General features: G+C 42.9%; 1 protein-coding gene across 1 annotated transcript; it reads right to left on the bottom strand.

Annotated features, from left to right (window-relative positions):
- Positions 1-26,538: 26,538 nt before the first annotated feature.
- Positions 26,539-56,611, bottom strand: LOC126298082 (WAS/WASL-interacting protein family member 3-like). Its single transcript, XM_049989399.1, has 2 exons — positions 56,454-56,611; positions 26,539-26,923 (listed from the first exon to the last, which is right to left on the bottom strand). Exons 1-2 carry the CDS (start codon positions 56,609-56,611, stop codon positions 26,539-26,541), a joined length of 543 nt encoding a protein of 180 aa, XP_049845356.1.
- Between the last annotated feature and the right edge of the window lie 15,478 nt (positions 56,612-72,089).

Consider the following 72,089-nt stretch of genomic DNA (forward strand, 5'->3'; position numbering starts at 1 on the left):
TATTTTGTGATCAACACACACCTTGGATTGTTGAAGTTTCGCCGCCTTCCGTTCGGTTGTGCTTCGGTTCCTGCTGTTTCTCAGTCTTATTCGCAGCAGTTGTGTGCCAATGTCCCTGGTTGCTCAAATTATCTGGACGATATAGTGGTATAAGGTCGCACCTCTGACGAACATTTCCAGAATTTGCATGCCTTATTTATTGTACTTCAGCAGGCAGGACTAAAGTGTAACAGGGGCAAGTGCAATTATTTTCAAACTGAGATTTCAGTATTTAGGACATATGATTAACGAACAGGGTATCCACCCCTCGCCCTCACATCTCAATGCAATTAGAGACTTGCCAGTACACAGTAACTTGAAAGAACTACAGTCTGTGTTGGGCAAAATTTCCGATTATATTCTGTATATACCAAATGCAGCGGAGATTGCAGCGCCTTTGCATCGCCTTCGGCGTAGGACCGTTCCTTTTGTTTGTTCTTCGGAATGTGACGCTGCTTTCCACAACCTCTAATCTGCTTTGAGTGATCACTGTTTGATTCCCTTCGATCCCTCCAAACCAGATGTTTTGGCTGTCGATGCATCTTCTCACGGCATCGGAGCGGTTCTCTCTCTCCGCATTTAGTCTGTCGATTGCCCGATAGCTTTTGCCTCTAAGTTTTCAATTCTGCCCAGCAAAACTATTCTCAAATCGAGAAAGAAGGTTTAGCTATCGTCTATGGTGTGAGAAAGTTTCATGATTTTTTGTACGGTCGCAAGTTCTATTTGGTCACCGACCATAAGCCTTTGACGTCGTTGATCCACTCATCAAAGCCAGTTCCGGACCATACTGCACAAAAGTTGCAACGTTTGTCTATGTTTTTCTCTAACTGCACTTACGAAATATTGTTTCGGTCCACATCGTAGCATGGCAATGCTGATGCTTTGTCTCGTCTGCCTATCGGTCCTGACGAAGTGTTTGATTCTTCCGAATTATCATGCATGTTTATTGATTCACAAGATAGGGAATAAGCTGATGGTCTTCCAGTGGATTTTCGTCGCATTGGTTCCGCGACAGCCGCCGATGCTTCTTTGCAGATTCTTTTGAAGTATATTCGTACTCAATGGCCTCCATATGCTACGCAGATTCGTGATCCACGTGTTCGACATTACTTTGCGCAACGTCACAAGTTGTCTGTAAACCACGGTGTTATCTTGTTAGGAACTGACAATAATCAGGCTTGTGTGGCTTTACCTCGTTTGTTGCAGTCGGAAATTCTCCGCTTGCTACACGCTGGTCATTGGTTTACAGTGCGGATGAAGCAATTAGCGCGTCGTCAGTGCACTTGGGTCGGTATTGATAAACGTATTGAGAATTTGCTTGCTCACTGTCGCTCTTTCGTTGAGCACCAATCTGCTCGCCGGCAGCGCTTCTTTGCGTGTCCGATTCATACTGCGCCTTGGCAGTGCGTTCATATTGATTTTGCGGTTCGTTTCTGCGACAGCCGCTTGATAGATATTGGGGCGTACAGCAACTTTCCGTTTGTCCTACCTATGTCTTCTACTACATCTGCCAGTACTATTCGGGGTTTGACGACTATTTTCTGCATTGTCTCCGACAATGGCCCCCAATTCGTGTCCTCAGAGTTTGAGGCGTTCTGTGCTGCTAATGGCATTCGCCATCTGACCTCAGCCCCGTTTCACCGCCAGTCAAATGGCAAGGCTGATCGCTTAGTGCGTATATTTAAGTCGCAGATAAGCAAGTTGCGCGCCACACACTTACAAACACCCGCCCTGGACTTTAGTTGCTTCATATTGTTCGCAGCCACTCGACATCCAATCCCCAGTGGAACTGCTACATGGCGGCACCAATCTGTCGCTCCTGCAGCTATTGCGCCCGCCGCCTTGCGCTTCCGCTGCTTCGCCTCGTTTTGGCTTCGCCCCACATGATTTAGTGTTATATCGCGTTTTCTCTGGCAGGCAGCGCTGGGAACAGGGACGCATTCTTCGCCTGCTTGGCAGCTCCTTATTTGTCGTTTCTGGTCCTTCCAGCACTGACAAGTGACACCGGTACCAGATCCGTTCGTGCCGTCCTCGGTTTTTTGCCGTTGGTTATTTTCCGGCAGAATTGGAGGCTTCACGGATTCCGCCGCCTCAGCCCACGTCTCCACTAACGGCGCCTCCGCTGGACGCGCCCCGCCGCTGTCGCGCCTACCGTCGTCGCCCATAGAGGTCGTTGCTCTGCCTCCACATCCGAGCATACCCTGTGTTGGTGCGCGGCCTGGGCTGGTTTCCCACGGGGCGTTTTCCTCGCCCCTTCGCGAACAATTCGGGGTCGCGGGTGGACAGCACGCCCCGGCAGTTCCGCCGTCCACTGCGTTCCCCTGGGTCCCTCAGAGTGTCGTCGGAAGCCCTACTCAGCGACGGTGTGTCGTTTCAGGTGGGAGGGATGTGGTATCGATAGCTACGATACCACGGAATAGGTAAAGGTTCTTAAGTTGGTACTACAACAGACAGCGATGACAGCGTCCTCTAGCTGGTGCTGTGGAGGTCTACGTTCTCCGTGACAGATTCTGCCCATTTGGATGAAGAGAAGACGGCAGGGAGACTTTGCTTCCTATTGAGACTATTTACTACCTACAATGAGTCTAAGGCTTCGCACCTCTGTGCAAAGTTATGTATTCAGTTAATATTGCGATATAGTAAAGCCATTTCTAAGAGCAGTACCGAGAGATTTCACCTTTCCCTGCTTCTACTCACGTCCTTCATTCGGCCAACCTTTCAGTTTTCAGGAGCAGACCCACTTGCTCTTTTCCAGGCGGGATAAAAAGTGATATTGCCATGGCTGTTTCAAAAGTCTTAGTTAGTGGGCCACCTCAGAGCCGACAAAGCACCGTGACGTCAGATGCACCAATGCCACTGGCAGAATCCCACATTGTATTCCAGGAAAGTCGCTGGCACTACCATTACGAAGACACAACAGAAAGGAGCTTGTAGGCCAGTTACCACACGTCCAGTCAACAGACTTCTTATGGTTTACATGGCTGCGAGCTGTGATTTGCTAAGCAAGAACGCTCTGCCCCAACATAAATTACAATTATTTTCACTCAAAGGTGTCTCAGTCTGGTAGCTACTATTTACGAGGAGAGGTGTATGCCGCTTCTCGAGGCGACATGATGCTCCAAGCAGCAACCATGAGATTTGGCTCCCATTAAGTGTGGGCCCCTGCTTCTGGTTTTAAGATCAGTGCTGTGGCTTAGCGTCTTCCAGCCAGTGGGCCACATTCGGGCCAACTAACAGGTGCAAACAGCCTTCCGCTATTGAAGGCAGTCGCCTGAGACCATGGACACTTGTTGCATCAGTTCCTTAACACTCGCTGTCTTCAGCACACGTTATGGACGACGTTGCAACACAGAATGTTCTCGTTTGCTTTTCAGTAAAATGTATGACTAATAGTGACATTTTTATGAGAAGCCACCTATCATTATTCCGACAACAGTCCACCACCTCAAATTAGACATCCACATCTACAACTACAACTTCATGGATACTCTGCAAATCACATGTAAGTGCCTGGCAGAGGCTGCATCGAACCATCTTCACAATTATAAATTATTCCAATATCGCATAGTGCGCGGAAAGAATCAACACCCACATCTTTCCGTACGAGCTCTGATTCCCCTTATTTGATCGTGGTGATAATTCCTCCCTATGTAGGTCGGTGTCAACAAAATATTTTCGCATTCAGAGGAGACAGTTGGTGATTGGAATTTCGTGAGAAGATTCCATCGCAACGAAAAACGCCTTTCTTTTAATGATTTCCAGCCCAAATCCTGTATCATTTCTGTGACATTCTCTCCCATATTTCGTATAATACAAAACGTGCTGCCTTTATTTGAACTTTTTCTATGTACTCTCTCAGTCCTATCTGGTAAGGATCCCCACTATGCAGCAGTATTCTGAAAAAGGACAGACAAGCGTAGTATCCTCTTGTAGCGTAGTGTCCAGCTTAGTAGGTTTGTTACATTTGCTATGTGTCCTGCCAATAAAACGCAGCCTTTCTTTAGCCTTCCCCACAACATTTTCTATGTGCTCTTTTGATTTTAAGTTGTTCGTAATTGTAATACCTAGGTATTTATTTCAATATACTGCTTTTAGATTAGACTGATTTATCGTGTAACCGAACTTTGAAGAGTTCCTTTTATCACTCATGGGGATGACCTCACATTTTTCGTTATTTATGGTCAACTGCCACTTTTCGCACCATTCAGATATTTTTTTCTAAATCGTTTTGCAGTTTGTTTTTATCTTCTGATGACTTTCTTAGTCGATAAACGACTGCGTCATCTGCAAACAACGGCTCACAAATCGTTTATATCGATAAGGAACAGCAAAGGGCCTATAACACTACCTTGAGGAACGCCTGAAATCATTTTTGTATTACTTGATAACTTTACTTTAATTATCACGAATTGTGACCTCTCTGACAGGAAATAGCAAATCCAGTCACGTAACTGAGACAACGTTCCATAAGCATGCAATTTCACTACAAGCAGCTTGTGTGGTACAGTGTCAAAAGCCTTCCAGAAATCCAGGAAAACGGAATCGATCTGAAATCCCTTGTCTATAGCACTAAGCACTTCGTGTGAATAAAGAGCTAGTTGTGTTTCACGAGAACGATGTTTTCTAAATCCATGTTGACTGTGTGTTAATAGACGGTTTCCTTCGAGGTAATTCATAACGGTAGTGGTGGTTAGTGTTTAACGTCCCGTCGACAACAAGGCCATTAGAGACGGAGCTCAAGCTCGGGTTAGGGAAGGATTGGGAAGGAAATCGGCCGTGCCCTTTCAAAGGAACCATCCCGGCATTTGCCTGAAACGATTTAGGGAAATCACGGAAAACCTAAATCAGGATGGCAGGAGACGAGATTGAACCGTCGTCCTCCCGAATGCAAGTCCAGTGTGCTAACCACTGCGCCACCTCGCTCGGTCGTAATTCATAACGTTCGAACACAATATACGTTCTTAAATCCTGCTGCATATTGACGTTAGCGATATGGGCCTGTAATTTGGTGGAATACTCCTTCTGCCTTTCCTGAACATTGGTGTGACCTGAGCAACTTTCCAGTCTTTGCTTACGGATCTTTCGTCGAGCCAACGGCTGTATGTGATTAAGCATGGAGCTAATGCATCAGCATACTCGGAAACGAACCTAAATGGTATACAGTCTGGACCAGTAGATTTGCTTTTATTAAGTGATTTGAGTTGCTTCACTACTTCCAGTATATTTACTTCTATGTTACTCATGTTGGCAGCTGTTCTCGATTCGAATTTTGGGATATTTACTTAGTCTTTCCTTGTGAAGGCATTTCAGAAAGCTGTGTTTAGTAACTCTGCTTTGGCAGCACTGTCTTCGATACTATCTCTATTGTTATCGCGGAGAGAAAGCGTTCATCGTTTCTTGTCGCTAACGTACTTCGCATTCGACCAGAATCTTTTTGGATTTTCTGCCAGGTTTCGAGACAAAGTTTCGTTGTGGAAACTGTTATAGGTTTCTCGCATTGAACTTCGTGCTAAATTTCAAGCTCGTGTTAAGGATCGCCAATCTTGGGGATTTTGCGTCTGTTTCAATTTGATATGTTTGTTTCTTTGTTCCTGCAACAGTGTTCTAACCCGTTTTGTGTACCAAGGAGGATCAGCTCCATCGTTTATTTGGTATACATCTCTAAAATGCTGCCGATACTATTTCTTTGAATTTAAGCCACATCTGCTGTACACTGACATTATTAATTTTGAATGAGTGGAGATTGTCTCAGGAAAGCGTGAAGTGAATTTTTTCTGCTTTTTTGAATAGGTATATTTTTCGAGGATTAGGGGATTACAATATTCAATCTCGCTACGACAACCCTGTGTTCACTAATCAATATATCGGTTTTGATGCTCATTATTAACTCAGGATTATTTGTTGCTAAGAGGTCAAGTGTGTTTTCACAACCATTTACTATTCGTGTGGGTCCTTGAACTAACTGCTCGAAATAATTCTCAGAGAATGCGTTTAGCGAAATTTCGGATGATATTTTATGTTGAAAGGACTCTATTGGATTCCTTTCATGTTAATTTCTTATATTTGTTGTCATTTACAGCAAACATTCCACTTCTAAATTTAGTGTGGTGTTTCTGACGCCATCTGGGAGGAAACTGAGCAGTGGAACATGTTACTTTTACACATAATCAAGAACAATGTGTCACACTATTACATTTTAAAACACAGTTTATATGTTATTCATGTCACACAGTCTCATACGGAACCTACATCCACTTTCTTTTATATATTGTATATGATAAGATAATGTCATCCCCCTTCTCTTCTATGTGAAAGTATGAATAAGCAAATTTATTTCTAGTTGCATGCTTGATGGTAGCAGACAAGCCTGTGTGCTAGACAACAGTAGGACTAACGTCGGAACTGGTAGCTACGCTTTCTAAAAGCAAAGAGGTTTCTATTCTTAGTATGGTCCTGTCCGTCCCTTGTCATGTTGGTATAGGAAGCTGCCTCTCTGGTCACTTCCGTTTGTATCTGTGAAGCACCCTCGGTAGGGGCCCACGGCATTCTGTCTGCGGCGAGCGTCTGAAGCGATAAGATCTCCTGCTAAGTGCGTCTCTGCTCAAGTCCGTAGGACAATGGATTTCTTAAGTTCAGCCTAACTGAAAATTTAATCACATTTATTTCAGGTTTAAATCTAAAATATCTTATGTTATTTTAAATTGCAACACAGTGTAATACGAGTGTGAAGTTCAGAATATCTTCCAGTAGTTGCTTTGTCACTACATTGTGAGTAAAGTGGAACCAAATGTTGATGAGCCATAACTCTAACTAAGATCATCAATCTTAAAAGCGAATGTGAATGAGATTATAACGTCTCGTCTTGACAATATTTTTCAATGTAGCGACGTTTCTTTATGTTCAACCTACGCGGGGTGTACTTTGTGAGACCTGTACCACGTGCTTATACAATTGCTTGACCCATCAGGTTAACAGTAAGACGATAGTAACAAGTTTGAAGTTATTGTTTTGTAAACTGCGTTTCGATATAATTTATTTTAATTATCAAAATTATTATGGAGTTAACACTCTTTGTGTAAACAAAGTTTACCACGTGAAGCATTTGGTGTAATCATCAAAGTAGCCCTCAGCTATTCTTTTTGGGAAGAATTCACAGAGAGTTAGTATGAATTTGGTATACCAGTGTATGGATTGCGCTACGAACCTAACTTCTTTGGGTGAAAATTGAATAGGTTGGTTGTGGTAAATTTCCTCTTGCATATGTTTCAACATTCTTCACGTGGTATTTTATGAATGCAGTGTTGTATGCAGTCTCCAGATCTTGGCTCCTTATTTAATGTGTTCCATAAGATTACAAACCCACATTTTCACAATCCTAAATATGGCACCAGTTAAGTTATGAATCAAGTTTAATATGCTGAAATTTTAACTGAACAATGATTAATGTTAAAATAAATGTCCAAATATAAACTTATTTGTTTCACCGGTTGTCGTAAGATGACTATTAAAAGATTACAATTTATGTTGGTCTGCTTGGGAATTAGGTAAGCTAGACTGGATACCTGGTGGAACACTTGCTCAGTAATGCAAGGTTAACTTCGCCAGATAGCTCACAGCTTTTAACCGGATTTTATTGTCTTGAATATCAGCACCGCTTTCAGAAGAACTTATTGCATCAACATTACAATGTGTACTTCCTGAACGAAACATGTATTTTCGCCAACATATCGAGGGTAAATTAGTCACCACCACCTGTTACCGTATGAGTTTGGTACATGTTTGAAATCAAACTCAAGTTTTCTTTGAACCTTTCAGCAACTGTATCATCTGAACTGGAAGGTCAGTAAAAGGATACAATTATTATTTTATACCGGTTACCAACAATGACCTCTGCCCATACTAACTTACAGGAAGTATCTACTTCAATTTCCCGGCAAGTTAAACTAATTTTGAGAGCAACAAACACGCCACAGCCAACCGTGTTTATCCTATCTTTTCGGAACACCGTTAGGTTCAAAAATGGCTCTGAGCACTAGGGGGCTTTAAATCAGAGGTTATCAGTCCCCTATAACTTAGAACAACTTAAACCTAACTAATCTAAGGACATCATACAAAACCATGCTCGAGGCAGGATTCGAACCTATGAGCGTAGCAGTCTCCCTGTTCCAGACTGCATTACATGGAAACGCTCGGCCACCGCGGCCGTCACACCGTTAGGTTCTTCACAAATATTTCGACTGAGCTTATATCCAACTTCAGCCAGGTTTCAGTGTCTATAACGATCTGAGCATCAGTGCTTTGTATTAGCGCTTGAAGCTCTGGTACTTTCCGAACACGACTACGACAGTTCACAATTGTTATACCACTGGTTCCTGTATGTACGTTCTTCCTGCATTCAGCTTGCACGCTTTGTGACTGAAGACCACATTGTGTTTTCCCGAGGCCCTCTAACCTAAAACACCGCCCAATCCACGTCACACAGCCCCTGCTAGCCGTGTAGCCACCTCCTGCGTCTAGTGGACACCTGACCTATTCAGCGGAACCCGAAACCCAACCAAACGTTGGCGCAAGTCTAGGAATCAGCAGCCTACACGTCACAGAACCGTCTCAGCCTCTTATTCAGACCCACCACTCGGCTCTGTACCATAGGTCCGCAATCGGTCCTGTCGACTATGCTGCAAATGGCCAGCTCTGCTTTCATCTTGGCAGCTTTTACCACTTCTGTTAACCGCTAGTAACCAGAGAGTATCCCTTCTGATCGAAAGTGGCACACATCATTGGTACCGACGTGAGCATCCACCTGCAGTTGGCTGCATCCCGTGCTCTTCGTGGCATCTATGACTCCACCAGGTATGTACACGGCATGCACATTGAATTTCTTACCCTCCTTGTTAGCAATGCCCTAAGGGACCCCATAACGCGCCTAAAGTTCGAGCTGCCAACTGCCAATAATACCACCCACTGCGATTGCGCGGATCTTGCAGTCAGAGTGGTTTCCTCTGAAACAGGACAGGCGATAGCATCCGCCTCAGCGACAGTGTCAGCCACAGACAGCACCTGGAACCTGTTTGTCAGACAAACCGGGAAACCGGGGAGGGCAAATGTGCGCCCGCTTGGGAAGTCTTAAGCTGCCTGCTTCACCATGGGGTGACCTGTGCATTTTGATGTCAGAAGTGTGTGTCACCACGAAATTTCAGTGAAAGGAGGAACCTTACCAGCCACCCTCCCTGGAGACGATGACTCTCGACTACCTCAGGGCTGCAGTTTTCTCGACAGACAGCATCACTATGGAGTGGGTGATTACATTGACTGTTCTTTTTTCCCCCTGCGAGTACCACGTAGTCAGTCCACCTATTACCAACTTTTCTGTTTTGTTTTCATGTGTGACATGTGTCAAGTAAACTCAGACTGTGTTCTGAGGATGTGTAAATATGAACGTTGTTTTTCTCTATCATCATTGTCTGGAATGATATAAGGTGTTAACCATGTGTAGCTTCTTAGGAGGGGAAGATAAGATTTGTTTAGAAGTCGGAGTTTTGTGGTACTTAACGCAGTTTTGAATGGTGGATGTAATTCATTTCGAGTAATAAATGTGGCTCACTACGTTTGAGCACGTAAAGTGGTAGTCATGAGTAGATGCTCAAGCGGAAAAGTTAAGTTACAGTAAGTGTTACAATGGAATTAGATTAAGTGTCCTTGTTGTTGTACTGTTTTGTTCTCCTCGTTTGTTGTTTGCATAATTAGTAGGGATACCCTAGCGCAGAGTTTGAGAATTTCAGCAGACTGGCCTAGATGTGCAGGAAGCGCATGTGCCGATGATTTTTGTGTCTTGCAGAGTGCAACTGGCGACAGTAATTTTGTTGTAGATACTTTGGAGGTTGCACAGAAAGTTATGAATAAGGCCGATTGTATTGCAGATGTTGCGGGTACTGAAATGGTAAAGACGAATTTAGTATTTCCGAAGGACGCAGATTATGCACCATCTGTGACGGCACTGCCTCCACTGAACGTGGGAGGAGAAGAAAGAGCAAATGTGTTTGCAAGGTTAATGATATGGCCGGCAAGGCTTACTCCAGTGGATATGGAGATCGTCAAAAGCGACATCACTTGCAGTGTAATACGTTATGCAGGTGAATGCTGCTGTGCAGTCCTAGGGCTAAACTTCCTCATCAATCGTCATGCCGAAACTGACTTTCGATGACGGGCGGTGGAACTCAGGGGGATAATGTCAAAGCTGGGGGAGCTGTCACCAGTGAATTACTGTCGCAAGGTTCATCATGATAAGGCTTAATTTGCATGATATAGTGCCACGAGGCACTGGGAAGTTGCTTTAGGTGACCGAAGGTGTTGCTAGCGTATACGATTCTAAACTTCGCCTTCGGGTAGGGAATCGTCGTTAAGTACGCAGCGTTCAGTGATTGAGAGCATTTCTCCTGTCTATACTCACGTTCAGACGTTTAGTGAATTCCGTCCTTGTGGCTGGAAGTTCGCGTTTCTTGTCTGTAGAATACAGAGAGGAGAGGATAGTAATAGATAATACTAGTCTGAGGACTACGTTCTGCCATCCTGGTGGTTAATGTGTATTTTATTTTGTGGCTAGAGTTCTTCCATCGTCGCAGCCGTGTACGAGAACCATCACTCCGACGCACGGGGCGCAGTACATTTGGTGATATTGATAGCTTCGGGTTATTAGGGCTATAGAGCTGAACGGCTGAGACCACGTAAGTTTCATTTCCGCCGATGATGTACACTACTGTAGATCATCTTTTAAAGTTGTATATTCTAGTGTTTGGGACGTAGATGATATCACTCACCTCGCGTTATTTATATTAGATCGCGTAGCCATAAAAAGGGGCAGATTTGGGAAGCTGATCAATAACATTAGTCAGGAAATTCATTTGCATCTCTTTATGGCCATTGCACATCGACATATAAACATTTGTAATAAGTAAAGGGGTTTAAATCAACAATAAATGTATAAACAGATACATTAACATTTAGTAGTTACTAGTTCCCTTAATCATTCATTTATTTTTATGTTGTGATTTATATGTTAAAGAGGAGTATGTTAAAGAGCAATAATATCACCGTTAAGAGATTCTAAGATCTGCTTCAGGGGGTAGTCAGATAGGGCAAAATGTTTGCTTTCTCGTTCAGTATTTTCCATTGCGCACATTAATTTTTACACCCGCCTGGAGTAGTATATAGGAAACCACACAAATACCTCCAGGAGATACTTCCTAACACTTAGTTTTTTGGTATAGGCAATCCTCATTTTATATCCTCTCTATTTCGTCCATCAGTTATTTTCTTGCCCAATATTCCTTTTACTGTCTCATTTCGTAATCATATTCCCTTAACACATTACCAAGGGGAGGGGTACTTTATGCCTACGTTTCCAGAACATTGTAATGTAGTCATGTGCATTATATTTTGAAATTTTGAAAAAATATAAATTTCTGATTTTTAATGATTTCTTCTGAAAGATTCCGTAATAGTCAGTGGATTTAAAATTTCAGAACATGTTTCATATTTATATTTTCAAGTTTAGGACCCATATTACACATAAATATAACTTCAAAAAGTATGTTTTGATTAAATGACAATGAAAATTAACGAAACCCGTATATCTTTGTGTTGGTCATATGATACGACCCCCTTTTGTTCTGCACGTTATGGATAATCCGTTGGTACCGCTAGGATTAATTCGAATACGTTCCATTACCTTTCATTTAGTTCCATTGAGGGTTAACTTATCATCCCTTTCAAGGCCACTATCTATTCCACTCAGTTGTTATTCCAAGTTCTTTGCTGTGTCTGACAGAATTGAAATGTCACTGGTAAACTTCAAAATGTTTATTTCTTCTCCCTGATATTTCATTATGTTTACAAATTTATCCTTGTATGCATTACAGCTTTTTCGGTCTAGCTGCTACCCGAATGTCTTACTCTCATCTTCAAACTGCACAACTAGAAATCCAGCGGTTGGAGTAGCAGAATTTATGTGGTTCAACAAGATTTGTTTTTTGATTGGGTGGGGCTCTGAAATACATGTCCAGCCTCATTATACCTCTTTCCTTTTTACCTGAGCACAGCAAAATTCCTATTTCAAACATTCATTTAGGACATCATGGATTCCCAAGGATTCTTGTGTTACCAGTTGTGGAGCAACATGTAGGAATCTTCGTCTTTCGTGTTTCAGAACATTAAATGTTATTTTTGTAATTTCCAGAAGAGCAGAGTACATTGAGATAAGTATTTCTAGATCGAATGGTAAGCCAGTTCCCTTCGAACCCACTAGCGAGAACAAAGAGAAAAGACGGTTGTAACTGCAGTAAAGGGAGATGTCGTTAGTGTATTGTGGGATTGGAGAAGTATGAGGAAGGAAAACTATTGTTTCCTTATCTTCAGATATCATTTTTAAATGACGAATGGTGGCAGAGGACAGTTTCTGCCTCACAGTATATCTGGACTAATAGCTTTTCATCTAAATATCTTCAGATATCATTTTTAAATGACGAATGGCGGCAGAGGACAGTTGCTGCCTCACAGTATATCTGGACTAATAGCTTTTCATCTAAATATAATTTGAGGCGTTTATGCAAAAGTCCGATTTCAGAAGCTTCTCTGCCCTGGGGCCCCTCCCTCAAATACTTTTAAATTGTCATTTTCCATGCCAACAGAAGGAGCAGTGTAGGTGATTCTGCAGTTCTAATTCCTTGGACGCCGTTTTGAAGAGCTACTAAGCTATAAATTAAACTATTATTATTATTATTGTTTTACCCTTAAAGAGTGCATTGGGACTAAACTACATGGCCAGTTCCTTTTGCTGCCTTCCTTGCTGCGCAAACTTCCCTCATCCGCTCGCTATGTTTCTATTTCCTGTCCTCTGTCCATGCTTCTTGTCGGCTTTGTGTCTTCGGCTTCATCTTGATTGCCTTTTTGGTTTCCCATATTTCTTTCATCTTCTGGCTGTGATCTTGCTTGCGTTCTTCAGTCCATTTTATGCTTGTTTGTTTGTCACATTGTATCTCTTGTAGTTTACTTTTCTTAATGTTTCTCAATTTTATTCTGTCGTTTGTGTCTGCTGTTATGTTGAGTTGGTTCAGGTCGTTTTCTACGTCTGCCACCCATTTGTTGTTTCTAGTGGTTACCCTGTCAGAGATCTGTTTGGTCAGCCTGTGTGATGGCATTCTGTATAGGTGTCCATAGAATTGTAGTCTGCGTTTTCTAATCTTTTCTGTGATTGTCTCCGTATGTTTGTACAGTTCCTCTGTAGGTTTCTTGATCCATATTCCATTGTTGTTAGTTGCGCCAAATATTTTACCAAGTATTTTCCGTTCTACTTTTTCTAATTGTCTGATACGTATATGCCCTAGGATTAGTGTGGTCTCTGCTGTATATAGTGGCTCGGGGAGCACCACCGTATCGTAATGGCGTAATTTGGCTTTTTGTGAGATAGACTTCTTGTTGTAATGATTCCACACTACTTTGTATGCCTTGTCCAGTTGAGTATTTCTTTCTTCGTTTGAGTCTCTGTTATGCCCACTCATTTGTAGTGTTTCACCGAGGTATTTGAAGTTTGCAGTTTTGTAAATCGTGCCATACTTTGTGTTCAGAGATGAGAGTTTCTGTGTGCTCATAAACTGGGTCTTTTCGTAAGAGATCTGTAGTCCAGTTTTGGAAGCGATTTCGTGCAGTTTTTCAATAGCGTCTTCTGTTTCTTTTATACCTTTCGTTACGATCGCCAAGTCGTCTGCAAAAGCCAGGCACTTAATCTGTAGGTTTCTTAAGGTTATCCCCTGTTGTGATGTTTCCCATTCATTTATGACCTTATCTAACACCAGACTGAAAAGGAGAGGTGAGAGGCCATCGCCTTGTCGGACACCTGTGCGAATTTCAAAGGGCTCTGATAGTTCCCCAGAGAACTTTACATTGGAGGTCGTGTTGGTTAAAGTTTGTTCTATGATAGCCCGTGTTTTGTTGTCTACTTTGTATTCTGCTAGAATTTTGAAGAGAGTTTTCCGGTCGATAGAGTCGTACGCCTTTTTTAAGTCGACAAAGGTAATGATCAGGTTCTGTTTGTGTTCTAAAATCATTTTCAGGATCCAAATTTGTTCCGTACAAGACCGCCCTTTACGGAAGCCTGCTTGGTATTCCCCAATCAAGTGGTCGGTCTGGCATTCTAGTCTGTTCCGTAAAGCTTTAGAGATGATCTTGTATGTGACCGGTAGTAGGGATATTCCTCTGTAGTTGTTCGGGTCAGTCTAGTCAACTTTTTGTGTAGTGGGTGTATCAGGGCAGTTTTACAGTCGTCAGGAATTTTCATGGTCTTCCAGATGTCTTCCAAGATCCTGTGAATGTCTTCCAAGATCCTGTGAATGTCTTTGGTGAGTTCTGGGTCTTGTAACTTCCAGATTTTCGCGATGATGCCATCTTCTCAAGGTGCTCTACGATTCTTGAGTGACTTGATGATTTATTTAACTTCTTCTAGAGTTGGAGGTTCACTATCTATATTGTACGAGCTCGTTTCTGTCATCATTTCTTCCATAGGGGGGTCAGTGTTGAGCAGTTTTTCAAAGTACTTTGCCAGAATGTCACAATTGTTTTTGGTATTGGTTTTTAGGGTTCCATCCGGTCTTCTGAAGCACAAGTTGGGTGGCTGATATAGAGTCATATTTTCTCTGAACGTTCTGTAGAAGTTTCTTGTATTGCTCTTCATGAAGTCCGATTCGATCTCCGTCAGTCGCCGTTTATCATAGTGTCGTTTTTCACTGCGAATGATTTTGCTGGATTGCTTCTGCGTTTTCAAGAAGTTCATCCTAGTCTCTTGGGATTGATGGCTACTAAATTTTTTCCATGCACTGATTCATTGGTCAGTAGCTTGGTCACATGAGTGGTTTCACCAACGGTGTTTCCGTGTGCGTTGTGCTTGTGCTAGTTTCATGGCCTCTCGGATTCTTCGTGAAAGTTGTGTCCAGTCTGTCGTTTTCTCCCTTTTAATTTTGTGTAATATTTGTGTCTGGTTTAAAGTAACGTATTCTGGATCTGGTCTAACAATTTTGTTCTTCTGGAGCTTTTTCTTGGGCAAAATACGAATCATGATCTGCAGTAGGTGATGGTCTGAGTCTAAGTACCCTTTACGGGTGTCTATGTTCAAAATTTCTTATTGTGAGTCTTTCTGGACTATTACGTGGTCGATTTGTAGCTCTTGCTTTCCGCTGGGGAATTTCCATGTGGTAAGTTTCCGTGTTGGTTTCTTGAATTTTGTTGACATAATGAGGAGGTCGTGGCTTTTTTAAAAGTCTATCAGATGTTTTCCGTTTTTGTTGGTGTTCTTGTGTGGAGTATGTTTTCCTGTGATATGTCTGTACATCTTTTCTTTTCCGAGTTTAGCGTTGAAGTCTCCCATTATTATTTTGACTATATGTGCAGGAATTTTTCTGATACTTTCTTCCATTGTCGTCCAGAAGTCATCAATTTCGTCCGGGTTTTTCCTGTTGTAGTCATTAGTCGGTGCATGTGCGTTGATTATTGTGTAGGATTTATTGGCTGATTTCACTGTGATGGTGCTGATTCTTTCGTTTGGTGACGAAAAGTCGATTATGCTGTCCGTGATGGACCTGTGTACTGCAAATCCTGTACCAAAAAGCCTTAGGTTTTTCAGTTGTCTCGATGGTTTTCCTTTGTATGTTCTGAAATTCTCCGTGTTGAAATGGTCTTCGTCTGTGAATCGTGTTTCTTGCAGTGCACATATTTGGATTTGATATTTTTCGAGAGTGTCTGTCACTTGTTTCATCTTTCCTGTCTTCATCAGTGTGTTCACGTTCAGTGTGCCGATGTAGTGTTTGCGTTTGGTCTTGATGGAGTTTGAGCAGCTTCGATACTTCTCATGATGTCCGTTAGCCCCCGGAATCCGATGCTCACGACGATCTCAGTCTATTGACTGGGACCCGGGGGTAATGAGACTTTCTCGTTGTACCAACATGATGTTTAGTAGTTGGATGTATGGCATGCTGCCGACTACAACCTGACTTTCCAGATCAGGAGGTTGGTTGAGGCCGCCACTGACATGTGGAGCAGACGCCTTTTGTAGCCGCCCACTGTGGGAACAGACGCTACTAGTAGATTTGGTCCGCCCCGAGTATTTCATTTCCTCGGTACCTAGTAGGCATTCCCCTATCCGCCACCTGGGGAGGCGCTCGGTTGCGGGTCTACTAACCGCCCCGAGTAAATAAACTATTACATATAAGGATTTCAGTAATTGTATAGTATGCATACTGTAAAAATTTCTTTCATCAGCGTGATATCAGTTCCTTCAATTTGTGCTATTTCTCCATTCTCAGAGAGCTTTTCGCACAAAGACATTCTAACATTGTCAGCTGCTTATTCCAGCGAGTATCGTTAGACTGGCTCAGTGATCTATCAAGAGCATTAAGAAGACCATTTCTCTTTACATAAGTGACGCGTTCTTTCGCAACAGACAAAAGACCATGAAGTTATGGACAATTGACGCATATATACTTAGCATTAAAATTTTTTCGTTGCCCTGTATTTAGCATTTGGCAGGAACAATTCAATCATGAATAATTGCGCAGTGCAATGACAATGTGGGTATCTTGATCAATTGTGTGCTGCTTGTTTTTCAAAGTAAAGTCGTTTATACCAACAGACATGAATCGTCTAAACAATTCTCTTAAAACGTTACCGCCAGTTTTTGATTCATCTTGAAACTGAGTTGTAAATGAGAGATCTGAGAGTCCAGTGAATGAAACAGGAGACAGTACATGTTAGATAATTGTTTCTTCTCACACTGGATGTCCACATGTCTGTTGCTGTTGTGTATCACCTTTTATTATATGAGCAATTACTTCAATCATAATTATATGCCGTAGGCTCTTAGCACTTTCTGCTATGTACCGCGACACAGTTGTGGGTTAAGACATAATGGCCTTTGCTGTGTCAACTATCGTCTGAATAAAATCCATAAGACCTTCACCTCTTATAGTTCCGAACGGCCTTACGTCTCGTGCACACATAGCCACGCATTTATCGACAGTTACCTCCAGAGCAGGTTTAAGAAGTCGTTCCTCGTCTATATAAGATCCCTTGTTTATTAGACGCGCATGGATGGCGAGAAATGTGCGACGGGCATTTGACTCTTCAGTATGGGAGTAAATTTCACCGCACAGTGAACAGCAAACAAAATGAAACCTTTTCCTAACGCCATCCACAATAGGCTTTCACACGGTCCAAATGAAATTCTAAGATTCACTTCAAGCTGCGTGGTTCTCTACTCCTCACTGATTAGTTTTTCTTGTACTACCATTTTCCTTGACATGCGCTCCTTCCTCTGCAGACCACGTTTAGTTTCCGTGCTCATTTTGCGCGTTGCAACAAAAATGAAGAAATCCCACCAGCACACTAAACACTGCTCTACTCAACGCTCGTAGACCGTAGCTCTCAACTGCAGTCAGTGCTGCCAACAGTTCGTAGTTGCAGCACACCAATGCTTGCTCAAGGCACTGGTACAGTGACGTCACGGGCTGGATCAGTGTAGAGTAGAGGCCGCGGCCCGTGGGCTGCGTCTCTATGCGCAGCTCTCCTGAGAACGTGGGATACAGGTGCTTTCGCAACAGAACTGGTTGGCCCATGGGGTGACGACAGGGACTGGCTCGGTCCGCGACTGCTCTAGTCCAGTGCGGCCGCAGCTCACGGGCCGAGCCTCTAAGACTCTGCACCGTGCGGCCCATCGGACCTCGATGTGGCTGTCGCTGCTGAACTGGCAGCGCGAGGAAAGGCTTACGCGGCTGTCATGGCCACGGTCCTGGATGCTGCGAAGTGCACAACCAGACCTCGCACTCAGCCGGTCGTCACCGACCGATTGACATCATACTAGCCAACTGCGACATTACTCCAGCAATGGCTGCAGCAATTCCCATGGGCAGACACAGCACTTTTAAGTTAGTGTATCTTGTACAAATATCGTCTGTGCCAATTAAAATGATTTGTCAATGTGTTTAATTAAACATGTCAAATTATGTATTGTTTTTTCTTGTATACACCAATCTTGTAACAGCCAGTATCGTATTCACTGAAGGGGGAAAATGTAAGACACCAAGAAAATTTTTCTTATTTTGTGATTATGAAACGTGTGTACCAGACAGTCCACAGATTTTAATACGTACGTGTTAATATTTTCTATGATGATAAAGAACGGAGAAGCCTTCTGCTCTTTTTTGCTATCAGCCAGGAGATGGCTTTCTGTTTCATTTCGTCCTTTGTTCTTTAGGTTTCGCTGTGTAAGCATCTATCTTGTTAGCTCTAAAGTACCATGAATATATTTAAGTATATTTAAATTACTACCTTTCAGATGTACTAATTTAACAAACCAAACATATCGCTCTGTATTAATGTCCGCCTCCGCAGCGTAGCGGTAGCGTTACCGACTACCAGGGAGCCCAGGCTCAGTTCCGGCCTGGGGAGTGGGTGTTGTGTGTCCTTCATCATCATTTTCATTATGATTGACTCGCCAGTCGCCGATGTAGCGTCATCTAGAAAGGACTTGCAATACGGCGGCAATACTCCCCCGCATGTGGCCCCCCCGGCCTCAATAACATATAATAATATTTTTTTTTACTTTTATGTGTTAATGTCTTTATCAGCTTTGTATACATCTCTTCGTGAAAGAAATGAAAAACTGCTGACAAGGAGCCCGTCCACCATTGGTGTGATCCAAATACTGATTAGCTATTTATCAGATCATTTATGGTGCACCAACTTAGCTGCAGTCTTTCAGAAACGAAGTCCGATATTCAAATAACTACACAGCATCATGCGACTGACCGATCGCGTTATGCACTTGCCTTATAAAAATTAAATTGGAGCCACATCTGTAAGTTTGCGTTTCTCTCGAACATCATAACAACAGGAATCAACAAGAACTGCTCGGTTCATATCAAGTGACATTAGTGAGCTAACTACCTGCTGGTAAGTGGTAGGCTATCACGACTAGTTTCTTCACATTCTCTATCTTTCTTCCACCTTCCGAAGTAAGAGTGATTGCAGGTGTGCCGCAGGGCAGTGTCATAGGATCTTTGCTATTCACAATATACATAAATGACCTTGAAGATGACATCGGAAGTTCACTGAGGCTTTTTGAAGATGATGCTGTGGTGTATCGAGAGGTTGTAACAATGGAAAATTGTACTGAAATGCACGAGGATCTGCAGCGAATTGATGAATGGTGCGGGGAATGGGAACTGAATCTCAATCTAGACAAGTGTTATGCGCTGCGAATACATAGAAAGATAGATCCCTTTTCATTTAGCTATAAAATAGGTCAGCAACTGGAAGCAGTTAATTCCATAAATTATTAGGGAGTAGGCATTAGGAGTGATTTAAAATGGAATGATCATATAAAGTTGATCGTCGGTAAAGCAGATTCCAGATTTAGATTCATTGGAAGAATCCTAAGGAAAATGCAAACCGAATACAAAGGAAGTCTGCTTGAATACTGCTCAGCAGTGTGGGACCCGTAACAGATAGGGTTGATAGAAGAGATAGAGAAGATCCAACGGAGAGCAGCGCGCTTCGTTACCGGATCATTTAGTAATCGCGAAAGCGTTACGGAGATGATAGATAAACTCCAGTGGAAGAATCTGCAGGAGAGACGCTCAGTAGCTCTGTACGGGCTTTTGCTAAAGTTTCGAGAACATACCTTCACCGAAGAGTCAAGCAGTATGTTGCTCCCTCCTACGTATATCTCGCGAAGAGACAATGAGGATAAAATCAGAGAGATTAAAGCCCACACAGAAGCATACCGACAATCCTTCTTTCCACGAACAATACGAGACTGGAATAGAATGGAGAACAGATAGAGGTACTCAAGGTACCCTCCGCCACTTACCGTCAAGTGGCTTGCGGAGTATGGATGTAGATGTAGACGATGATGCAAGGTAACAGTTAGAGCTCACGACTTCCACTCGCTCATCCACCTTACAGAGAGGTTTCTGCTATTGCTGGCTAGGGAGCAATTATAATGTGGTCACTCCATGTGTGGTTGCAGTTAAACCTCATACTAGAGACTTTTCTATTTACAACAACAAAATAATACAAGAACCGCTACTCCAATTCGATGCAATGATAAGCGCCGTTAATTTAGAGTAATATAGAAGCGTCCTTTGCCATGTCAACAGCCGAGGGTGCCGTATCACACGAGACCTACCTTACACAAGAGTGCTGCCAGTAAAGAACTTGCAAAACTGTGAACCTGAAGCCTACCTCTCCCTCCTGCACCTTTCCCCAATACTGTTGTTGTGGTATTCAGTCTGAAGAGTGGTTTGATGCAGCTCTCCATGCTACTCTATCTAGCTGGTCTAATCTGGTCTAATCTGTGCAAGCCTCTTCAGCGCTGCACAGCTAATGCAATGTACATCAGTTTGAACCTGCTAACTGTATTCAAGACTTTGTCTCCCTCTACAATTTTAATAAACTCTCCCCCTCCCCAACACCCACTTATACACACACTTCTCTCCATTACGAAACTGACAAGTCCTTGGTGCCTCAGGATATGCCCTATGTAAGGAAGTCGTGCCATAAGTTTCTTGTTTTCCCCAGTTGGACTCAGTATCTTCATATCATTATTCGATCTGCAGCGCTACCACTAATTTTCGGCACTACTGAGTAAAATGGTGATTGTGGTATCGATAGCTACGATGCCACGGTGTAGGTAAAAGTTCTTAAGTTGGCACTACGACAGACACCGACGACAGCGCCCTCTAGCCGGTGCTGTGGAGGACTACAAGCTCCACTACAGATTCTGCGCAGTTTGATTAAGAGCAGACGGCCAGGACACTTCGCTTGCTATTGAGATTATGTACTACTTAAGACGGGTCTGAGGCTTCGTACCTCAGTGCAAAGTTATGTATTCAGTTAATATTGTGATATAGTAAAGCAATTTCTAAGAGCAGTACCGAGAGATTTTAACCTTTTCCTGCTCCTACTCACTTCCTTCAATTGGGCAACCTTCCAGTTTGCAGGAGCAGACCCACGCGCCGCCTTCCAGGCGGGATACAAAACTTGGTGACGAACAGGGATTAAATTTTTTTCCCTCTCTTCTCATTTCCTTTTTTGCTCGGTACTACTTTGACTTTTCTGTGATATGCCCGTGTGGCTCAGTGACTGTCGTTAACTGTTCCAACATTTCGCTATTAAGACTTTGGGTACTGCTCGAGCGTTTGGGATCCCTATCAGGTCGGATTGATTGGGGACATAGAAGCAATTGAGAGGCGCGCTGCTAGATTTGTTACTGGTAGGTTTGATCATCAGGCGAGTGTTATGGAAATGCCTCAGGAACTCGGGCGGGAGCCACTGGAGGAAATGAGGCCTTCTTTTCGTGAATCGCTACTGAGGAAATTTAGAGAACCAGCATTTGAGGCTGACTGCAGGACAATTTTACTTCCGCCAACATATGTTTTGAAAAAAAAACACAAAGATAAGATAAGATAAGAGAGATTAGGGCACATTTCTATCCACCCTAACCAAAAGATCATTTACGTGTATAGAAAATAACAGCGAACCTACCACACTTCCCTGGGGCACTCCAGATGATACCCTCACCTCCGTCTGGAACCGCGCGACCACTACGGTCGCAGGTTCGAATCCTGCCTGAGGCATGGATGTGTGTGATGTCCTTAGGTTAGTAAGGTTTACGTAGTTTTAAGTTCTAGGGGACTGATGATCTGAGATGTTAAGTCCCATAGTGCTCGGAGCCACTTGAACCAACCCTCACCTCCGATGAACATTCACCATTGAGGACAACGTACTGGGTTCTATTACGTAAGAAGTCTTCGAGCCACTCACATACTTGGGAACCATATGCTCTTAGTTAGGAGGCTGCAGTGGGGCACCGAGTCAAATGCTTTCCGGAAGTTAAGGAATATGGTATCCGTCTGATACCCTTCATCAATGGTTCACAAGATATCATGTGAAAAAAGGTAGAGTTACGTTTCGCAGGAGCGATGCTATCTAAAGCCGTGCTGATGCATGGACAGCAACTTCTCTGTCTCAAGAAAATTTATTATATTCGAACTGAGAATATGTTCGAGAATCCTGCAACAAACCGATGTTAAGGATATTGGTCTGTAATTTCGAGGATCCGTCCTTCCACCCTTCTCATATACAGGCGTAACCTGCGCTTTTTCCCAGTCGCTCGGGACTTTACGTTGGGCAAGAGATTCGCGATAAATGGAGCAAGCTAAGTAAAAAGCCAATTCAGTAGAGTACTCTCTGTAAAACCGAATTGGAATCCGATCAGGACCTGGTGATTTATTTATTTTCAACCCACTCAGCTGCTTCACAACCCCAGGGATGTCAGTCTCTATGTCCTCCGTACGGGAGTCTGTACGAGACTCAAACGGCGGTATGTTTGTACACTCGTCCTGCGTGAAAGATTTCTCAAACGCTACATTAAAAATTTCAGCTTTCGTTTTGCTGTCTTCCGTTGCCAGGCAAGACTGATCAGTGAGTGACTGGATGGAAGCCTTCGCCCTGCTTATCGATTTTATGTAAGATCAGAATTTCCTTGGGTTTTCATCAAGATCTTGTGCTAAGGTATGATGTTGGTAGTGGTTGAATGCTTAGTGCATCGCTCTTTTTACAGCAGCACGAATCTCTACTAACTTTTACCTGTCCTCACTCTCCCAATCTTTCTTCTACCGCGAATCCAACTGCCTTTGCTTCCTGAGCATTCTCCGAAATTCGCTGTCAAACCACGGTGGGTCTTTCCCGTCCGTCTTTGCAGGTAGTAGTGAACTTGCTAGACAGAGAAGATATATTACACATTGCTACCTCCGCGTTCGACGTGACCCCGGGTTTGTGTACTGGTAGCGCGGAGCAACACGTGCTCTCTCACCCGCCTGCACGACCATCTACTCCGCCCCGTTCGCGGGCAAGTGAACAAATTTCACACCAGGCACCCACTAAGAAACTGAAAACATGTCCGAACTGCATCCGTGCACACCCACGTTACAGTTGCCCATCCCGTCAAATACTGTGTTATTTTTGTAATAAGAAAGGACATGTGCAAACTGTGTGTAGTAAGAGAAACTCTAATTCACCAACTGACTCCCGTTCGCGTGACTCGCGTGGGCGTCACCGCAACGGCAACGGCCATGATCATGATTCACATCAGCCTATGGATGTTAATGCTATTTATTCAAAGCCTTCTGCTGTAAGTGCTTCGAGAGCTCGTCATGGGAATCAAGTATTGCCAGACACTTCCTCTCGCATTCATCGCGATGCGAGGAAACTTTTTGTGTCTTAGCTCATTTGTGGACGTTATCTTCGCATGCAGCTGGGCACTGGTGCGTCAGTTTCTTTACTGAACATATCGACGTATGACTTGCTTTATTCACTCCCGCTTCATCGTTCACATTCCACGCTGGCTGCACTTACTGGACAGGAAATCTCAGTGCTTGGCGTGTGTAGTTTGCTAGCCATGTATGGTGCCACGACCCGTACAGTGTCTTCCCATGTGATGCTACGAACATTTTTGGCATGGACTCATTTGAACTCTTTGGAATTGCAGTTCACGACAATGTACTTTACATCAACGCTATTGACCATGCAGACTGTGTTCCTACACTAAGATACGATTTTGTGAACTCTTTTCTGATGGCCTTGGTTTTGCAACAGACTTTGCAGCGCATCTTGTAGTTAAAGACATGCCTATTTTTCGGGGTGAACGCCCTGTACTGCACGCACTGCGCAACGCCGTAGCTTTTGAACTTAAACATTTGGAAGACATTGGTGTCATTGAACCTGTTTCTGCTTCGCCATGGGCTTCGCCTATCGTGTGTGTGTGAAGGAACCAAACGGTCGTCTCCGTATTTGTGCTGACTTTAAGTCTACAGTAAATCCTCAGACAGTGGCAACTACATTTTCCTTACTGCATCCTGAAAACATTTTTGAAAAACTTGGTGCGTGAAAATTCTTTCGACTGACTTGCGGGACGCATACTTTCAGAATCTGCTCGACGAACAGTCGCAGAGCTATTTTGTGATCAACATCCACCTTGGATTGTTCAAGTTTCGCCGCCTTCGGTTCGGTTGTGCTTCGGCTCCGGCTATTTTTCAGTCTTATTTGCAGCAGTTGTGTGCCATTTTCCTTGGTTGCACAAATTATCTGGACGATATTGTGGTATAAGGTCGATCCGCTGACGAACATTTGCAGAATTTGCATGCCTTATTTATTGGACTTTTGCAGGCAGGACTAAAGTGTAACAGAGGCAAGTGCAATTTTATTCAAACTGATATTCAGTATTTAGGACTTATGATTAACGAACAGAGTATCCACTCCTCGTCCTCACCTCTCAGTGCAATTAGAGACGTGCCAGTACCCAGGAACTTGAAAGAACTTCAGTCTGTGTTGGGCAAAATATCATATTATATTCGGTTTATACCAAATGTTGCGCAGATTGCAGCGCTTTTGCATCGCCTTTTACGAGAGAACGTTCCTTTGGTTTGATCTTCGGGATGTGAGGCTGCCTTCCACAAGCTCAAATCTGCTTTTTGTGTGATCGCTTTTTAATTCCTTTCGATCCCTCCAAACCAATTGTTTTGGATGTCGATGCATCTTCTAACGGCATCGGAGCGGTTCTCTCACACCGCATGAAGTCTATCGATCGCCCGACAGCTTTTGCGTCTAAGTTGCTCAACTCTGCCCAGCAAAACTATTCTCAAATCGAGAAAGAAGCCTTATTGTGTATGGTGTGACAAAGTTTCATAATTTTTTTTACGGTAGCAAGTTCTATTTGGTCACCGACCATAAAGCCTTAGATGTCGTTGTTTCACCCGTCAAAGCCAGTTATGGCCCATACTGCACAAAAGTTGCAACGGTGGTCTGTCCTCTTTTAGAATACTGCTGCGCAGTGTGGGATCCTTACCAGATAGGATTGACAGTACATAGAAAAAGTTCAAATATAGGCAGCACGTTTTGTATTATCACGACATATGGGAGAGATTGTCACAGAAATGATACAGGATTTGGGCAGGAAATCATTAAAAGAAAGGCGTTTTTCGTTGGGACGGAATCTTCTCACAAAATTTTAATCACCAACTTTCGCCTCTGAATGCGAAAATATTGTGTTGATACCGACCTACATAGGGAGGAACGATGACCACGAAAAAATAAGGGAAATCAGAGCTCGTACGGAAAGATATAGGTGTTCATTCTTTCCGCGCGCGCTATACGACGTTGGAATAATAGAGAATTGTGAAGGTGGTTCTATGAACCTTCTGCCAAGCTGTGATATGCAGAGTATCTATGTAGTTGTAGATGTACGTGAGGAGGTCTGAGTTGAGGTGGTGAACTGTTGTCGGGATGATGATAGGTGGATGCTCATAAAAACTTCGCTATTAGTCATACATTTCACTGAAGAACAAACTAGAACATTCTGTGGTGCAACGTCCTCCATAACAGCCAGTGTTAAGGAAGTGACACAACAGTTGGCCATGGTCTCGGACGACTGCCTTCTATGGCAGAGGACTGATTTTACCTGGTAATTGGCCTGAAGATGGCCCACTGGGATGCTGAGCCACAGAACTGATCTTGAAACCATAAGCAGAGGCCCACAGTTAGTGGACGCCAAATCTCGTGGTGGCTGCTTGTAGCATCATGTCGCCTCGAGGAGCGGCATACACCTCTCCTCGTAAATAGTAGCTACCAGACGGAGACACCTTTGACTGAAAATAATTGTAATTTATGTTGGGACAGAGCGTTCTTGCTTTGCAAGTCACAGCTAGCAACCATGTAGACCATAAGATGTCTGTTGATTGGATGTTAAGTAACTGGCCTACAAACGCCTTTCTGCTGTGTCGTCATTATGGCAATGCTAGCTTCTTTCCCGGAGCACAATATGGGAATCTGCCAGTGGCATTGCTGCATCTGACGTAATTGTGTTTGGTTGGATGTGAGCTGGCCCACTAACTAAGTCTTTTGCAACAGTCATTGCAATATCAGTTTTGTATCTCACCTGGAAGTTAGCGCATGGGTCTGTTCCTGTAAACTGAAAGGTTGGCTGAATGAAGGAAGTGAGTAGGAGCAGGGAAAGGTGAAAATCTCTCGGTACTGCTCTTGGAAATGGTTGTACTATATCACAATATTAACTGAATACATAAATTTGCACTGAGGTGCGAAGCCTTAGACTCATTGTAGGTAGTACATACTCTCAACAGGAAGCAAAGCTTCCTGCCGTCTGCTCTTGATCAAGATGGGCAGAATCTGTCATGGAGCTCATAGACCATCACAGCACCGGCTAGAGGACGCTGTCGTTGGTGCCTGTTTTAGTACCAACTTAAGAACTTTCACCTCCACTGTCGCATCGTAGCTATCGATACCACATCTCTCCCGCATGAAACGATGCACCGCCATTGAGTAGGGCTTCCGACTACAGGTGGAGAAACCCAGGGGTGCGCAGCTGATGGGCGGACAGGCGAACTACTGAGCTGTGCTATCCACTTGCGACCCTGAATTGCTGGTGGAAAACTGCGCACCGCCACTGGGTATGCTCGGATGAGCAGGTGGAGCAACGACCTCCATGGGCGGCGGCGGCGGCGGGGCCGGCGGGGGCGGCGGCGGCGGCGTGACAGCAGCATCAGCGGCCATCGGTACCGGCAAAACGGAGGAACGTGGTGGCGGCGGCAGCAGTGGCCGCAGGTGGGCCGTGGTGGCGGTGAGAGGCGCCCGTCCCATGCAGCTAACCGGACTGGCAGCGGCGACTTCGACGACAGCAGGCGGGGCGACCGTGGCGGGGTTGCGAGCAGCGAAGGGGCCATCGGTGGAGTCGTAGGCTGAGGTGGCGGAATCCGTGAAGCCTCCAATTCTGCCAGAAAACAACCAGCGGCAGAAAACCGAGGACGGCACAAACGGATTTGGTTCCGATGTCTCTTGTCAGTGCCAGAGGGACCAGAAATAACAAATAAGGCGAGGCCAAGCTGGAGAAGAATGAGTCGCTGCTCCCAGCGCTGCCTGCCAGAGAAAAAAAAATAGAACACTAAGTCATGTGGCGCCAAGCCAGTACGAGGCGAAGCAGCGGGAGCGGGTGCAATAGCTGCAGGAGCGACCGATGGGCGCGTCCATGTAGCAATTCCACTGGGGAACGGGTACCGAGCGGCTGCGAGCAGTATGAAGCAAGGAAAGTCCAGAGCGCATGCTCGCGAGAATGCGTGGCGCAAAAATTGCTCATCTGCGACATAAACATACGCACAAAATGTTCAGCTTCGCCGTTCGCCTGGGGGTGGAATGGGGCTGAGGTCAGATGGCGAATGTCATTAGCAGCACAGAATGGTACAAACTCTGAGGACACGAATTGGAGGCCATTGTCGGAGACAATAACTCCAGGAAGACCCTCAGTGCAGAACATAGACGTCAAAGCCTGAATAGTACTGGCAGATTCAGTAGAAGACATTGGTACAACAAAAGGAAAGTTTCTAACTATTAACCATCGGGTATCCTAGTAAGGACCGCAAAATCAGTATGAACGTGTTGTCAAGGCGCAGTAGGTTTCGGCCCCACGGAAAGAAGCGCTGGCGGGGAGCAGATTGATGCTCTTCGCGACAGTGACAGTGAGCAAGCAAATTGTCAATATGTTTATCATTGCTGACCTAAGTGCAGTGACGCCGCGCTAATTGCTTCATCCGCACTATACCCCAATGACTAGCGTGCAGCATGCAGAGAATTTCGGACTGCAACAAACGAAGTACAACCACACGAGACTGATCATTGTCAGGTCGTAACAAGATAACACCGTGGTGTACAGACAAGTTGAGACGTTGCGCAAAGTAACGTCGAACAAGTGGATCACCTACCTGCATAGCAGATGGAGGCCATTGAGTACGAATAAACTGCAAAAGTATCTTCAAAGAAGCATCCGCGGCTGTCGCGGGAGCAATGCGACGAAAATGCACCGGAAAACCATCAGCAAATTCCTTACCTTGTGAATCAATAAACATGCAGGACAATTCGGAAGAATCAGACACTTCGTCAGGACCGATAGGCAGACGAGACAAAGCATCAGCATTGCCATGCTGGGCCGTGGGCTGAAACAAGTTTTCTTAATTGTAGCGTAGTGTCCTCCTTAGTAGGCTTGTTACATTTTCTAAGTGTCCTGCCAATAAATCTCAGCCTTTCTTTAGCCTTCCCCACAACAGTTTCTATGTGCTCTATCCAACTTGAGTTCTTCGTAATTGTAATACGCAGGTATTTAGTTGAATTTATGGCTTTTAGATTAGACAGATTTATCGTGTAACCAAAGTTTAAGGAGTTCGTTTTAGCACTCACGTGGATGACCTCACACGTTTCGTTATTTACGGTCAACTGCCCATTTTCGCACCATTCAGATATTTTTTTATTTTTTCTAAAACGTTTTGGATTTTCTTTTGATCTTCTGGTGACTTTATTACTCGACAAACGACAGTGTCATCAGCAAACAACCGAAGACGGCTGCCCAGATTGTCTCCCAAATCGTTTATACAGATAAGGAACAGCAAAGGGCCTGTAACACTACCTTGGGGAACGTCTGAAATCACTTCTGTACTACTTAATGACTTTCCGTCTATCACTACGAACTGTGACCTCTGTGACAGGAAATCGTAAATCTAATCACATAAATGAGACAAAATTCCATAAGCACCCAATTTTCCTACGAGCAGCTTGTGTGGTACAGTGTCTACAGCCTTCCGGAAGTCCAGGAATACGGAATCGATCTGAAATCCCTATTCAATTGCGCTCAGCAATTCGTGCGAATAAAGAGCTTCACAGGAACGATGTTTTCAAAACCCGTGTTGACTGTGTTTCAATAGATCGTTTGCTTCGAGGTAATTCACAATTTTCGAACACAATTTATGTTCTACAATCCTCCTGCATATCGACGTTAGCGATATGGGTCTGTAATTTAGTGGATTACTCCTACTAACTTTCTTTACTATCGGTGTGACCTGTGCAACTTTCCAGTCTTTGGGTACGGATCTTTCGTGGAGCGAACGGTTGTATATCATTGTTAAGTATGGCGCTAATGCATCAGCATACTTGGAAAGGAATCTAATTGGCATACAGTCTTGACCTGAAGACATGCTTTTATTAAGTGATTTGAGTTGATTCACTACTTCGAGGATATTTACTTCTACGTTACTCATGTTGGCAGCTGTTCTCGATTAGAATTCTGGGATATTTTTTCGTCTTCTTTTGTGAAGAGATTTCGGTAGGCTGTGTGTAGTAACTCCGTTCTTATCGCTTTGATTGTTTTTTGTCGCTAACGTACTTCACATACGACCAGACACTTTTTGGATTTTCTGGCAGGTTTCGAGACCACGTTTCGGTGTGGAAACTGGGATAGTCGTCTCATATTGAACTCCCCGCTAAATTTCGAGCTCCTGTAGATGATCGCCAATATGGGGATTTTGCGTCTGTTTAAATTTGGCATGTTTGTTTCGTTGTTTTTGTGACAGTGTTCTAACTAGTTTTGTGTACCAAAGAGGATCAGCTCTGTCGTTTGTTTGTTTATTTGGTATAAATCTCTCAATTGCTGCCGATACTATTTCTCTGAATTTAAGCCACATCTTGTTTACTCCTATATTATTAACTTGGAATGAGTGGAGATTGTCTCTCAGGTTGGCGTCAAGTGAATTTTTATCTGCTTTCTTGAATAGGTATAAATTTCGCTCATTTTTCGAGGATTTGGGGATTACATTCAATCTCACTACTACAACCCTGTGTTCACTAATCCCTATATCGGTTTTGATGCTCGTTATTAACTCAGGATTATTTGTTGCTAAGAGATCAAGTGTGTTTTCACAACCGTTTACTATTCGCGTGGGCTCATGAACTAACCGCTCGAAATGACTTTGAGAGAATGCGTTTAGCAACATTTCGGAAGGTATTTTATGCATACTTCCGGAATTAAACATGCATTTTCGCCAACATGTCGAGGGTAAATTAAAGCCACCACCAACTCTTATTGTATGAGTCGGGTACGTGTTTGAAATCAAACTCAAGTTTTCTTTGAACCTTTCAGCAAATGTATCATCTGAGCTGGGAGGTCAGAAAAAGGATCCCATTATTATTTTATTCCGGTTGCCAACAAAGACCTCTGGCGGGAGCCCTAGAGACGCCAAAAGGAAGGCGGTTATAGCGGAAAAGCCCAAAAGGACTGGAGATGACCAAAACAGCTTTGGATGGCTCATCCAAAAGTAACTGTAGGTATGCATCCCTCAGGTCAATTTTGGCAAACACCTTGCCGCCAGCCAATTTCGACAAAATGTCCTCAACCTTCGGGATGGGGTAAGAATCGACAACAGACTGAGCATTGGCAGTGGCCTTAAAATCCCCACAAACGCGCAAGGACCTGTTGGGTTTCTCAAGAACGACAATGGGCGTAGCCCAACGGCTATTGGGAATGGGGCTGAGGATGCCCTCATCCTCCAGGCGTTGAAGATCCTGCCGTAACTCGTCACGGAGGGCGAAAAGAACCGAGCTAACATTATGGAATTTTGGGACAGCCAAGGGAAGGATTTCGATGTGGGCCTCAAACCCTGAAACTCCCGGAGACAGGGTGGAGAAAACAGCAAAGAATTCCTGCAATAGCTGCTGGCTCCGAATAATGGATCTCTAAGCCCAATAAAGGGAATGATTCGTGCCCAAGTGGTTCATGGCCGTGGGCGCGGAGAGGACCAATACCTGTGCCTAAAAATCATGGAAGCGGTACTGGACCCGACCAGAGAACCACCCTTGGAGGTTAAGGACATCATTACTGTAGCTCCGCAGGGTCATGTGAAAAGGATGGAGAGGTGGGGAACCCAAATGATGGTGGAATCCAGCATCGATGATGGTGGCGAAAGACCCTGTATCCACCTGAAACAGGAGGGAGACGCCATCAACCTGTACCATCAGAGTGACTGCCGCCATTGAAGGCGGAAAGACGGACTGCACAAAGGAAATCTGCAGCGGAGGGACGGAGTCGTCTTCCAGAGAGTCAGAAGCATCGATGGACGTGTGGTCCACGAGCATCGAAGAGGATGACCGGCACACCGCCTTGTGGCCCTGTTTTTCGCAGGCTGAACATTTCACATGTCGAAACCGACAATCAACTCGCGTGTGCGAAATGAAACGTTGCTGGCAGGACAGTAACCCTTGCTGCTGTTGTGGCTGGGGCAGCTGACGCCGCACTCGCGGTGGCTAGTCCGGTGGTGGAGCGGCCACACACCCTGTATCCAGGAATGGGGGAGAGCCTTCTGTACGGGGGGACCTGCGAGACCCCTTTGAGGCATACTGGCGCCGCGACGGAAGGGCGACAAAGACCTGCGCTGGGGGAAACAACTCGGTCAACGAGCAAGTAGACTGTTCATGAGTGCGTACAACATTGAAGCCAGTATCCAACGATGGATCTTTCAATTTGAGAAAGTTGGTCCACAATTAGTCATCCGGAGCACGTACAAAAGCATGTCCCGAATGAGCGCTGAACCATACAACTGTTTACACGAGGGGTTACCACAAAAAAACCGACTGTCCCGGGAGAGGCCTTGAAGTGTGGCAACCCACTCCCTATAAGATTGGGAGGGGAGCTTCTGACAACTAAAAAACTTGTGACGGACAGCCGCCACGTGGACCTGAGAATCAAAATACTCCAACAAACTCGAAGTCAACTGTTCATACGACAGAGTGTGTGGCTCCATGTCAGTGTGCTGCTGCTGCTGCAACAGATGATATATTTCCGGACCGACGTAGACAAGAAGAATCGCAAGCCCCTGTACGTCGCCAACGACGTTGTTCCAACCATGCTACATAATTGCCCCAACCTCGAAAGACTTGTCAAACTTAGGAAAAGCGGGAGGCGTGACCCGCAGTACCATGAGAGGGCAATCGGACGGAGCACTCAGTGCCTGAGACCCACGGGAGACAGCAGGCAGAGCCTGCAATTGCTGAATAATAAGTTCATTCGTCTGCTGCATACTCGCTAAAAGCGCGAGGCCGATCGATGCCCTGAATATCCTCTGCCATGGAGGAGAACAAGCAACAAACGGGAGGAAACTACAAACCAACTCGTCGCCTCTACTACGTCTGCGTAAGCTGAAGAAACTAACGATCAAAGCACAACAAAAAATTTATTGGACTGTTCAATTAACCGAAACAAATTCTGCAAGTATAATACCAACATAAAACAATGACCTGAATTCGAATCACAACTACATACAAGAATAATATAGAAAACAACTGAGACTTCTCTGATATACCAAGGCTAATCCAGAGATCAGCGAGAAAATCCAAGCCGGGATGCTGGGGCGGCAGCTATCCATGTCTGCTGGAGGTCGATGAACTTCCGATGTGCAGCCGAGCACCTGCCTTTATATTGCTTTGGCGGATTAGTACCTTGGAACTATTTTCTATCACGTGGTTGGACGTGTGAAAATAGTTCCGTGATCTGCAGCGACCTCTTCCTTATGTTTATGTGGGCCAGTAGTGGCCCCTGGTGGCCGCTGGTGTCTTTGCTGTGGTGTTGGTGTTGTGGTTGTTGCTGTGGCCTTTCATCAATATTGCCAGTCGGTTGTATAGTGCTTCGATGTACCTGCGAGGCGGGCAACCCGCGGCGGCAGGCTTTCAGTTTGGTTGCTAATACTCTAGGCGGCGTGATGTCTGGTGGAGAAGGCCCCAACATTAAGGACATCTCACATATCCATGCCCGAGGCAGGATTCAAACCTGCGACCGTAGCAGTCTCGCAGTTCCGGACTGAAATGCCTAGAACCGTTCGGCCACCACGGCTGGCACACCGTTAGGTTCTTCACAAAAATTTCAGCTGAGCTTATATCCGACTTTAGCCAGCTTTCAGTGCCTACAACGATTTGAGTATCAGTGCTTTCTATTAGCACTTGGAGCTCTGGTACTTTCCCAACACATCTACGACAACTTACAACTATTATACCAATGATTTCTGTATCGACATTCTTCCTGTGTTCAGCTTGCACCCTTTGTGACTGAACTCCTTCTTGTGTTTTCCCAAGGCCCTCTAACATAAACAACCACCCAATCCATGCCACACAGTCCCTGCTACCTGTGTAGCCGCCTCCTGCGTATAGTGGACACCTGACCTATTGAGCGAAACTCGAAACCTAACCACCCGTTGGCGCAAGTCGACGAATCTGCAGCCTACACGCTCGCAGAACCGTCTCAGCCTCTGATTCAGACCCTCCACTCGGCTCTGTACCAGAGGTCAGCAATCGGTCCTGTCGACTATACTGCAAATGGTCAGCTCTGCTTTCATCCTGCGAGTGTCACATCGAGTCAGTCCACCTTTTAACAGCTTTTCAGTTCTGTTTTCATGTGTGACATGTGGCAAGTAAACTCACACTGGGTTCAGAGGATGTGGAAATATGAACCTTATTTTTCTCTGTCATCAATGGGTGTGGCTCATTGTCTGGAATGGTATAAGGTGTTAATCATGTGAAGCTTCTTAGGAGGGGAAGATGAGTTTTGTTTAGAAGTCCGAGTTTTGTTATAGTTTACGCCGTTTCGAATGGGGAATGTACTTCATTTCAAGCAATAGATATGGCTCGCTATGTTTAAGCACATAAAGTAGTAGTCATGAGTAGCCGTTCAAGAGGAGAAGTGAAGTTACAGTAAGTGTTAGTATAGAATTAGATTAAGTGTAGTAAGGTGGCATGATTTTGAACCACATTACAACTACTACTCCGCAAAGAAGACCCTTTAATAGTATAAACATCGAGACAGGAAACCATTAACGATACCGTCATCGACTAGGGATCTTAATTTGTAGCAGAATATCTGCACGTTGGGTGACGGGAGGCTGGCAGGAGAACGGGAAAGACAGAAACGAGGCAGGCAGGACTGAGAGCTGTAGACAACATGGAACGAAAACTCCTGGAAACCCCAGGGGGGTCGACCGCGGCCTCGCAGGAGCCACGTGTCCGAGGGCAAGGCGAAGACACAGGGGCTCGCTCACAAAAAGCGTGGCGGCGTGTAGGTGGTTTTCCAAACGGCCGGAGCAGTAGCTTCTGGAACAGTCTGGAAACTTCTAGAAGCTTTGGTCGATTGCAAAACTGGGAAAGTCGGCAATCTGAAACGAACGCCTTCCAGCAACATGACTGGCCACACACATTAAAGGGGAGAAGGAAAAAGAACAGAGCTAGGAAAAAGCGTTGCGACTGTGAAACACTTGTTCCTGGGGTGTCGAGGAGAGAGGTTGGTCCTGGCGAGGTGTGCGACCTCGTTACTGGGACAGAGTACTTGTAGCGAGAGCGTGAGGATCGTTTGGTGTTCCTCAGCAGCCGTGGAGGTGCCTACGGAAGCTTTTGGTGAGGTAGAATTTATGTTATCTCGCTGAGGCGAGAACCTTTGCAGCGATAAGCGTTAGATAACTGTAGTGGTCGTGCATTCGCAACGGCGGTTAGGGAAGTAAAGTAAATTGCTGATCACGTGTCTTTTCCGTTCTGTGATGAGGCTTCACGCTGCTAGTCGTCAGTGTAGTTCTGAATGTAATTGCAATTGCCACCGCTGATGTTATTATTCCGCGCTTAGATTAACAACCGCGAATATATCACAGGACAGCCGATTACCAAATGTGAATAGGCAGAACTAAAATGTTGCTCGTACTGTGTAATATTGTATAGCGTAAATTGCAGAAGAGTAAAGAATTTAACACTACTGAGAGTATCATTTCATGATTAGTACTTTCCTTTCCCATGTTATTATCTCCTTATTTGTGTATTTCGTATTTGCAACCACCTGGTGGAGGCAGTGTTTTTAGGCCAGCACATCTCAACATCCTAGCATATACTGATGATATTGTTAGAAACCAACCAGATTTGCATACGACTAGTTCATGTCAAATATCGAGCAAAGGATAAGCTTACCCTTCTGGAGAGCGTATAAGTGTCAGGGCGACTAATTATCGTTATTAAATGTGTTGGGCAAAATTTTGCACTAATACGTTCGGTTCGCAGGCTTGCCCATCAGCAGAAAAGAGCAAAACAGAAGGGGTAGCAAAACGGTTCAAATGGCTCTCAGCACTATAGGACTTAACATCGGAGGTCATCAGTCACCTAGAACTTAGAACTACTTAAACCTAACCAAGCTAAGGACAGCACACACATACAGGCCCGAGGCAGGATTCGAAACTGTGACCGTAGTGGTCGCGCGGTTCCAGACTGAAGCGCCTAGAACCGCTTGGCCACTACGGGCGGCAGAACCGGTAGCATACAGTGTCCTTGTCGTCGTACTGTTTTGTTCTCCTCGTCTGTTGTTTACGTAATTAGTGAGGTATACCCCGGCGGAGAGGTTGCGAATTTCTGCAGCATGGACCAGATGTGGAGGAAAGTGCACCTCCCGATGATTTTAGCGTTTTGCAGAGTGCAACTGCCGACAGTAATTTTGCTGTAGATATTTAGGTGGTTGCACAGAAAGCTATCAATAAGGCTGATTGTATTGCAGATGTTTTGGGTACTGAAATGGTAAAGACGCATTTAGTATTTCCGAAGGACGCTAATTCTGTACCACCTGTGACGGCACTGCCTCAAAGAACGTCGTAGGGGAAGAAAGATGAAATGGATTCTAATATTAATGATAGGGAAGACAAGGATTGTGACAGTGGATCAGGAGATTACAAAACTGACAACACTTGCAGTGTAATGCGTGTTGCAGGCGAAGGCTGCTGTGCTATCCCAGGGCTAGACTTTCTCATCAAGCATCATGCCGAAACTGATTTTCGAAGACGTGCGGTGGAACTCAGGGGGATAATGTTAAAGCTGGGAAAAGCTGTCACCAGTGAAATATCGTCGCAATGCTCGTTTGTCATGATAGGACAAATGCGGGCAAAATCACTAATGCTTAAATTGCATGATATAGTGCCGCAAAGCACCGGGAAGTTGCTTTAGGTGACCGAAGGTGTTGCTAACTTATACGATTCTGGACTTCGCCTCTGGGTAGGGAATCATCGTTGAGTACGCAGCGCTCAGTGATTGAGATCACTTCTCCTGTCTATAGTCACGTTGGAAAGTTATCTGAATTCCGTCCTTGCGGCTGGGAATTCGTGTTTCTTGTCTGTAGAATACAGAGAGGAGAAGATAGTAATAGATTATTCTAGTAAGAGGACCGCCTTCTCCCATCCTAGTGTTATAGAGTATTTTCTTTTGTGGCTGGGGTTCTTCCATCGTCGCACACGTGCACGAGATCCATCACTGCAGTACATTCAGTGATATTGCTAATTGCTTCGGCTTATTAGGCTATAAAGCTGTACAGCTGTAATCACCTAAGTTTCATTGCCAATGAGGTTGCACACCACTGTAGATCATCTTTGAAAGTAGCGCCTTGTAGTGTTTGGGACCTAGATGATATCAGTTACCTTGCGTTATTTATATTAGATAACGTAGCCATAAAAAGCAGCAGATCTGGACAGTTTATCAATAATATTAGTCAGGAAATTCATTTGTATCTCTTTATGTCCATTGTACATCCACACATAAACATTTGTAATATATAAAGGTGTTTTAATCAACAATAAATGTATAAGCAGAAACAACATTTACAATTTAGTAGTTGCTAGTTCCCTTAATCATTCATTTATTTTTATGTTGTAATTTATATGTTAAGGGCAAGGAGGAGGAAATAATGTCACCGTTAAGAGATCCTAAGACCTGCTTCAGGGGGTAGTCTGACAGGGCCAAATCTTTATTTTCGCTTTCAGTATTTTCCATTGCGCACATTCATTTTTACATCCGCCTGGAGTAGCATCTTGGAAACCATACAAATACCTTCAGTAAATATTTCCTAACATTAAAATTTATATTCGATGTTAGCAAATCCCTCTTTTTCATTAATACTTTTCTTGCTGTAGTCAGTCCTCATTTTATATCTCCTCTACTTCGGTCATCATCAGTTATTTTGCTGCCCTATAGTCTGTGTAGTGTCTCATTTCGTAACAGATTCCATAACACTTCCTGATTTAACCCACTTGATAGCAAGGGAGAGGTCCTATTTGCCTACCTTCTCAGAATACTGTAATCTAGTCATGTACATCATATTTTAAAATAAAAAAATTATTTGTTATCTTTAATGATTTCTTCCAGCAGATATTGTAATTGTTTTAAATATTTCAGTAAAAATTAAAGGAAAATTTAGGTCTTGTCAGTGGATGTGAATTTTGAGAACATAATCCCTTTCCAGGTGTAAGAGGTCTATAATTAAAGAATTTGTTGCTAGCGCACTCGAGGTGATGTAATTTCGATGTATTGCTCACGCGCTGCCTGCGATATGTAAGCTAGAAGAGAATCTGAGACCAAAGAACAGTATTGACTGCAGTAGCACTAAGTTGTTGCTAGCGAGCAGTCGTGTCTGGTGTATCGTGTTGGCTAGGCCGGTCGTGTGCAGCGATGGCAGAGCCTCAGCGTTGTAGGATAAGGTAAAAGCAGCCTCGCGCATATGTAGTATTGTCACATCAAGTCCCATGTAAATGTTTAAAAAAACTGTTAATAATCTTTCTCATAAAAAGTAACTTTTGACATTAATCTCAATTTAAAGAATTCACTAATTTCTCCAATCTTTGGACATCCTGATTATTAAAAAAAATCAGTTCTTTCCTTTTATATAAGACAAATCTATCGGCCAGCATTGCACTTAGCTGCGCTAGGAAAATTTCTTATAGGAGCAGATATATACGCGTTATCCGGCGATCTAATTAAGGTAAGATTTTTCTGTTTATTCAGAATGATGTATCAGGGCCATGACGCAGCATTGCTGACGTCCAAAATTTACCAGGTTAAATTGACTGTCAATTATTGAAAGGTTATAGGTTTGTCATATTGTATTATATTTTCACTGTTGGATAGTTACGCTAAATGAGAATATTATTCATATTATTTTATTTTGTTGGGAAGTTACACTATTTTATTTTGTGGGGAGGTTACACTTGGCGACAAACGGCCAGGATCGAATTTTTGTGAATTTCTGAGAAGTAGTCAGCTATATATCTGCTCTTATTTACTTAATATTAAAAGTAGTTTTCATCTGGCGCAACGCATTTACTAATTTGTCACTTTTTCTTTCACAGATCATCGGCAATTTATTGCTCTTTGTTGTAACTGTATTTGTTCCATTTTTGCTTTGTCTTTGTTTGATTTTGTGCTTAACTTTGAGTTGTGAAAATGCCGCGAAAAACTGCTAACAGTACATCGCGAGTCGTAATGGGTGAAAATGCCGACTTTAATAATTTGACTGATAATACTAGCGACACTTAGTGTCTTGATGATAATCCTCCAGTTACAGACAATCAGTGCGTACCGACCACCAGTAATGATTCTAATCTAAATGATGAGCAAACAAATTCAAATGTGTCCAATGTAAATTTAACGACAATTGATGACGCGGCACGTTCCGTTACAATGAACGCTGCCCAGTTTAACACACATGATTTGCAAAATTTACACAGTGAACAGATAAATTTTTCTCACGAAGATGAACAATGTAGTCAAAATACGTCAGATTTATTTGATTCCTAGGTAGTGACCCACAGTGCTCGTCCAATTAGCAAACTTTTTCGTGAATCAGACAATGACCAAATGGTTTCACAAAACGTGACAAATGCAGATACACCATCACACAGTACAGAGAATAGCGCCGGTAATTTTGGCTTGGATCAAGTTGTAGCACTATTGCTACAATTCAATGAAAAACAAGACAACAATTACAAACAGCTTAATGAAAATCTCAAACAGTCGAAAAAAGAACAAGACGACAATTTCAAATGACTTAATCAATCGAACAAACAACTTAATGAAAGTTTCAAACAGCCGAATGAAAAACACGACAGGTCGATCAAACAAATTAATGAGAACTTTAAACAGATTAATGAACAGATTGCAGCCGTTGCCGTACAATGTCATGATACTAAAGAACAATTACGTGAGGAAATTAAGGCTTGTGCTAGGAATAATAGTGAAGAAATTAGATCCGTTGCACAAGAATTAAGTAATACACATGCAGCCACAACTAAATTACTTAGAGATGATATTAGTGCAGTCGCTAAACAATGTTCTGCAAACGCAACACAGTTACGCGACGAGTTTAAATTAATGTCAGCAGAACTTTCACGCACACTGGATGCGAAAGTAGACACGAAATTCGAACAGCCTAATTGACGAACGTTTTAATCACCACCTACAAAACAGTGAAACACGTTACCGTAAATTCATACAGGAACAGAACAAAGTAAAGAAACAAGTCATGGAAACAGTTACTGCACAGAGACAGGAAGATAAGCGTAAATTATTTACGAAAGCAAAAACATACGTAGACAATAACCTTGCTACAGTATTAGACGACATCAATACTATTAAACAGTTGAACACCGAATTGCATTATGAAATCTCCGATCTTAAAACAAAAACAGACACACACACAGTAGACTTTCAGACAGTGACCAACAGACTTGAATAATTAGAATTAATACAGGATCCCGATGCCATTAAAGCAGACGTTAAGAAATTGAACAAAACTACCTGTAAAATCCAAAAACAAATTAATGCTTGTGACACTAAAAATGATGATCAGGTAAAAGCACTGACTGAAAAATTTGATGAATTGGCCAGTCGTATTGACGTTATCGAAAATAACAATGACACCAAATCAGACGATACGTCACCAATTTCTTTCAATCAGACACCCGAATTCCAGCATTTACAGCAGACAATCAGTGAGATAGGTTCGTCCAACAATACATTGCGTAGAAAAGTGTCGTCTTTACACCAAGAACTGACGGAGATGATAAATGTCTCAGCCTGTAACACGATACAGCATACGCCACTTTCCGAACATTTCTCACACTCACATAGCAAGTACAATTTAGGTAATTTACAGAGTACGTGACTTTGATTCCGGGCAAACACAGACAAACGGATTGTCATACAATCCTGAACCAGTTCACACATTCAGAGACGATAACGTTGATTATAAGCAATTTTTATCCGTGCAAAAATCTAAGGTATTTAAAAATGACAGAACACAAATACATCCTTTGGACTGGATACGACAATTTGCTTTTGTATTTTCATCAGCTTGGCCTTTAATGCAGAAACTGGAATTGGACTGGATACAATTTGCTTTTGAATGTTCACCGGCATTGCCTGTAACGCAGAAACTAAAATTTTTTTGCAGCGCCTAAGTGACCTCAGGGGATTCATTACACTTCCATAAATATGTGCCGTAGCGTGCATAGGGCCCCGAGCCGTAGTAGTGCTATTTCATCTTTAGTTTTCTGCACTGCTGCCTTCTGTTCTACTATCCTTTATATCTATCAAAACAGCTCTTCAACTATCGATCTATCTGGAATTAGTAATGAGTAAAGAAAACCAGATATGACAAGTTTTACGGAAAGTGACAATTTTCATTAGACACTCCTGAAATGACAAGAACTACCAGCGTAATTTTAATAAGTGGTAAAATTTTAATCATCAGTATGTACAAAATTTTCAGCAATCGCAAACATATTTTGGCAACAGTAGAGGGTTTTCTCCGCAACCAGTCGGTTAGCATACCTAACCAACAATGCAGTCTGCAAGGTCAACCAAGCTTTAATGTTTCGCTGCCTACGCGTATAGCGTCGGCTCCACCAAATAGTAACGCACAGCAACAAGGAAATCACTACGTACAGAAAACACACCATTTCAACTCATATCGCAACGATTATTATGACAGAAGTAAAAGTAATGAGCGCAGTTTTCAGTGTAACAGTCGGTCTTACCAGCAGCAGAATCATCGGCAACAACAGCTTATCATGAATGAACCAGACAGTAGATATCATCCCGAACGTAATACACTCCTGGAAATGGAAAAAAGAACACATTGACACCGGTGTGTCAGACCCACCATACTTGCTCCGGACACTGCGAGAGGGCTGTACAAGCAATGATCACACGCACGGCACAGCGGACACACCAGGAACCGCGGTGTTGGCCGTCGAATGGCGCTAGCTGCGCAGCATTTGTGCACCGCCGCCGTCAGTGTCGGCCAGTTTGCCGTGGCATACGGAGCTCCATCGCTGACTTTAACACTGGTAGCATGCCGCGACAGCGTGGACGTGAACCGTATGTGCAGTTGACGGACTTTGAGCGAGGGCGTATAGTGGGCATGCGGGAGGCCAGGTGGACGTACCGCCGAATTGCTCAACACGTGGGGCGTGAGGTCTCCACAGTACATCGATGTTGTCGCCAGTGGTCGGCGGAAGGTGCACGTGCCCGTCGACCTGGGACCGGACCGCAGCGACGCACGGATGCACGCCAAGACCGTAGGATCCTACGCAGTGCCGTAGGGGACCGCACCGCCACTTCCCAGCAAATTAGGGACACTGTTGCTCCTGGGGTATCGGCGAGGACCATTCGCAACCGTCTCCATGAAGCTGGGCTACGGTCCCGCATACCATTAGGCCGTCTTCCGCTCACGCCCCAACATCGTGCAGCCCGCCTCCAGTGGTGTCGCGACAGGCGTGAATGGAGGGACGAATGGAGACGTGTCGTCTTCAGCGATGAGAGTCGCTTCTGCCTTGGTGCCAATGATGGTCATTATGCGTGTTTGGCGCCGTGCAGGTGAGCGCCACAATCAGGACTGCATACGAGCGAGGCACACAGGGCCAACACCCGGCATCATGGAGTGGGGAGCGATCTCCTACACTGGCCGTACACCTCTGGTGATCGTCGAGGGGACACTGAATAGTGCACGGTACATCCAAACCATCACCGAACCCATCGTTCTACCATTCCTAGACCGGCAAGGGAACTTGCTGTTCCAACAGGACAATGCACGTCCGCATGTATCCCGTGCCACCCAACGTGCTCTAGAAGGTGTAAGTCAACTACCCTGGCCAGCAAGATCTCCGGATCTCTCCCCGATTGAGCATGTTTGGGACTTGATGATGCGTCGTCTCACGCGGTCTGCACGTCCAGCACTAACGCTGGTCCAACTGAGGCGCCAGGTGGAAATGGCATGGCAAGCCGTTCCACAGGACTACATCCAGCATCTCTACGATCGTCTCCGTGGGTGAATATCAGCCTGCATTGCTGCGAAAGGTGGATATACACTGTACTAGTGCCGACATTGTGCATGCTCTGTTGCCTTTGTCTATGTGCCTGTGGTTCTGTCAGTGTGATCATGTGATGTATCTGACCCCAGGAATGTGTCAATAAAGTTTCCCCTTCCTGGGACAATGAATTCACGGTGTTCTTATTTCAATTTCCAGGAGTGTACGTCAGGAAGAAATAACAGAACAGTACAAATAGTGGAAATGCCACAGCATCCTCCCGCAAATAACAGCACGTCAGATAGAATTTGACTAGATACAGCACAGATTGAACCTTCCAGCGATGTAAGCAATACTTTTGATACACAGACTCTTGTTCACGAGAATGTTATTACTTTTGACGACATCCGAGACACTCTTTTGCAGGAAAAACCAGTTATTCAAAAAACCATTTGCCACCCTGTCATTGAAGTAAAGATTGGATCATACACATTTTCAGCAGTAATCGACTCTGGATCACCTATGTCAGTTATAAATGAGGAAACTTTCAACTAATGTAACGAAGAGAATACTTATCCTACGTTACCATTAGGTAAAACTAAAGTAAAAGGAGCAGTATCTGGTAAAGGAGTAGATGTAAAATTACAGACACACTTATCATTTTGTATTGCAGGTCATACGTTCCACTGCAATTTTTGGATTTTTCCCTTATTGACAACAGACGTTATTTTAGGTACGAATTTTCTGGTACAACATGACGCAATTATTGACTTTCAAAATTCCTATTTAATGTTAAAAGATGAAAATGTACAACTGGCATTACAATTTCAGCACGCTGTATATGCAGATAAACATGCAATTAATCGAGCAGAGGTTATTTCTGCCTCACGTAACATAAACTGTCATTCCACATTTTTCACAGATACGTATGTTCACAACTACAATACACCAGACGAAGCCGACTATGACGTTATACAAATTGATTTCGGATAAGGTTAAACAAAGCAGTGCAAATACAGACGTCGAACGTACGCAATACGCAAAATTCTTTTACAGCAACCTCCAGTTTTTGACAACATCCCTGGTACTATGTCCGGTTTCATGTATGAATTTCAAGTTAAACAGCACGACACATTTAAAGCTAAACATTATCCCATTCCGTATATTCACAGAGAACAAGTTAAGAAAGAACTGCAAGCTATGCTTGACCAAGGTATTATTAAATCAGCAGGTAGTCCGTACATAAACCCGCTCCATATTGTTAAGAAAAAGGATGGATCACTTCTACTCGTACTTGTTTCGTGTCACATCAACGACATTATTATTAATGAAACAGATCGCCCACAGACACTAGAAGAACTTCTACAGAAATTTCATGGTACTGCTGTTTATTCCACATTAGATTCGAAATCGGGATTTTGGCAAATTCGGCTCCATCCGAACTGCAGAAAGTACACAGCATTTCTCCGTTTTGGTGACTTATTAATTTTGTAAATTACCGTTCGGTTTAACAATTTCTTCAGTAGCATTTATTCGCGGTTTGAATACTATACTTCCGACAGAATTAAAAGACACAATCACAACGTATGTAGACGACATTCTTATTGCAGAAGCTAACTTGTCTGAACACAATCTGATTCTAGAACAACTGTTGCAAACTTTTCGTGCACAAGGACTCACAGTTAATCTTAACAAATCGCACTTTGGCAGAACTTCCATAAAATTTTTTGGACATATAATTTCAGCAGAAGGCATTGCTCCTGACCCGGAAAAACGTCAAGCTTTACGTGACATTACTATTCCAACAACGAAGAAACAATTACGCAGCTTTTTGTGTTTAATTAACTTTTTCCGTAAATTTATTCATTACTATGCTTTAGACACCCCTAGATTATGCCAACTGACGGGTACAAACACTATTCGGTCCTGGGATAGCCAAGCGCAGTCTGAATTTGTCAATCTGAAACATGCCTTGTTGAATGCACCTCTTTTATCACACCCAGATCTCACTAGAAATTTTTCCATATCCACCGACAGTTCTAGCACAGCTTTAGGCGTACACGTTTTTCAGGAAATTGAAGAAGACGGTAATACAGTAATTAAAAACATCGCCTTTGCAAGTCGCATTCTGTCACCTGCTGAAAGCAATTATTCTGTTACAGAACTTGAAACATTATGTGTTGTATGAGCATTTCCCCGATTTAGTCATTTTCTTTATGGAAGACATACTACCGTTTACACAGACCACAGAGCTATCCAGTTTTTACTTTCCGCTAAATTTACACATGACAGATTAAGCAGATGGAAACTTTATTTACAGGAATTTAATTTTACAATTGTTTACATTCCCGGTACACAAAATATTGTAGCAGACGCACTATCCCGTTCTCTCTGCAACAATCAGCAAGACATGGCAAACAACTTCTGGCAAGCAAATTCCAGCATCATGTATATTCAACAGATCTCATTTGAAAATTTCATTTCATCGTCATTACGAGACATAGCACAAGAGCAGAGTAAAGACAATGTATGGAAAGAAATTAAACACCTTTGGCAAGATAAGAATAACGTTACCATTAGAAACCATTACACGGTACGCAATAACATTCTGTTTCGCCGCTCTCACCATGACTGTAACAACTGGTTATTATGCATTCCTGACGAACTTGTTAACAAATTAATTTGGTATACTCATTTAAGTTACGCACATTATGGAGCCAGAAAATGTTTTGTTATACTGAGACAGAACTGTTATTTTACCAACATGGAGAAACGTATTCGACGATTTTTAGCGTCATGTAAAATCTGCCAGAAAGCTGAATCAGACACGACTTCACATATTCCTCCGTTACATCCTATTGTACCTGTTAAATTGAGACACATGGCAGCTGTAGACATTTTTGGACCGATTCCCAGAACTAATAGAGGTTTTTCTACATCTTTGTCGCTGTTGAACTCACTTCGAAATTTGTTACCTTCACTCCGTTGCGCAAAGCTACTGCTAAATCTATTTCGAATGCATTTGTAAAACATTTTTTATTTCATGTAGGGCATCTATTGAAAGTAATTTCCGACAATGGACCACAATTTCGATCTGCGATATGGACACGTATGTTACGAGCTAGAAACATTCCTTCGATTTATATATCCAAGTAGCACGCTTCTTCGAACCCTTGTGAACGACTGATGAAAGAAATTGGTAAATTATGTAGAATATACTGCCATAAAAGACATATTGATTGGGATACACACATACTCTCATTCCGGGATGTAATTAACTCCATACCAAATGAATCCAATATGCTATCTCCGACTGTTATGTTGAAAAATGTTGAACCACCTAACAAAACTAAAGAATTAGTATCCTTTCCTACATCTCGTCGACTACGCCACCATGAAATAATTGAGATTGCGCTCAACAACATCAAACGTGCCGCAGAGCGCCGGAGAAGACAGCAAAAACAGAGGAAAGAGTAGATGCAGTAAATTTGAACTTTTATACGCAGGTCCATACAGAATTCGCAGCATTCCTCATCCCAATGTGGTACATGCTGAAACTTTGAGAACCAGAAAAAGCAAAGGCAATCACCATGTCTCCAACATTAAACCCTTTATTGAATGAACATACTTTATGATTTATCACATTGTAATGCCTTTTCCGGTTATTGATGTGAACACTTACTGATGATTATCATATTTTTTCTTGGCAAGTGTACGGCAAGGTAAGGTTAGCAGGTCGCTTTTCTTGTCGTTATATATCAGACCGTGCACATTTTCGATTTTGTGTATGTATGATTGTTTTCCTATTGAAAGTGGAATTTTGGTCTGTATGCACTATGAAATGTTTAAGATGTAACAAACACCAGTTGACATTGACATTTTGCCTTATATCTCAACATCTTGACTATTTTACATTTTTTGCTACTACATTATGATACTGTGTGTACATTTTTTGCACTTGAAAACTCTCTATGTTTTTGACCTAATACGTTTTCTGTCATGCTATGCTGTATGCTTAATTATATTATTAGAAGCAAGTTTTTATTTAATGGGTATATGAATTAAATGCAAGATATTAATCCATATTCATCATTTTTTAGAAAGCAATACCGTGTAAAAGAAATGAATTAAACAACCACAGTGGTTTACTATGAAATAGAAATTTTACCATCAGAATGAAGGAAAGAAAATGCAATATCTTGTCATGAAGAGTAAATGGATCAGAATTAACAAGCATTAACCAGAATATACTGTATACATCGTATGATAGCAGTCTTGACTAATTATTTTTCTTTCAGAATACAAGGCGATTGATGCAGACTGTCAGACAGAACTACAGATGTTAATTTTTGTGATGAAATATTATAGAAGTAAGAAACTCTATACTATATGAATTAATGAATGATAATGAATACTTGTATGAAGTAAATGGTAATATGAATATGCATAATGAAGTGTCTATTTTTTGCAGATGATAATAAATGGTGATGAATAGTTATATGAAGTATATGCTAATATGAATAATGTTTTTCTTCACAGATGATGATAATGATGTTTATTTATTTACTGTTAGTTAAGAAATGCTATGTAGTTATTTAAGTATTTCTTGCAGTTCCTTTTGACAGTATGTCTTATGTCGCATAGTATAATGACTGAATGTTTTGGAAAAGACAGCTAGAGTACATACATATTAAGTACACGTTTCATTACCTGTTAATTCGAAGTTCACTATTTTTCTGCCTAATATGCATTTCTTCTTTCAGCTCAATAATTCATTTTGTATTTTTTCCAGGAGAAGCTTTTCGTGACATAACATGCTATAAGCAGTTAGTTATTAAACCTGTTCTAGTACTTGCATTTTTTACCCAGTGGTGTATATCAGTTATGAATGTGATCACATATACTGTACTTATTTCGTAAACCTCTCTAGAGCTGACTCATGATGAATGACGTTAATAATCCTTATTTCCAGCAATAAGTCAAAAGCAAATATTTTCATGCCCCAGCAATTAATTATCGATCCCAGTGCAATGTATTGCTTAAAAAAATTATTAAGAGTCCCAACTATTACCAGTATACAACTAAATAATGCTACCAGTTTAAGATATATTTTTAGTCTTAAATAAAAATTGAATTTTTCTGTTTATTGATTCCATTATGTCTATGTATTATTGGACTACCGATCTTGAGTAATAGTTCCAATGTCTTACGTTTTAAATATGTCTTATGTCACTTACATGATATCGTATATAAACACCAGTAACTTGATGCTACACCCAATAGCTCCTGTTTTAACTGATGACTTGTAAATAACACTGAATAATGTTTTGTAACACTACATGAATACTTTGTAACTGGCCAATGAATGCGATTCAATCACATGAGTTATGAATAATGTCTTGTAATACTCAATACTTGCTACATGTTTAGTAACTGGCCAATGAATGCCACTGATTCAATCAGATGAGTTATGAATAGTGTTTTGTAATACTCAATATTTACTACATCTTTAGTAACTAGCCAATGAGTGCCAATAATTGTTCATATCGGTTGATACATTCGTGTAATTCTATGACTAGCATAAGACTTAATGTGTCCTTCACCTTCTGACCTAAATACTGCAATATCCGTTTATCCTGTCCATACTCATGATCATGGAGCACTATATTGGTTTTTGCACTTATTCTACGTTGTTGTAAGAGTGTGGATTCTACAAGAATATGGTGTTGACATATCAAGCTGTCCACCACCTTGAACGATGGAGATGTTATTATGGTCCTACTGTTTGGTGTACCTAATGTACTACCAAAATGATAACATTAAATATTAATACAACATTTCAGTGTCATGGCTACACTGATAAATACTTCAGGGAAGAGAACTTCAGATTGTCTGACTTGGTGTTGTGCTTCTGTAGAAAGATATGGACTTTCAGTGCAGCTACGTGCAACCTACTCTGCTACAACCATGATGCAATCCATCCCATTACTTTCCTAGTTCCTGTAAAATAGTAAAGGCTTATACAGTGCATTTAAATTCTTATAAAATGATAAAAACTTTTATAGTGCATGTGCACTTTATTTCTTTTCTTAATAAATTCAGTAGTAAAAAACGCTAAAAACTTTTATCGTGCTTGTGCATTCTATTTTGTTAATATATTTTGTACTCATTGCGTATATACTTTGTCATTTCTCAATATGTTTTGTACTCAGGGCATGTGCACTCTATTTAATTTCTTAATATGTTCGCCACTTATCAATGATGTATATACTCTGTGATTGTAGCCTTAGTAACCTAAATAGATTGTAGAAAAATTTGTTGCTCATGACAAGTCCAACTGACTCGCCATCGCTGCCAAATTTTTGCCCCCCCCCCCCCCCCCCCCCCCCCAGTGGAGGGTTATGTAACAGGTCCATAATTAAAGAACTTGTTGCTAACGCACTCGAGCTGATGTAATTTCGATGTATTGCTCACGAGCTGCCTGCGATATGTAAGCTGGAAGAGAATCTGAGACCAAAGAGCAGTATTGACTGCAGTACCACTATTTTGTTGTTAGCGAGCAGTCGTGTCTGGTGTTTCGTGTTGGCTGGGCTGGTCGTGTGCAGCGATGGCAGAGCTTCAGCGTTGTAGGATAAGGTAAAAGCAGCCTCGCGCATATGTAATATTGTCACATCAAGTCCCATGTAAATGTTTTAAAAAAAATCTGTTAATAATAATCTTTCTCATAAAAAGTAACTTTTGACATTAATCTCAATTTAAAGAATTCACTAATTTCTCCAATCTTTGGCCATCCCGATTATTGAAAAAAAAATCAGTTCTTTCCTTTTATATAAGACAAATCTATCGGCCAGCATTGCACTTAGCTGCGCCAGGAAAATTTCTAATGTTTGACATATTGTATTATATTTTCACTGTTGCATAGTTACACTAAATGAGAATATTATTCATATTATTTTATTTTGTTGGAAAGTTACACTATTTTATTTTGTGGGGAGGTTACCCAGGGCAATGTGTCCTCCATTCAAGTGTTATTCCAAGTTTTTTGCTGTCTCTGATAGAATTGTAGTGTCACCGGTACACTGCAAAATTTTTATTGCTTTGAGAGGCGCCCACATACCTTGCTCATACTATGGCACCAAGCAGTCAGGACAGCAAGATGAGTGGTCTGCCAAGCGAGTGGATTTATTCTTATTCATCGCAAAACATCAGTGGCTGATTGTGAGCTCTAGTAACCACAATTAAGCTACAAATTAAACTCCTGTTTGAATATTACGCAACGGAAAGAGATAACGCACATCTGACTATTAAAAATTTATACAACTGTGATTGTTCACTACGCACTGGCAATACTACATTTTCTTTCTCACCCAACGGCTTTGATCAACATGTAGCCATCGCACTGAATATGAATGGCGCACACGTTATAAATTCTGGATATCATGACTCCACACTATTCGAAGAACAAGGCCACCAACCTGTTTCTTTTAACCATCTTTTTTATTCAGATAAATTCTATTATGGCTCACAGATAACCTAAACACACCATTACATTTTATACTACAATTACACATGAGAAACTCCGCCCAGAGGGCTTGGCTTTACATTGGTGATTCTCTATCTTATGGTCTCGTAATTATCTAACGCTACAGTGCACTTTCCTTACAGTACTCACCAGGTGGAAGGGCTCGTCTCTAATTTCTAATCCTGCACAAGCCATTTCTTGAATATTTCCAACTTATAGTACACACGCCATAATTCAGCTTAACTTTAGCACTCAGAAGTATTTCAACTTAGTACTAGCACTCGCAGGTATTTCAACTTATTGCTACATGTGGTTTCTTTGTGACCGTTGGTCACTTCCGAAGAGTACTACAATCCCCTTAACATTACCTGCCTGACATTTAATTCTCCCCACGAAAGTTCATGAAATAGAGAAATAATTATTCCAAACTACTCTTAAGTATTTCACATGCATGCCATTTCTCCACTCTTTTGTCTTTTACAGAGCACACCTAAGATATGTCTTACCAACACTAAATCCAGCGCCAGAGAGCTGAAATATGGCCATTCTTTAGGCCAGCCTGCACCTCCGTCAAGGTAGGGGAGCACCATGTTACCGTATTGGTCAGCCACATTTCAGGCGCTCAAAGCTCAGGTAAATTTCACCTCTTTGGTTCCACCAAAGGTGACCAAAGGACCGTCTCAAAGATGATCATATATTGCACATTCACTGTCTTCGGTTAGCAGACGACCATACATTCATTCATTTCACAGATCTCACCAAACTGGATGTAATACTTTATTTTGTGGGGGTGCACAAGTGATCAATTAAATATATAAATTGTTATTCTTTCCTACACTGGTATCCAGTTTCGGTGTATTAAGTGAAATTTAGTTATTACCCACAAAAAAATACGTTGTTCTGACCGCCTATCGGTGCAAAAAAAAAAAATCACGGTACTATCCTTGCAATGCGAGGGTAGTTCCGAACATTTTTTTAAGAAAGCTGTATTCGAACAAAATTAGCAAGGAACGATAACAAACAGGAGACCTTACCCCCTTGTGACCTGAAGTAGACAACCAAATGCTGTTACTTTACCAACTTATTGACACATTTGTTGTATTATTGTACTCTCCACAATCCGGAGTAATGTACACATACAAATTTACAACAATCCAAATGACAAATAAAACATTACATCATACAAATAAAGAAAATGGTGAGATAAAAATTTGCTTAGTTACCTGGACCTCCGTTAATTTTAGGAGTAATCCAAACTTTACTAATTCTATAACAAATAAAAAATACTAATTGTACTAATGAAATTTTAAAAAGCTCACCGTCCACACATAGTAAGTAATCTGACATACATAAATTTTGGGGTATAATCTTTACACAGCAATGTCTAAATACAACACAAAATACAAAAAAGAAAAAAAAATTGCGTACACTAGTTACATGTAGAATGTCAGTCTCCATACCATTACTTTAAAATGTACATCAAACCTACAGAGAAATAAAACTGAGGAAAAAACAATGAAATGTAACACAAGTTACGTACTGGTTATGTAATATAGTCAATCTAAGACACAATGACATACCTCAGTAACTATCATCACTTTAGCAATTGCCACCACTACTCGACTGTGAGTTTAAACCTTATACATGTCCAGCAGTATAAATACCTGCTAGTGAGCTAGTCAGTCCATCAACTTTGATCAATACACGCAGTAAATAGTTAGCAATAAGTGCTTGAATCCACCAGTAGCTCTCGTATTTTACTCTACTGCTAATTTCTCTGTTGTTACATATTTAGGCGACAAGATCTTGCATTTCGACTAGCCTCCGTTACATTTCAATGTGAAATATCACCACTGTGATAATGTAAATAAGTGGCTTCAGTCAACACACCAACTAGATTATTTCTGTACACAGTATCAAAATGCATCAGTTAATTTTTGTGCAATGCAGACTCTTGTCGCCTGTGACAACCTTACTGACCAATGCAACAAGAGCCACTATTTTAGTATTACGACACTGGCTAAAAAAACATCATTGTACCAAATATTCTAATAAACATGCGACATAAACTTGTTAACCAAGAACAAACAAAAAAACACACTAACTATGCTAAACACATATGTTACTAAACTACAATTACACTTACTGTCCCTTCAGGAATAAAACATATAAAAAAAATTTACACAATTACAAATGCAAATACATTATTCCCTATCTTGTGAGTCACACAGAACCATTTGATTCTGTGATTTTCTCGGGGTCAAAAAGTCGCTGACAGTTTTCCTAGAAACACTGCCTCGGTGTCAAAGCTCTCCCATGGTTTCCCGGACGAAAGTCTTTAGGTCACTCAAATCGGCATTTTGAACACACACTGAACAGTAAATGTATCTCACATTAATCTCAAATGTCAAAGTCACTCTCAGATTACCATCCACACGAATGTGGTCGTCCAGAAATGGCCCTACAACTACTGTTCCCCACGGTCATTTCCTTTCAGTTCATGGTGTAATTAAAAGTCTTGATGTTCCAACAAACAGAACTTATTCGCGCACCAATTAAAGAAATGTCTCCTACTACAAATGCAAATGTCTGTGTCCCACTTTAGTTTCTTGTGTTCAGGCAATAATTAGTCACCAAACGACAACTGTCCTCTTTAAGTATAACAAGCGTCCCACATGCATTTTAGAAAGCACACTTAACAAGTCACTCCCAAACGTTTATGGAACCCACCATTCCGTGGTCAAGACAAAACAAAATATTCGTCCTGTCTGCTGAAGACAAAATCTTTTCCACCACTCACAACGTGAAAACACTAGTCCTTCACTTAACAACTTATTGAGACACACGAGCAGTCATCTTGTTTCACCGCTCCACAGTCCAGTACTAGTTAATAGCTGCTGTTAAAAAATCGCAGCCGGACTCTGCCGCGCGTCGTTCATTCTACCGTCGCGCCGCCGACAGGCGACCCGTTGAGCAGAAAAACCACCTGCTGTTGCCTGTGCGGGATACTGTCTCCATTCGTAAGGGTGACGCAACTTATGAATGGCAGTGGTAGGTGCGTGTCGCTCCAGGCCGTTGACCTGTTGTAGCGGGCGCAAGGAGTGCACCCCAACCGACAGTGGAGTGGGGAGTGCAGCGGCTCTGTCGCCTCTCTCATGCGGACGTGAGCTTGCCCTCCCGCATTTTTATGTAGGTACGGGTGCGTTCTGCGTGGGCACCTAAGCAGTACGACACCCTATCAGTCAGGCCCTTCCGTGCATCTCGCAAAATTACAGACAAAAGGATATTCTTACAATATTTAAATATTCATTGATTACATGTATGATCTATTAGATACATTGGTAATAAAAGAATCTTTGTTCTAAAAACATAAAATCATACACCCTAGTTTTCAACACATACAACATCAACATTTAATCCTTTTCTGTAAACAGCCCACACTTGTGCTATTGATTGTAACTGTCGTTCCTCATACAAAACATGAAAGTGTTAAAAAAAAGGAATAAGAGACAATCGATACATCTCATAATTACAATATCAAATAGTAGACTACTTTAACATACTATCCCAGTTATCATATTAGAAACTGTTGATTCTAAAACTACAATATACAACGCACCTTTGTGCTTGTGACAGACTGAAACAACAAAAAAATAAGGAACAATCTATACAGCTCACAATTACCTGTTACGTAATATCAAATAGTAAACTATTTTTACATCCTAACACAATAAACATTTTAGAAAATGATGACTCTAAATCTACAACATACACTGCACCTTCGTGCTTGTGACAGACAGAAATTAGTATCTCTTTACATATTTTTAACTTTTATTATATATAACACCATTTATAGGACATGTATGTACCATCCACATGACGTCATATCCTGACCTACCATCGAGGTTCATCCAAATCAAAAAATAAAGCACAATAATGTTTTACTTATTGATAGGTAGCATACCCTTTACAGGGATGTGCGCATTGATCTCATTACTCTACGACTCTCACTCAACTGACACATTTTCCTTCTCATTCGATCCATTAATACACCAAAAGAATAGGCCTAGCAGTCAGCTAACCTCAACACCACCATACTCACGTCAACATAACATACCTTTGCTCCCTTATACTCAATCACATAACACATGGAGTTGTTTTGGAGATAGCATTACAGTCTCCAATTTCGTCCTTTCTCTCTGGCATCTCTCTCCTTCGGCTTACCTCTGCATTCACTTTACCGATTACTCATCCTGCTAAATATCAACTTAGAATTGCGACATTTCACCTAAGAAACAAAAAAAATACACAAATTATTCATCCTGCAAAATAACTGTACACATTCTTGGGACCGTTTTGATTAGTTATACTGGTATCACGCTTCAACAACAACAACAAAATATTATTTTTGGCATATTGCAAATGTTATGGTAAGAATTAGATTTACACTTACATTACATCTTACGTTTCTCTGCCTTGTGATGGCTGGGTGTTGTGTGACGTCCTTAGGTTAGTTAGGTTTAAGTAGTTCTAAGTTCTAGGGGACTGATGACCTAAGTTGTTAAGTCCCATAGTGCGCAGAGCCATTTGAACCATTTTAGATCTTACGTCAGTATTCCACAACGTTCACCATCTGGATCTCATACTCCCTTTGTGTCCTTTCAGGTTGTGCAGTTGTCCTCATCTCTTCATTCGTATCTCGGCTCTCTGCCCGTCCTTTACTCCATCATTTCCTGATCTTCCTTCTCCATTCGGACCAATCTCGATTGCAGCATACACAGGCCTCTCTGTAACATACATCTAAGACATCTCCACATTTTTTAATTCTACTCACCTTTATTTACCACTGTTTCATCATTTCGAATCTCTTCTTTATTAATCACACTGCTTCACGTCGCTTCTTTCCTTAAATATCAGCTTTATCCACTACTATTTATCACGTCGCTTCTCTCTCTATCTACCATCTTTATCCACTCATTAATCATCACGTCGTTTCTGCTTGACACCACTCTGTCGACTCCTGTTCATGACTCATTCGACCAATCTATTCCGTCATACTTCCTGACATCCCACCTGAAAATTCTTATGTTCGATTTGACCCTGCATAGCGTTACACACCACAAATAAATAAACTGACTATCTACCATAACTCGCCTACTTTCGATCTATCCTTAACTTTTCCATAATTTGATGTTAGAAATGTGAAGAAGCCCACACGATTGTTTTCCTTGATCGTCTCAATCAGTACAGCATTTTCATCGGCAATCCGCCTCACTCTGAATGCCTCACTATACACAGTAAAGAATTTGCCAGTTAGGAATCTGTGCTTACATGAAAATTAAATGTGTGCAGAGAATATACAAGCTGGGAGAAAGGGACAACACAAGTGTTAGAAACTTTGGTGCCAGTGGCCTCTTTCCCTAACACCAGATTCCGAACAACCATACGCAGCACTTCATTATAACTGTCACCGCGACAATGACATACTATATATCAGACGGCAGCTAATCTAAAAACTTCGATCACATAGCTGATGTTACCTGTAACAGCAGCTTAAATCTACCCCATGCCATACAGATCACATTGTTGACTTTTTAAATTACGTGTTAAGTACCTGCAGTAGTCAAATTGCACTTATTAAACTGTACTCATTGGCATCACTACATAACGTTTTTAGCAACTGGTTTTTTTTAGGGAACAGTCATTTTACTTTAGTGCTCCAAATCAAAATTTGCAAATTTTTGTAAGCCTTACTGTCTACTTGCTCTGAGAGACCAGCCTAACAGATGTCATTACTGCTGTTTTATTGTATGATCAGAAGTATGGTATTTGCATACCTACATATCAGTAGAGTATGTCTGCTACATGGACAATTTTCTGTGCCAGCGGCATGTGTTTTAAAACAATATGCTAAGGGCTGATATGTTGGATTAGTTTCTCCTATCCATCAATCCATTATGACGAGAATGAAATGCCAGGATTCATTGCCCTCCTGTCATTATGACAGTTTCTGCCGTTCCTATCCTCGACTCTGTCTCACCTATCAGTCGTACCTCCGTTCACGATGTTGCTCTCATAACCCAGTTCCTGTTACAAGTGCTGAAATGACGCAGAATCGTCTAATCCACTGCCTGCTATCGCTATATCTCTGCGCAATTTCACTGGCAACTTCGTTATACAGATCCTAATGAGGTCCCAAGATTCGTATGGCACATCCAAATACCTATTTCGTCCCAGCATTTTCTGATAGCACACCACTGGATCTCATATACCACCTTCGTTACCATTTGGCATCATCATTATGCTTTGCTTAACCTGGTCCTGCTTACTTTTCGACCAGAATTCATTTAAAAACTTGTCACAAAATGTCTTTTAGCTTCTACACTCTTTAATAACTTCCTGCATTTTCGCTCTAGCCTCGTCCCTCAAATGGTTACACTTCACTTTGAGGAGCGGTCCCCACGATGAAGGTAATGAATCTTGAAATTGAGACAGCCACAGGCATGGATGTTGGTGGTTATCAGGATCCGGAAAACAAGTGTACGTTTCTACCGACACGACATGCCTTCTTCCGCATTTATGTTTTGCGATCTTGGACTATACCCAGTTGGGTTTGCCACCTGCTTTATCCGACACAACCGTTGTTCTAATTCACTGATGTCGTCTTCCTCTTTGATTCGCTCATCCGGCAACATGCCCCTAGGTTCTATAATATCACTCTCTATTGCAATTATTCGTACCTCCAAATTATTGGGTTTTTTTTCACGGCCTCACGTACTTGCTTTAACGCACCCAGATTCTTCTCCCCTTCATCTAACCGATTATTAACTGCGGACAGACCCTGCTTCCTCGTTGCCTCTTTATTTCCCTTATCCACTGCCTCCAAACTTTCCTTACTATCTTTATCCATCGCTTCCAATCCTTCCTTATTATCTTCATCCATCGCTTCCAATCTTTCCTTATTATCTTTATCCATCGCTTCCAATCTCTCTTTATACGCTTCCCATCTTTCCTTATTATCTTTATCCATCGCTTCAAATCCTTCCTTATTATCTCTATACATCCTCTGTAAAAACTGCAGTAGTACATTGTAATTGGCTACTTTCGGTGCGCTCACCTCGTTTGCCTGACAAACTGTAGCTTAGATAAGGTTAACTACACTTTCACTGCATATCTTAACACCACCTCACTCACGTCAACATAACATACCTTTACTCCCTTATACTCAACCATATAACACATGGAGTTGTTTCGGAGATAGCATTACAGTCTCCGATTTCGTCCACTCCGTCGGCTTACCTCTGCGTCCACTTTACCGATTATCCATCCTGCTAAATATCAACTTAGAATTGCGACATTTCCTCTAAGAACAAAAAATACACAAACTATTCATCCTGCAAAATAACTGTACACATTCTTGGGAATGTTTTGGTTAGTTATACTGGTACCAGGCTTCAACAACAACAACAAAAATATTATTTTTGCCATATTGCAAATGTTATGGTAAGAATTAGATTTACACTTATATTACATCTTACGCCAGTATCCACAACGTTCACCATCTGGATCTCATACTCCCTTTGTGTCCTTTCACGTTGTGCAGTTGTCCTCATCTCTTCGTTCGTATTTCGGCTCTCTGTCCGTCCATTACTCCATCATTTCCTGACCTTCCTTCTCCATTCGCATCAATCTCGATTGCAGCATACACAGGCTTCTCTGTAACATACATCTAAGACATCTCCACATTATTCAATTCTGCTCACCTTTATTTACCACTTTTTCATCACGTCGCCAGCGTCGTCGGGAAAAGCTCCCGATTGTGGACAAAGCCCGCCGCCTTAAGGATCACCTAGCCGCGGTCCACTGACCAATTCAGCCCCTTCCGAATGTTTGCCGTTCTCGCTCATTAACCCAAGGTCGACACCTACTTCCTGCTCGACTGCTACGTTCACCCCAAAATCGCTCTTCTTTTCGACTGCGACCTAGTTACTACGGACATTTCGCAAAAAAAAAAAAATTGTACAGCGATCTTCCAGCCTTGGACGACATAGCAATCATAAAAAAATAAAAGATCCTCACCAATCGAGAAAGAAACTGCAAACAAAAAATTTTACTTCTTAGCGCTATCACAATACACGTAAAAATCTTGACAAACCCCATAAAAAAATTTAAAAAATCTTAACAGCAAACCCTAACAGCACAATCCTGGCAGGGTCGAAATTATGAGAGGCACCCACATGCCTTGCTCATAATGTGGCATCAAGCAGTCAGGCCTGCAAGATGAGTGGTCTACCAAGCGAGTGGATTTATTCTTATTTATCGCAAAACATCAATGACGGATTGTGAGCTCAAGTACCCAAAATTAAACTACAAATTAATCTCCTGTTTGAATATTACACAACGGAAACGGATAACGCACATCTGACTATTAAAAATTTACACAAAAAGGATGATTGTTCACTATGCATTGGCAATACCACATTTTCTTTCTCACCCAACGGCTTTGATCAACACGTAGCCATCGCACTGAATATGAATGGCGCACACGTGATAAATTCTGGATATCATGACTACACACTATTTGAAGAACAAGGCCACCAATCTTTTTCTTTTAACCATCTTTTTTATTCAGATAAATTCTATTATGGTTCACAGATGAGCTAAACACACCATTACATTTTATACTACAATTACAGATGAGAAACTCCGTCCAGTGGGCATGGCTTTGAATTAGTGATTCTCTATCTAATGCTCTCGTAATTATCTAACGCTACAGTGCACTTTCTGGATAGGATGGTGAATCTTTTGCATTATCTCACACTTCAACTGTCACACCCATCATCACGAAAATTCCTCAAGACCGAGCGGTACAAAAAGGAACATGAATTACCCACTGCCTCTGAACCTATCTTTCTACTCTTCCATGCAAACCACACATACTTACATTACATGAAATACATCCCACTGACAACACAGAATACACCACAAAGAATAGTCACAACGTTAGAATCACTTCACTTTCAGCTTTCCCACTTCAAGTTTCACACGGCACTGCCCCACTTCGTAACTTTTCTTTCCTACTATGAACTCTGGAGGACATATGCACGTCTTCCTGTGCAATGCAAGCCAAGTGGCGTTGCTGGATAGACGGCTGACTCACCTTACTTCCCTCTCAGAGTATTGGAGTTTGAATCTAGCGTCACACGTAAACATAACACGCAAAGGTAATATTAAGATCATATTCGTCACACACGCGAGTCCTTAACTGATACCTTGGACGAGCACTTCTCTTTATCCTTAGTGTCATCCACAGATTGAGACTCACACAGTACTCACCAGGTGGAAGTGCTCGTCTATAATTTCTAGTCCCGCACAGGTAATTTCTTAAATATTTCCAACGTACAGTACACACGCCAGTAATTCAGCTTAACTTTAGCACTCGGAAGTATTTCAACTTAGTACTAGTACTCGCAAGCATTTCAACTTATTGTTACACGTGGTTTCACTGTAACCATTGGTCACTTCCGAAGAATACTACGATCCCCTTAATGTAACCTGCCTGACATTTAATTCTGCCCACAAAAGTGCCTGAAATAGAGAAATAATTATTCCAAACTACTCTTAAGTATTTCACATGCATACCATCTCTTCACTCTTTTGTCTTATACGGAGCACCACTATGGCAGGTCTTACCAACACAAGATCCAGCGCCAGAGTGCTGAAATATGACCGTTCTTCAGGCCAGCTCGCACCTCCGTCGAGGTGGGGGAGCACCATGATACCGTATTCAAGTGAAGGTGACCAAAGGACCGTCTCAAAGATGATCATATATTGCACATTCACTATCTGCGGTTAGCAGACAACCGTAGATTCATTCATTTCACAGATCTCACATAATTGGATGTAGGGATTTATTTTGTGGGAGTGCACATGTGATCAATTAAATAAATAATTTGTCATTCTTTCGTACAGTGGTATCCACCTTCGGTGTATTAACTGAAACTGAGTTATTATATACACAAAAAATATGTTGTTCTGAGAAGAGTAACGAAGGAAGTTGTAACTACACTCCTGGAAATTGAAACAAGAACACCGTGAATTCATTGTCCCAGGAAGGGGAAACTTTATTGACACATTCCTGGGGTCCGATACATCACATGATCACACTGACAGAACCACAGGCACATAGACACAGGCAACAGAGCATGCACAATGTCGGCACTAGTACAGTGTATATCCACCTTTCGCAGCAATGCAGGCTGCTATTCTCCCATGGAGACGATCGTAGAGATGCTGGATGTAGTCCTGTGGAACGGCTTGCCAAGCCATTTCCACCTAGCGCCTCAGTTGGACCAGCGTTCGTGCTGGACGTGCAGACCGCGTGAGACGACGCTTCATCCAGTCCCAAACATGCTCAATGGAAGACAGATCCGGAGATCTTTCTGGCCAGGGTAGTAGACTTACACCTTCTAGAGCACGTTGGGTGGCACGGGATACATGCGGACGTGCATTGTCCTGTTGGATCAGTAAGTTCCCTTGTCGGTCTAGGAATGGTAGAACGATGGGTTCGATGACGGTTTGGATGTACCGTGCACTATTCAGTGTCCCCCCGACGATCACCAGAGGTGTACGGCCAGTGTAGGAGATCGCTCCCAACACCATGATGCCGGGTGTTGGCCCTGTGTGCCTCGGTCGTATGCAGTCCTGATTGTGGCGCTCACCTGCACGGCGCCAAACACGCATACGACCATCATTGGCACCAAAGCAGAAGCGACTCTCATCGCTGAAGACGACACGTCTCCATTCGTCCCTCCATTCACGCCTGTCGCGACACCACTGGAGGCGGGCTGCACGATGTTGGGGCGTGAGAGGAAGACGGCGTAACGGTGTGCGGGACCGTAGCCCAGCTTCATGGAGACGGTTGCGAATAGTCCTCGCCGATACCCCAGGAGCAACAGTGTCCCTAATTTGCTGGGAAGTGGCGGTGCGGTCCCCTACGGCACTGCGTAGGATCCTACGGATCCTACGGATCGAATGATAAGAGTGTCAAAGCAGTCGGAACACCATGTGTCTGCACAAGCGAGCAGTGCAGTGACAAATTCTCGCACAGCGCGGAATGCGGGTAGCACGTCTGTGTAGCAGCGGAAGGGTTAATGCGCCCGTGGTGGCTTTACTTCATAAACTGCGCGCTCCGCCCTAAACGTAAGCTTGCGAACTATGCTATACAATAGCGCTGCTTCTCTTGGAGCGTGCGTCGTGTGCAACTGGCAACGCAGCAATCTGCCGCGTCTGGGCGGGCATGCGCGAGCCGCCAAGATAAAAGAACTGAACTATAGGCCGCGGCCCGTCGGCTGCGTCTGCATGCGCAGCTCTTCTCAGCCCGTGGCATACGTGTTCTTTCGCAACAGCACTGCTCGGCACTTAGGATGACGTCAGGGTCTCGCTCAGCCCGATACTGCTGTAGTCCAGTGCGGCCGCAGCTCATGGGCCCAGCCCCTCGCACGACTTTCCCTGCGGACCTCGATGCGACTGCCCCGCCTGAACCGGCAGCTCGAGGCACGGAACGCACGGCTGTCATGAGCTCTGTCCTGGACGGGCCACACCTCGATGCCCACCTCTGCTGCGAAGTGCACAACCAAAGCTCGCACTCAGCCGGTTGTCACCGATCGATTGACGTCATACAAGCCACCTGCGAAGTCACTCCAGCAGTGGCTGCATCAGTTCCCACGGGCAGACTCGTCACTGAACTGACTTAATCTATTATACTCAGAACATTCATACCTCTCAATTTTAAGTTAGTGTATCTTGTACAAATATCTCACGTGCCTATGTAAATGATTTGTCAAACGGTTTATTTAATACATGCCAAATAGTATATTGTTTTTGTTGTATGCACTAATCTCGTAATTTTGTTGTACACGACTTCAATTAGTACTTATGTATCAGCGAGTATCGTAGTCAAATGTATCGTAGACAAACGTAAGACACCAAGAAAATTTTTCTTTCCTTATGTTTATGAAATGTGTGTTTACCAGAGAGTCCACAAGTGTTAAAAAGTACATGTAATACCTTCTATGCTGATAAAGAACAGAGAAGCCTTCACATTTTTACTGCGATCAGTTAGGGGATGCCTTCCTGTTTGGTACCGTCCTTTGTTCTTCCGCTTTCGCAGTGTAAGCATCTACACTACGGGCCATTAAAATTAGTACACCATGAAGATGACGTGCTGCAGGCGCGAAATTTAAACGACAGGAAGAAGATGCTGTGATATGCAAATGACTAGCTTTTCAGAGCATTCACGCAAGGTTGCCGCCGGTGGCGACACCTACAGAGTTCTGATATGAGGAAAGTTTCCAACCGATTTCTAATGCACAAACAACAGTTGACCGGCATTGCCTGGTGAAACGTTGTTGTGATGCCTCGTGTAAGGAGGAGAAATGCGTATCATCACGTTTCCGACTTCGATAAAGGTAGGATTGTAGCCTATCTCGATTTCGGTTTATCATATCGCTACATTACTGCTCGCGTTTTTCGAGATCTAATGACTATTAGCAGAATATGGAATCGGTGGGTTCAGGAGGGTAATACGGAACGCCGTGCTGCATCCCAACGGCCTCGTATCACTAGCAGTCGAGATGAGAGATATCTTATCCGCTTGGCTGTAACGGATCGTGCAGCCACGTCTCGACCCCTGAGTCAACAGATGGGGACGTTTGCAAGACAACAACCATCTGCATGAACAGTTCGACGACGCTCGCAGTAGCATGGACCTTTAGTTCGGAGACCATGGCTGCAGTTTCCCTTGACACTGCATCACAGACAAGAGCGCCTGCGATGGTAAACTCAACGACCAATTTTGTTGCACGAATTTTTTCCGATGAATTCGGTTTACAGCGTCGTGATGGTCGCATCTGTGTTTGCGACATCACAGTGAACGCACATTGGAAGCATGTATTCGTCATCCCCATAGTGGCGTATCACCCGGCGTGATGGAATGGGGTGCCATTGGATACACGTCTCAGTCACCTGATGTTGGAACTCCGAACCGAGGACGTTACGTGTCAGATGTATTACGACCCGTGGCTTTACACTTCATTCGATGCCATAAAATTCAGCAGGATAATGCACGACCCCATGGTGCAGGACCTGTACGGACCGTTCTGGATACAGAAAATGTTCGACTGTTGCCCTGGCCACCACAAAAAAATGGCTCTGAGCACTATGGGACTTAACTTCTGAGGTCATCAGTCCCCTAGAAATTAGAACTACTTAAACCTAACTAACCTAAGGACATCACACACATCCATACCCGAGGCAGGATTCGAACCTGTGACCGTAGCGCTCGAGCGGCTCCAGACTGTAGCGCCTAGAACGGCTCGGCCACTACGGGCGGCCCTGGCCACCACATCATGCAGATCACTCACCAACTGAAAACGTCTGGTCAATGATGGCAGAGCGACTGTCTCGTCACAATACGCTAGTCACTACTCTTGATTAACTGTGGTATCGTGTTGAAGCTGCATGGCCAGCTGTACCTGTACACGCCGTGAAAGCTCTGTTTGACTCAATGCCCAGGCGTATCAAGGCCATTATTACGGCCAGACTATACGCGTCCAATGAAACACGTTTATCATCTCCATTTCTTCTTGGGGCAACAATTTTAATGACCAGTAGTGTATCTTATTAGCTTTTAAAAACCATGAATATATTTAAGTGTATCTAAATTAATAACTTCCAGATGTATTAACTGAACAAACTAAACATATCTCTTAGTCTAATGTCTTTATCAGATCTGTGTTCAGCTGTTCGTGAAAGAAATGCAAACCTGCTCACTTGGAGCCCGTCCGCCTTTGGTGTGATCCAAATGCTGATTAGTAATTTATCAGATATTTCTGGTGCAGCAACGAAACTGCAGTCTTTCAGAAACGAAGTCCGACACTCAATTAATTATACAGCATAATGCTAAACGCGTTGTGCACCTGCCTCATGAAATTTACGTTGGAGCCACATCTGTAACTTTGCATGTCTCTCGAACACCAACCTGGAGTAATGGGATATCACAATAGGAATCAAGAAGCAATGCTCGGTTAATTTCAATTGACATTACTGAGCTGACTACCTGGTGGTAAGTGGTAGGAGATCATGACTATTATCTTTACATTCTCTATCATCCTTCCACCTTCGCAAGCAGGCAAGGTAACAGTTACAGCACAGAACTTTTACTCGCTCATCCACCTACCAGAGAGTTTGTTGCTATTGTTTGATGGGGATCACTTATACTGTGGTCACTCCATGTGTGGTTGCAGGTTAACGTCATACCAGAGACATTTCTGTTTACAACAACAAAATATACAAGAACCGCTACTTCAGTTCGCTGCATCAGTGAATAGTGTGAGCTAAACAGCTTTCCACATACGGGAATGAGCGGCACCGTTATTTTAGAGTTATATACACTCCTGGAAATTGAAATAAGAACACCGTCAATTCATTGTCCCAGGAAGGGGAAACTTTATTGACACATTCCTTGGGGCAGATACATCACATGATCACACTGACAGAACCACAGGCACATAGACACAGGCAACAGAGCATGCACAATGTCGGCACTAGTACAGTGTATATCCACCTTTCGCAGCAATGCAGGCTGCTATTCTCCCATGGAGACGATCGTAGAGATGCTGGATGTAGTCCTGTGGAACGGCTTGCCATGCCATTCCCACCTGGCGCCTCAGTTGGACCAGCGTTCGTGCTGGACGTGCAGACCGCGTGAGACGACGCTTCATCCAGTCCCAAACATGCTCAATGGTGGACAGATGCGGAGATCTTGCTGGCCAGGGTAGTTGACTTACACCTTCTAGAGCACGTTGGGTGGCACGGGATACATGCGGACGTGCATTGTCCTGTTGGAACAGCAAGATCCCTTGCCGGTCTAGGAATGGTAGAACGATGGGTTCGATGACGGTTTGGATGTACCGTGCACTATTCAGTGTCCCCTCGACGATCACCAGAGGTGTACGGCCAGTGTAGGAGATCGCTCCCCACACCATGATGCCGGGTGTTGGCCCTGTGTGCCTCGCTCGTATGCAGTCCTGATTGTGGCGCTCACCTGCACGGCGCCAAACACGCATAATGACCATCATTGGCACCAAGGCAGAAGCGACTCTCATCGCTGAAGACGACACGTCTCCATTCGTCCCTCCATTCACGCCTGTCGCGACACCACTGGAGGCGGGCTGCACGATGTTGGGGCGTGAGCGGAAGACGGCCTAATGGTATGCGGGACCGTAGCCCAGCTTCATGGAGACGGTTGCGAATGGTCCTCGCCGATACCCCAGGAGCAACAGTGTCCCTAATTTGCTGGGAAGTGGCGGTGCGGTCCCCTACGGCACTGCGTAGGATCCTACGGTCTTGGCGTGCATCCGTGCGTCGCTGCGGTCCGGTCCCAGGTCGACGGGCACGTGCACCTTCCGCCGACCACTGGCGACAACATCGATGTACTGTGGAGACCTCACGCCCCACGTGTTGAGCAATTCGGCGGTACGTCCACCTGGCCTCCCGCATGCCCACTATACGCCCTCGCTCAAAGTCCGTCAACTGCACATACGGTTCACGTCCACGCTGTCCCGGCATGCTACCAGTGTTAAAGACTGCCATGGAGCTCCGTATGCCACGGCAAACTGACTGACACTGACGGCGACGGTGCACAAATGCTGCGCAGCTAGCGCCATTCGACGGCCAACACCGCGGTTCCTGGTTTGTCCGCTGTGCCGTGCGTGTGATCATTGCTTATACAGCCCTCTCGCAGTGTCCGGAACAAGTATGGTGGGTCTGACACACCGGTGTCAATGTGTTCTTTTTTCCATTTCCAGGAGTGTAGAAACGTCTTTTGCAATGTCAACAGCCGAGGGTGCTGCATCACATGAGATCTACCTTACAAATGAGTTCTCCCACTAAAGAACTTGCAAAATTATGGACCAGAAACCTACCATTCGCTCCCTTCTCCTTTCCCAATGTTGTTGTTGTGGTCTTCAGTCTAAAGACTGGTTTGATCCAGAGGCTCTTCAGCGCTGCACAGCTAACGCAATGTACATCAGCTTGAACCTGATAACTGTATTCAAGACTTTGTCTCCCTCTACAATCTTAACACTCCCCCCCACCCCAACACTCACATACACACACATCTCTCCATTACCAAACTGCCAAGTCCTTGATTCCTTAGGATATACCCTACGAAACGAAGTTGTGCCATAAATTTCTTGTTTTCCCCATCAGTTATTCGATCTGCAGTGCCACACTATTTTTCGGCGCTACTGAGTAAAATTGTGACATTGCCATGGCTGTTGCAAAAGAGCAGCGTCGACCAAACACCATTACGTCAGATGCAGCAGTGCCACTGGCAGATTCCCACCTTGTGCTCCAGGTTAATGTCTGGCATCGCCATAACGACGACACAGCAGAAAGGAGTTGGTAGGCCAGTAACTACACATCCAATCAGCAGACTTCTTATGGTCTAAATGGTTGCAAGCTGTGATTTGCAAAGCAAGTGCCCCCTGTCCCAACACGAATTACCATAATTATCAGTCAAAGATGTATCAGTCATGTAGCTTATATTTAAGAAGAGAGGTGGCGCTCTACGAGGCGATATGAGGCTACAAGCACCTACCATGTTACTTGGCCTCTGCTAACTGTGGGCCCCTGCTGTTGGTTTTAAAATCAGTGCTGTGACCTTAGCATCTAATACCCTGTGGGCCAACTACCAGGTGCAACCAGCAATCGGCCATAGAACGCAGTCGTTTGAGGCCATGCCCACCTGTTGAGTCAGTTCCTTAACACTCGCTGTCTTCAGCACACACTATGGAGGACGTTTCACCAGAGAACGTTCTAGTTTGTTCTTCAGTATAAAGTATGACTAATAGTGAAGTTTCTATAAGCAGCCATCGATCATCATCCCGACAACAATGCACCACCTCAACTCAGACCTCCACATGTAGAGGTCCTCCTTCCTGGACCTCCACATTTTGATGTCAGAAGTGTGTGTTACGTCTAAACTTCAGTGACAGGGGAACCTTACCAGCCACTCTCCCTGGAGACGATTACTCTCGAATACCTCAGTGTTGCAGTTTCGTCGGCACACATCAGTGTGCAGTGGGTGAGTGGACTGACTGTATTTATTCTCCTGCGACTATCACATTGAGACATTGCACCGTTTAGCAGCTTTCCAGTTCTGTTTCCATGTGTGACATGTGGCAAGTACACTCCGACTGTGCTCTGAGGATGTGTAAAGATGAACGTCATTTCTGCCTATCATGAATGTGTGTGGCTCTTTGACTGGAAGAGTATAAGGTGTTAACTATGGGAAGACTCTGGAATGGTATAAGGTTTTAATCATGTGAAGCTTCTTAGCAGGGGAATATGAGTTTTGTCGAGAAGTCGTAGTTTTGTGGTAGTTTTCGCCGTTTTTAATGGGCAATGTTTTTCATTTTGAGCAATAAATTTGGCTCACTGCATTTTAGCGCGTATAATAGTCGTCATGAGTAGCCACTAAAGCGCATAAGTTAAGTAACAGTAAGTGTTAGGATAGAATTAGATTAATTGTCCTTGTAGTCATACTGTTTTGTTCCCCTCATTTGTTGTTTGCATAATTAGTGAGGTATACCCCGGCGGAGAGATTACGAATTTCTGCAGCCTGGACCAGATGTGGAGCGAAGTGCATGTGCCGATGATTCTGGTGTCTTGCAGAGTGCCACCGCCGACAGTAATTTTGTTGTAGATACTTAGGAAGTGACACGTAAATCTATAAATAAGACTGATTGTGTTGCAGGTGTTTTGGGTACTGAAATGGTACAGACACATTTAATATTTCCGGAGAACGCATATTCGGCACCATCTGTGTGGCACTGCCTCATCAGAAGGTGGGAGGAGAAGAAAGAACAAATGTGTTTGTAAGGTTTATGATCGGGCCGACAAGGCTTGTGCCAGTGGATCAGGAGATTGACAAAAGTGACAACACTTGTAGTGTAAGGGGTGGTACAGGCGAAGGCTGCTGTGCAATCCCAGGGCTAGACTCATCAAGCATCATGCCGAAACTGACTTTTGATGACGTGTAGTGGAATTCAGGGGGATTATGTTCAAGCTGGGGGAAGCTGCCAACAGTGAAATAGTGTCGCAAGGTTCGTATATCATGATAGAACAAATACGGGCAAAATCACTATGCTTTAATCTGTGTGATATATTGCCACGAGGCACTGGGAATTTGCTTTAGGTGACCGATGGTGTTGCTAACTTACACGATTCTGGACTTCGCCTCCGGGTAGCGAATCGTCGTTGAGTACGCAGCGTTCAGTGATTGAGAGCACTTTTCCTGCCTATATTCACATTGAGACGTTATCTGAATTCCGTCCTTCCGGCTGGGAGTTCGCGTTTCTTGTCTGTAGAATACAGAGAGGAGAAGATAGTATTAGATTAAACTAGACTGAGGACCCCCTTCTGCCGTCCTAGCGTTTAATGAGTTTTTTATTTTGTGGCTGGAGTCCTTCCATCGCCGCAGACGTGCTCGAGATTCATCACTCCGACACACTAACGCAGTATATTCTGTGATATTGCTAATTGCTTCGGCTTATTTGGGCTATAGAGCTGAATAGCTGTGATCACGTAAGTTTCATTTCCACTGAGGTTGCAAACCGCTGTAGATCATCTTTGAAAGTAGTGCCTTTTAGTGTTTGGGACAGTCATTTCGTGTTATTTATATTAGATCGCGTAGCCATACGAAGGGGCAGATTTGGGTAGTTTATCTATAATATTAGTCAGGAAATTCATTTCTATCTCTTTAGGTCCATGGCACATCGACATAGAAACATTTGTAACATATAAAGAGGTTTAAATCTAAAATAAATATGTAATCAGAAACAACATTAATATTTAGTAGTTACTTGTTCCCTTAATCATTCATTTATTTTTATGTTCTAGTATATATGTTAAAGAGGAAGAAGCAGGAAATAATATCACCGTTAAGAGATACTAACATTTTTTTCAGGGGATAGTCAGACAGGGCCAAATCTGTATATGTGCGTGCAGTACTTTCCACATTCATTTTTACACCCGCCTGAGGCAGCATCTGTGAAACCATACAAATACCTTCAAGAAATACTTCCTAACACTAAAATGTATATTCGACGTTAGCAATCCCTCGTTTTCAATAATACTTTTCTTGCTATAGTCACTCCTCATTTTGTAGTCTCTCTACTTCGGCCATCATAAGTTATTTTGCCGCCCAATAGTGCTTTTAGTGTCTCATTCCGTAATCAGATTCCCTTAACACTACGTGATTTATCCCTCGGAATACCAAGGGAGAGGGAAGGGATACTTTTTCCCCACCTATTCAGAAAGCTGGAATCTAGTCATGTACATTATATTTTAATATTTTGAAAAAATGTAATTCTGATTTTTAATGATTTCTTCTACCAGATTACGTTTTAAATTTTTCAGTAAAAATTAACGCAAAAATTTAGGTCTTGTCAGTGGATGTGAATTTTCAGAACATGTGTCATATTCATATTTTCAGGTTTATGACAGTTCTTACACATAAATATATCTTTCAAAAGTATGCTGTGCCTAAAAGAGAACGAAAGTTAACGAAATCGGTATGTGTTGGTCATATATTACACCCCCCTTTTGTAGTACACGTTATGGAAAATCCGTTGGTACTGCTAGGTTCAGTTCGAATAGGTTACATTGCCTTTCATTTAGTTGCATTGAGGGTTATCTTATAATCCCTTTCCAAGCCACTGTCTATTCCATTCAGCTGTTATTCCAAGTTCTTTGCTGTCTCAGACTAAATTGCAGTGTCACCGGTAAACTTCAATATGTTTATTGCTTCTCCCTGATAATTGATCCTGTTTACAAATTTATCCTTGCATGTTTTACTGCTCGTTCCGAGTAGATGTTGAATGAGATCGATTTTTGTTTTTGTTGTTGTCGTCTTCAGTCCTGAGACTGGTTTAATGCAGCTCTCTATGCTACCCTACCCTGTGCAAGCTTCTTCATCTCCCAGTACTGGAACCTACATCCTTCTGAATCAGCTTAGTGTATTAATCTCTTAGTCTCCCTCCACGCTCCCTCCAATGCTAAAATTGTGATTCCTTGATGCCTCAGAACATGTCCTACCAACCGGTCCCTTCTTCTTGTCAAGTCGTGCCACAGACTCCTCTTCTCCCCAAATCTATTCAATACCTCCTCATTAGTTATGTGATCTATCCATCTAATCTTCAGCATTCTTCTGTAGCACCACATTTCGAAAGCTTCTGTTCTCTTCTCGTCCAAACTATTTATCGTCCATGTTTCACTTCCATACATGGCTACACTCCATACAAATACTTTCAGAATCGACTTCCTGACTCTTAAATCAATTCTCGATGTTAACAAATTTCTCTTCTTCAGAAATGTGTTCCTTGCCATTGCCAGTCTACTTTTATATTCTCCCTACTTCGACCATCATCAGTTATTTTGCTCCCCAAATAGCAAAACTCCTTTACTACTTTAAGCATCTCAGCATCTTCAAATGGCTCTGAGCACTATGAGAATTAACATCTATGGTCGTCAGTCCCCTAGAACTTAGAACTACTTAAACCTAACTAACCTAAGGACATCGCACAATACCCAGATATCACGAGGCAGAGAAAATCCCTGACCCCGCCAGGAATCGAACCCGGGAACCCGGGAGTGGGAAGCGAGAACGCTACCACACGATCACTAGAGGCGGGCGAATTATTATATTCTTCTGTCTGAGGGTATTTCGCCTGTCTCATACGTCTTACTCACCAGATGGTAGAGTTTCGTCAGGACTGGCTCTCCCAAGGCCGTCAGTAGTTCTAATACATTTTTGTTTACTCCCACGGCCCTGTTTCAAGTGAGGTCTTTCAGTGCTCTGTCAAACTCTTCACGCAGTATCATATGCGTATTTCATCTTCATCTACATTCTCTTACATTTCCATAATGTTGTCCTCAAGTACATCGCCCTTGTATAGACCCTCCATATACTCCTTCCACCTTTCTGCTTTCCCTTCTTTCCTTAGAACTGGGTTCCCATCTGAGCTCTTGATATTCATACAAATGGCTCTCTGTTCTCCAAAGGTCTCTTAAATTTTCTTGTAGGCAGTATCTATCTTACCCCTAGTGAGATAAGCCTCTACATCCTTACATTTGTCCTCTAGCCATCCCTGCTTAGTCATTTTGCACTTCCTGTAGATCTCATTTTTGAGACGTTTGTATTCCTTTTTGCTTGCTTCATTTACTGCATTTTTATATTTTCTCCTTTCATCAATTAAATTCAGTATTTCTTCTGTTACCCAAGGATTTCTATGAGACCTAGTTTTTTTACCTACTTGATCCTCTTCTGCCTTCACTACTTCATCCCTCAGACCTATCCATTCTCCTTCTACTGTATTTCTTTCCCCCATTCCTGTCAATTATTCCCTTATGCTCTCCCTGAAACTCTGTAGAACCTCTGGTTTAGCCAGTTTATCCAGGTCCAATCTCCTTAAATTCCCACATTTTTGCAGTTTCTTCAGTTTTAACCTACAGCTCATAACCAACAGATAGTGGTCAGAGTCCACATCTGTCCTTGGAAATGTCTTACAGTTTAAAACCTGGTTCCTAAATCTCTGTCTTACCATTATATAATCTATCTGATATCTTCTAGTATCTCCAGGATTCTTCCATGTATACAACCTTCTATTATGATTCTTGAACCAAGTGTTAGTTATGATTAAGTTATGATCGGTGCAAAATTCTACCAGACGGATTCCTCTTTCATTTCTTACCCCAAATCAATATTCACCTACTATACTTCCTTCTGTTTCTCTTCCTACTCTCGAATTCCAGTCACCCACGACTATTAAATTTTCGTCTCCCTTCACTACCTAAATTATTTCCTTTATCTCATCATACATTTCATCAATTTCTTCATCATCTGCATATAAACTTGTACTACAGTAGTAGGCGTGGGATTCGTGTCAATCTTGGCCACAATAATGCGTTCACTATGCTGTTTGTAGTATCTAACTCGCACTCCTATGTTTTTATTCATTATTAAACCTACTCCTGCATTACCCCTATGTGATTTTGTATTTATAACCCTGTATTCACCTGACCAAAAGTCTTGTTCCTCCTGCCACAGAACTTCACTAATTCCCACTATATTTAACTTTAACCCATCCATTTCCCTTTTTAAATTTTCTAACCTACCTGCCCGATTAAAGGATCTGACATTCCACACTCAGATCTGTGGAACGCCAGTTTTCTTTCCCCTGATAACGACGTCATCTTGAGTAGTCCCTGCCCGTAGATCCGAATGGGGGACTATTTTACTTCCGGAATATTTTATCCACCTGGACGCCATCATCATTTAACCATACAGTAAAGGTGCATGCCGACGGGAAAAATTACGGCTGTAGTTT

This window comes from Schistocerca gregaria, chromosome X, assembly GCF_023897955.1.
Source record: "Schistocerca gregaria isolate iqSchGreg1 chromosome X, iqSchGreg1.2, whole genome shotgun sequence".
NCBI classification, from domain to species: Eukaryota; Metazoa; Arthropoda; class Insecta; order Orthoptera; family Acrididae; genus Schistocerca; species Schistocerca gregaria.

Bases quoted from the DNA above. Each gene is read 5' to 3' on its own strand.
- LOC126298082 (XM_049989399.1), bottom strand. From the start codon at position 56,611: ATGGATAAAGATAATAAGGAAAGATTGGAAGCGATGGATGAAGATAAT. The intron at 26,924-56,453 runs GTTAGATGAAGG...GTTTTCTGGCAG, and splicing joins CTGTCCGCAGTTAATAATCG to AATTGGAGGCTTCACGGATT.